A 60948-nucleotide genomic window follows, 5' to 3' on the forward strand; every position below is an offset into this window, starting at 1 on the left:
CGTGGTCAGCTGGGTTCTACCTCCTGCTAAGAGGATTTCTAGGCTGGCCAGGGCCACCTCTCGATGACCGGGAGTTCGGTTGTCGTCGGGCACGCGTCGGTCAATGGCCCCCGACATCTTCGCATTGAGGATGGCGAAAGTGTCGTCCATGTCTCCTCGCCGACCGTTTAGTGAGCTTGTCGGCCGTCGACCTGAAACACGACCTGCATTCAAAAGAAAGGAACAAGATTTGATGAACTTTTCAAATCACATTCACTGGTACTGGTACTGCAATTAACATTACAGCCATCAATGTGTACATTTGTAGGCCTACATGTACATGAAGAGGATTTCGAGAACAACAAGTCTACACAAAATTAATTGTAGAGTAAAAGCTTGTACAAAGCGTGCCTGCTATAGTGAGCAAACAAACCATTGAACAAACAAACAAATATCAAGTGTAAATCGTTGCATTTTCTAAGATTTACAGGTAGTCCTGGATATGCAAATATCAATTGTCTTATACTGACACAGGTGAAAAAGATGAATAAAATTGTCATACAAATTTCCGCCCGATTTAATGACAAGAGATTAAAGTTGTTTTCAGTATTAAATTTGTACATATTTTGGGGCATAAATCCAGTATGTACTGTACCGCCTTCCTCTGTGCATGTGCTTTTGCTTATTTTATTACAAATCTTTACAACTTGTAGGAGTCCCAGTTTAGTTCGGAAAGAGCTGCTTCAGGGATTATCTCATCAAGGTTCAAGGTCCAAGTCCATAATGGTTCTATTGACACATATGGAAACATATTTATAAGTTTCTTCAAAATATCATTGACTGGAGTATTTATGATAGATTATGCATTGCTGGTCCATGAATATGCTTGAATTAAACAAAAATAATGAGAATAACTTCCTCCTGCGACGAAAATATTTTCAATGTACATAATACAGCACATTAATTAACATCTCAACGGCCAATATTGAGAAGTACGGTAAGATACTGTAGAAAGAAAAACAAAATATTAGACCATCCAAAGACAGACAAGCAGGATAATATAGACAGATGTAGATGAGATCTCATCTCTTCACATTGTATGTTATCAAAGGAAAATAATGATACTATTTCATAGCATGATAAATTTGTAAAGACAACAGGTGTGAACCCTTAGCTCTCGGTCAAACAGAACTCACAGAGGAAATACGAATAACGCGCCAAATGAAACTTTTTTTGTTTCCATTGGCATACTAGTAGTTGTCGAACACCTCTCTCTAGCCAGATGACGTCATACACTCAAAATATAACGCATACCATGAAACCTTCAGCTATGAAAACATAATGGCTACATTTTCTTTTTGGATGCACGAACGTATCTAAACGTACAATGTGTGTACGTGTTTGTTTGCAAACAAAAACACAAACTCACCATTTGTAGCTTTCGACGTTCCCGCCAAGTCATAAAGGCTGAGAAGAATCAGCAAGGGCAGTACCACTGTCCGCTCCATTTGGGATAAAGATGTTGACAACTTTTTGGAAGAACAGAAGTTGATCTTACACTTTAGGCCCTATAACGTCACCGAAGGAAACGAAGTCGACTATGACGACTAAGATGTGATTTGCAAATATGATGCAATTCACGTCTGAAGTTTTTGAGGCAAGACCCGGGGATTTCTCCTGCAGAATCGATGGCTTTCGCGTGCAAATAGTGCAGATGATATAATCCGTTGGGTTGGAAAGCCACTCCGACACCTGCCAAGCAAGTGTTTGTACCTAAAATCCACCTTCGTCAACAGTTTTTCATAAAGACAAGACTTCTCCGTTCAGAGCCACCACGTGAAGTATTCCAGTTAGTAGAGTAGCGGAGTATTTTACTACTGATGCTGTATAGTAATCACAGACTCATGGCATCACCTAGAGAACACACTGATACGTTTACTCGAGAAAGCCAACATCTGTTATGGCGACCGCCCTCAGGACAGAGGCACCTTCTATTCACGTCAAAGCCCTCATGCCACTCTGAAAGCTACTACGTCTTCACTGGCTGCTTGCACGTGTGTTTTTTGTCACGTAGAGGGGGATTATGTCTTCCAAAGAGAGGCCATTCTTCCTAACTTGAACGTGATCACAAAACACTCCCCTCTCATTGTTCCCACCAACGGGAGCTGTTCCCAGAAAATCGCACCCATTCACACGTGAAACCTACACCTATCGTCGCTGTAAGATTGCATGCTTCCGTTCCCTGATGCGGATGATGACCCTATCATTAGATATTATTATTATTATTATTCAATAGATGATAGAATGAACATTGATTGATCACATAGCCGCAGGACTTGTTCCTCTTATTTTTCTCTCTGTATACCATTTCCTTTCTCAAAAATCATCCTAGATTGTTGATCGTACATTCTGCGACTCGATGCTTTTCTGCTTTTCGATTCTTTCGATCTCTTTTCTATAAAGTCCTTCTATAGCACCATATTTGACATCAATTGACGTTATCCATGTGAATTTGTAGTGAATACATCTAATAGACTATGTCATCACGGGGTCGGAGAAAAAAAAAGAGAATTTAAGATGAGATTTAGGTGGCAATGATGATACTTGCATGATGTTGACGCAAATGACAGGTAATGGCTTTCTTCTACAATTCATGTCGTCGTAAAGTGTGCTTACTAATTCGACATCGATTCATGCTGGAATGCAGAGTGTTCGGGAGTGTTTCATCCTGCGTCTTTTACCACAATATGCTCTTGTCATTTCAGCATATGGCAAACTATTATACCAGCGTTCATATCTAAACATTGCAAGTGACATTAAGGAGGTCGTGTCTTCACTTTTACGATCTTCGATTTAGGATGTGAACGGGTCCCAGAGGTGGTGCTTGTTGAACAAATAAGCAAACGCGATAAGTTAATCCCCTAACAATGCACAGCATTGGTAAGGGCCGGGGCTACTATTCATCCGGGGAGAGATGGCTCACCCCTACCCACCTTATCCAACTTTATGTAATTGGGGGGGGGGGGGTGTCCTTGGTAGAACCACCCGCGTAAACGCTTGGAGAAGTTCGAGAGATGGGAGTGGTGGAATCAGGTGCAACGTCATAATGTTGATGTTGCGTTTTTAATTGGATGACTGCGATGGTCATGTCTTAGTAGCCTCTACCGGATACGCTTTTGGAAGTACTTCCTTCCGAAAACGTTTTGATGAATACGATATTTCAGGATCAGAATCAAATCCCATATCCAAATGCTCCCAGGAGATGAACGCAAGAATAGTTAAACGCCCTTGGCAGTAATAATGAATAATTGGGGGAAACAACATCAATGTTGCTGTTAGGGCTGTTTCGGCACGGCAGATGAAAATGTAAATGAGCCTATATACGAAGACTACTTCAGGGCTTTTTACACTTGTGTTTCTTAACCCCGGACTTTCTCTGACCCAGGACTATCGTTAGTCCCGTACCAATTTTTTCAGCTTTTTACACTCGCCAATTAGTCCCGTACTATCTCTTGTCCGGGGCTAAGGAGAAAACTGACCTTTTTACACTCGTCTTTCTTAGCCCCGGACTTTCCAAACCACATGAATATTCATAATTACGCTGTGTACTGTACACGTACACGCACGCACCGGCAGCACTTGATTACCTCGTTTCTGATTGGTCAGTGAGGGTCGCACTTCGTCTCCGTCGCTTAGCCCAGGATTATTTTTTCGTTCTGTTTACACTCACTTGCTTGGCACCGCAATTGCGGTGCTAGCACCGCAATTGCGGTGCTAACCCCTGCTATTTTGCAGGGCCAGATAGTACCGTACTATCGGTGGGGCTAGCCCACTTTGGCAAAAACGAGTGTAAACAGAAAGTGGGCTAAGGATAGTCCCGTACTATCGGTGGGGCTAAGGCCCCCCCTTAGCCCCACCGATAGTCCGGGGCTAAGCAAAAATTTACAAGTGTAAAAAGCCCTTTCGTTCCTTTTCCTTATGCTCTACCTGGAAACTCATTTAGCTCACTCAGGCATAAGAATCTGTCAATCTTACAAAGTATCCAAGGTAAACATTCAGGCCATATCAGTTGAGGTCACGACAGTCGATTTTCCAAAGGCAATTGCAATAAATTAATCAAATTGTATAACGAAATTGAAGTTTCCACCAAAGACCTGTTCTACTGCATTTTTTTTTTTGTTTCAAACAATATTTTATTTCGATTCCATCATCCATCGTTGATTACAATTCAACAATTATAGTTGTGTTGCTTGCTGCGTGACATTTCAAACGTATATCAAAATATTACAAAATAATTCTTAGGACTGTCATTGTGTCAATTTCTGATTATTCTACTATACAATACACAGCAACTGCTTCACAAATATAGTCATCCCCGCAATAATTATAAGATCAATTTTTGATAATGCCTAATGGGTCAGCAATACCATTATGTATGTACAATACACATTACAAAATATATCCATTGACTGCGTCCTGTATACTCATCACAGCAGTAATTATTAGATAATGAAATCAATATTGTTGAGGGGTCAAACAAAAGGCCTGCATACCTATGTATCAGGGGTCAACAAAAAGGCTACATACCTATGCACACACATACATACAAAAGCTTTACAAATCTACATGATCAGTGTCTGTACATAATCCATACCTATAAAACATTACCCCTTCATCGCTCACCCGTATAACCTCATCAACACTTCCTCCTCTAGATAGGCATACTCCAGGTATACCTCACTCCAGCACAGATGCACACACACACACACACACACACACATACACACACACACGCCCACAAACACCGAACCTGTTCACCAAACAATCAACAACAAAAAGTGGTCAGTGTTGATCGATTATTCTGTCAAAGCTGTCACTTTGATCAGTGAAATAGCGCATAGTGCATAAACATAATCATGATTACGATGTATGTTTATATAATCTACGTAACGACTTTTCCTTCAATCTTTCAGAGGTTGTAATCTGTTAAAACGCCAATATTTTATTTCTATCAGAATTTTCAGGAATCTCTCTCGCCAGTGATAATGATAAGCAAGGATAGCAAATATGACAAATAAACAATTTACAATAATGTAGACGTGCCCGCACCAGGATAAACAAAAAAAGAGAGAGAGAGAGAGAGAGATTAACAAAGCATATTTATCATCCATTGAATCATACGCATCGAAACAAAGACAGATAACAATGTTTCGATTGCGTCATAAAGGGAAGCTTTCGCTTGGATTATCACGTCATGATAGTAAACTATTTCATTACAACGCGACACACATGTATTTTTCTTCAATAAAACATTAATGCACATAAGAGATCAGAAACCTTTGTAGGACAAGTTGGGGCAAGGGTAATATAAATATTCATATAAAGCTCCACATATAACTCCTTATGGTTGTTCTGCTTGAGCCAGAAAAATCATAAAAATTCATTTTGGCGGCCTTACGATGAAATTTGTTAGCCCGAAAATGTACCAACCTGAAGAGAAAACCTGAATAATTGGATAAAACATTAAAATGATACAATAAACCATGGTGATTATGTGAAAGTTGGCAGGTAAGTTATACATGATAAGGGCATCAAATGACATGCACTGTGATTAAATTCTATTGTTCTAACTTATTCAGTATTTAGTTGAGGCATACATGTGATTTTTCCATGACACCGCATATTAACGAAATGATTATATTTATAGGGTTTTTTTTTTTTTTTCTTCATACTGCACTATATGCACCTGGCTGATACTGTTTGCCGACTTTTACTACAGTCACCTAGGGAACCACGAGGGGTCGGCATTATTTGCCTGTTTTTCTAGTGTTTGTAGGCATAGGGGTATACTTTCTTCCAATATTATATAGCTAGTATTTGGTCGCAAGGAAAACCATTTTGCCGAATTTGGTCGATTTCTTGTATTATCTGTTTCTTTCTTCCCATCCCCACCTCTTTTTCATTGTATTAATAATACTGAGAGGGAAGTTACATTCTAATTCATGAACAATTACAACACCTGCCAAGAAGTGCCGTGACTACACGTGGACATTCAGCGATGCTATATACGAGCAGAATTGCGTAGGCAGAAACCAACGCTTTCAAGAAAGTGGAACACCGTCAAATAATAACCAACAAGCGGAGGGCCCACAAAACGCAACTCCGACCGCCAATTGGCTGGTATTGTTACATTTCGCGAACAATGTATCACCGTGTATCTACCTTGTTCAGCAGTAGCCCCTTTTTGTCTCGAATCCCTTGATTACTTCATTGTCGCTTCTCGCTAAGTCCTAAATTAATTCTCCTTGACTTGCCAAGGAGAGATTAATCCATTCCAATCAAGCTCAATAGGGTGCAATCCCGGGGACAAAAAATGCCCTCTTCAAATCTCGGCCCTGGTGAGATTCCTGAGATGAGGTAAGTGTTGCTTTAAAGATCAAAGCTCTTCAAGAGTCGATTGAGATCTCTTCACGAGAAGGGTCTGATCATCACATTATGTGTGTCACCTCTCCATCTCCCCTCTCTCCTCCTCTTCCTCCTCCTCCTCCTCCTTTCCTTCATCATTATCCCTTCCTTTCTATCTTTTTTTTTCCTCTCAATCTCTCCCCATCAAACTATCTGCCCATTTCTACCATCTATCTCCATTCACTGTTTACCTGTAACTCTAGAAAATTACCTTTCAATAAATGTATTTCTCTCCATATTATCTATTATACTTTTTTTTCCTCATCGATCTTTCTCCCTATCGACAAATCAATACCTAGAAGAAAATATTTCTACCAGGCTGACAAGTTATGGGATCTGTTACACGTTGCGAACACGTGGATTAAAGTACGACGAAAACGGGTAATTGTATTTTGATCAGTAGGCTATAAGTGCAATTATCCGTTTTTCGCTCTATAATTCACTTGCATCATGAAATACAAACATATTTCATAACGTTTGTAGTATTTTCTTTTACAGAGTCATAAAATTCATTCTCCATTTGTATCTTCATTTTTTTGGGTCATCATCCAGTCTCATCAAGTTCTTCATCTTTTGCTCATGTTCCTGCACTACCACTAATCTATGATGGATGTCAGTGGTAGAGACTTTTGAAATAGTTTTAGTGCACGTACGGGAAGCTTATATACATCGCATTTCATTTCCTTTCCGGTGAAAGCGACTCGATAAAGTCAATTTCAATGTAAAAGTTACGTAGCATCATCATGTACTTTTCCGTTTGATTGTTTGTTTGTTTGTTTGTTTGTTTGCTTGCTTGCTTGCTTGCTTCTAATCCCTGAAGCACTGTTGTATATAGCACGTTGAATGTTCAGCAAAACTTACCGGATGAAACAAGAATCACATCTTGCAAAACTTGAAGTTATTTTGGACGAGTGTATGATACCCATCCTTGACAATTGTAGATAGCTCGCCACATCTTGCAAAACTTGCTAGCAAACTACTAAAAAGTCCCACTGAAATTAGATTGCCCTGATGCAGATTTCGGCTGTAATGTTTACATGCTTGGATCTTTTCTCTCCGTATCTAATTTTTCTTACAAATTGGGCAATGAATGATGAAGGTGATGATATTGCGTTGTTCATTGTGATCCAATCGCCAACAGTCAAGCAAAACGCACGTATACAAGTAGTTATAAATGCATGGAATTTTGTGTTTGTCACTTCCATAACATGGATTGCTTGTTACCTCTCTGACAATATCAATATTTCCCTTTGGCAATGTTGGCACTGTTTTGCTATTTGATTACGAAAGAATTATTTCATTTCGGCTGCTGCTCTCTATGATATTTAGGAGGTTTTCATATACATGGTTTGAAAAAATACCACAAATTGAAAAAAAAAAATGGTGGCTTGTTTCATTTGAGCGTATACAGCATACATGGGTTTGACCACTCAATTATGATGAAAACACAGTAAAATAAACAAAATTAATAAGGCATCATTTGCTTAAGTTTTCACAGAAAGTTTTTACTTATTCATCAAGCAACATTGATTTTATGATATACTTCTTGTCTATGTTTGTCTGTACGTTTGCTGAAACTGTAACTGAATTTCTTGTTTTGAGCGGCAAAAAAAGGCTTCCTCTTTATATGAACTCCACTATAAATAAATTTTTAAAACACACACACACACACACACAAATCAGCCACTGAGGCTGATGTCTAATACGATGACGGGGTATCATTCCATTTGCATGATTTTGGTCCCAGGTGCGCAGAACAGCGATATCCCCAAGTGTTCAGCTTTAGATACCCAGGTTATAAATTAATGTAAGAATGTAAAATCGAAGCCTGCGGGGAGGATCATACCAATATAAAGAATTCTTCAGATATGAATTCAGAAGCAGTTGAGTGGATTACGTATACGACAAATAAGAAGAACAATAATTTATTTTAAGGGGAATTCGTGTTTTGTTTTGTGTTGTTTTGTTTGTTTGTTTTTTACCGGAAGCCAATGGAGAGAACGTATCATCGATGCAATGTGAACAGTTTTCCTAGTGTAGGTCGGCAATCTTGCGGAAGAGTTTTGAAGAGCTTGAAATATGTTGATTTGTTGTTGTGACAGACCAAAGAACAAACAATTATAATGATCTATTCGACAAGAAATAAGGGCACCGCATGTATATTAACTGTAATGCAACACTCCCAAAAGAATCAAGAGATATACGCACCCAACAAATTTTCTTCCTCCGCCCATTTCTACTACCTTTTCTACTACCTTGACCATGATTAATTAACTTCTGGATGTTAGCTCCCCCCCCCCCCCTCCCATATCTTTCATCCCCTTGTTCATCCCTGGTGACAATTTACTTATCGGCTCTGTCGGGAGATTTTGATTCGAGCGGGATTTAGCTTGATCTCTCGCGATTAAATCGGCAACATGTTTGATTCAACATGTCACTACAATCAAACTAAAAGGGTATAAGGTAATCTTCCAAAGAAAGTGCCTTCAAGAAAGCGCTCAGATCCATCGCTCTCTCGGGTTAATGAAGGGGAGAGGTTAATGAAGTGGCCCATCTTGAGCCTCTTTTACCCAAGTCTTTTAACCTCTTTTGTTTAGATGTGTTATTGTGTTTCCCCTCTCTTCATTCAATTTCAGGCTTCATCTCGGAACAGAAGAAAGATTCTAGTCAAATGGCCGTGCAGGATTAGATAGCGTTGAGCATGTTGAGACAAAGCTAGGATTACACCTCGATCGAAGTTCGCTGTGACATGGATTAGACACGGTTGTACAGAGGATTATGTTTATAGATTGGTAAAGCATTTTGCTTGCGATCGCCTTCCGTTCCTCCGAGTTGGAAACTTGTTGTTGTTTTCTTTTTTTTTTTTGGTCTATTTTCTCTGCAACAAACATTGTCAACAAAAAGGCGAGGGATATACACGGTGAGTTCATTAATCGACAACTTTAATCTATAGGCAGGATTTTCGGTTCACTTTGGTTTAGAAACTCGTTAATTTAGTGAAAGGCGGAAGGGAATGCTTCGGTCAATTTACTTGGAGTTTTGTGATGAGCTGTTTTACATTAACGTAATATATTCATCGTGTTCATGCCCAAATTCTTGTAGGGAATTGTATGAGCTTAGCTTTCCTTTCTGGATGAGATTATATTGCATACGCCAGGTAAGTTGTGTTTTCAAACATTCCGCTACGAAAGAATGCAAACACGCCAATGATATGCCAGATCCTAGACGAGTTTTCCATTACAGACTTCATTTTCACTCATTTGAAAGAGCACTCTGCACTCTGAAAGAAAAAAAAAATGTTTCGTAATCATGTGTAATTTTTAACGAGTTGAGCATTGTCTTTCTCTTCCTAGAATGGTGAAAGGTGAAGCAACCAATATTTTCTTCTTTTTTTTTCTCTTCTTTTTTTTTTTTTTTTTTGATAACAGCGCATCCTAAGGGCTGGAGGCATAGTCCAAATGGTGAAACTTTACTAGATTTTATACCCCATATTTCGCATGACATTTCTATTTCCTATCCCTATTTTTCTCGTGTGATAATGATCGTCCATACTTCATATAGTCATCATTTACAACTCCAAATGACCTATTCTCGTTCATTCTAGGTTTGTTTCCGATGAAACCTTTGTCATTTTATTCGACAGATTCGTATTGCGTCAACTATTGAATCGTGTCAAAATTTTGGCATTATAATACATCGGCTGAAAAAAAAAAAAGGTTTTGTTGCAGTCCCGTAAGATGTCACCACGCGGGGATTTTTTTCTTTGCCATTCTGATTGTTCACACTTTTACCATTTTGTCATATTTACTTCACAGTACATTTTTTCAACGTTGCCGAAATATGAAATATGTGTAAAAATTTTGATTACAACAGAAATCAGTTGCAACAAAAATATGTGTATTGATAGATGCAAACTTAATATCTAAATCTGAATATTTGATCATTCTCTCTTCTTCATATATATGTTTACAAATGCGCACATATGAGATCTTATCATCTAACTACACCTGTACTTTATGAAGAGTGTGTTTTATACGTTTTGTTTTCTTTGTTTTTCTACGAACAGGTGCCTTTCTTACAGCTATACCCGTCTTCCAACAAACTCCCCGGTGATGTTCTACATTATGTCAAAGTTATCTAGTTACTTCCAATGTGTTGCCTTGTGTAGTCACAGATGGCTGGAGAATTCATGTCATTACAATTTAAGTAGAACTGCCCAAAGTTTTATAAGTTATGTAAATACATTCCTGGTTTAACAATTTCCTACCACACGCACGGAGATCAGAGACAAACAGACACATGCGCGCACGCGCATGAACACACACACACACCCACACACACACACACACACACACACACTACACACACAAACGAGTAATATTTCGAACAATGACCGATATACCCTTTGCGTATTGCATGTATCTCACAAGGCGGATATAATTTCCAAAGCAAGGAGCTTATTTTTCTCTTCCTCTTCAGATCATGCAGAGATATCCAATTTTCCCTGAGCCTCCAGCAGAATCAGGAAAACTTGGCGGCTCTGTAATCACTCTTCATACATCAGGGAAAAGGTGACTTTTAAGTCAGTAGTGGCATTAATTTGCCCGAGCAGCACAAAGTTTAATGACCCATGAAGTTTCATGCCAACAAACCAGTTTTGACACGGTAACGCACGATTTACATAAATCCTACTTTTGCCACAAGGGGGTTGGACACATAGAGCATTTTAGGAATGAAAAACGAAATTAAATATACTGAAAATAAGAAAAGAATGAAATAGAAACGGGCATAGTAAAATGGAAGGCCATTTATATTGCGCAGCTACTATAATGATATACTCTGCTAGCATGAAAGAGAACGATAGACAATACTGTACAACGAAAATGAAATAAAATGGAAATGGAATGAAATTTATCCCTATATTAACGGGGAGGGGGGGGGGGTCAAATTGACCCCCTCGACATTTCGCGCCGCGATTCCGCAACGCGCAGAGATTTTGCCGGGTCATTTCATGACTTTTTCTTTGAAGTCTGCGGCATATTTTGAGACCAAATTTGCGACGTCCGGATACACCGTTCTGAAGTTACGTAACGTTTTCAAATTCGTGATATCGTGTGCAAATCCAATGCAAATTGTGTGGTTGTTTTGGGGTGTTTTTTTTTTTGTTTTTGTTAAATTGATATAAATTCAATTATTTCAACTTTTAATCACAGAAATTAATCAATTCTAATGTAGAAAAGCTTGCAAAAGGCCCTGCAACAAATTTTGGCCAAAAACAATAGAAAACAAAAGGTCGAAAAACAATAAAATACATAAGAAATTAACAAAACAATAAAAAACAAAAGAAATTGATTTTGATTGTGCTATTTTTTTACAGGAAAATTGTTTGATGTGTCTTGAGGAATTCTGACACAAAACTTTATCAATCCTTCAGCCTTTTTAATGGAGTTACAGGTGGAACTATGAGTTCATGCATAAATTTGCATAATTAATTTACTAAATAAAGAAAGTCAATATTCTCCTATTGTATGACCATGTAATCTTGTAGATGACATTCGGCTCTATCTTCAGGCAAAATTTTGCGGCGATCGCACGATCGGCGGCCGAGATCTGAAGGGGGGGGGGGGGGTCAAATTGACCCCCCTCCCTCAGTAAAAACTTGGTCTAAAATAGCCCAGTTAAAAATAGGGTTAAATGACACTGAAATGGAAAAGAAATTACATAAAATGAAACAAAATCTCTATATTTGTTTTCTTCATGCAATTGAGTGAAATTCATTGATCAAACATTATTTTGCTCCATGCCATTAAAGTTTAGTACCGCTGGTAGAGGAGTTTTCCTAATTGAGCTTTTACCTTCAAATGCTCTCTTACAAATCTCTCATCTGCATTCATCCAAACTCCTAATTTCTCTTGGGATAGACAGACTATCAAACACAAGTTCGAGGAATTGCCAAACTTGTTTTAGTTTATGTCATGTCATATTTCTTTTACTATCATCAATCTGTGTTGAATGTGTGACTGCTGGGCAGTCTCTGAACAGAATAGAATAACAAAACACAACATGCACCTAGCTACTTTTCTCACACAAGAAACTCCCAGAATTTTGAGCTTTTACCTTGAAAAGGTTCCTTACGGACCCCTCATCAGCACTCATCCAAATTACCAAACAAGGGTTAAAGAACTTTATATATTTGATTCGATACATGTCATGTCATTTATTTCTTTACTATCATCAACCTATATCAAGCATAACTGCTGGGCAGTTTCTGAATAGAATAACAAAAGAATAACATGCATCTAGCTACCGGTACTTTTCTCGCACACAAGATATTAGACAGAAATTGCTGCCAACTATTTGAATTATTGCTGAAGTGAACACACTCAAATAAAGGTATTCACACCCTGTAAAAGATCTTGTATTTCATGTGCAACGTCTGGAGTAAATACTTGTATAATATCACAGAAATGTTGACCTTGCTGTACAGTCTACACACATTTCAATTGCTAGATAGAATATTTGCAGGATTACTATAATCCTTAAAGCATTTTACAGCCTTGTACCCAATGACTTTCTGTAAGATGAAAAATGAAATGATTAATCATGTCTCGGTTGTGGCTTTCTTGTAACATAGAATCTTTTTCTGATGTTTGAATGTCAATTACAGGCAAGGAAGAACGTCTTGTCTGCAAACAACAACACTTGCCATCACTAGGCATTGTCAAAAGAATCAGACTGGATTCATTTTGGTATCATGAAGTAATTTGCAACAATTAACACCTAACAATGACTGCAATTACCTCTGCAGCACCCTAACACTAAAATGAATAGCTGTACAAATTTTGGAAACAGAAATGAATGAATCTAATAGAAGCTACAGTCATGCTGGCAAAACTTCTCGAAGTTATAAGACTGTTTAGTTCGCGTACACTGTAGTTGGAGTTTTGCCAGTGTGACCACAAACTTCCCGAAAAACTTCTTGCGGAAAATCTTGTGAAACTTTCCACTCAAACTAGGAAAATTTCCTGAAACTCAACAAATCTCTTTGAGGTGTCTGTAGTCTTAACACCTGTAACTAAAACTTTGCAAAGTTTGCCAGGTGACCAGACCAGTAATTATTTGGTGCTTCTGAAGTGCACAATCACTGGGATGGACAGGTGTCCGTCCACTGTTTATGCAACAATCAATAGCTGTCAGAAGGTGTGTGCTTTCTTCTTTGTTGTGCATGCACACCACTGACCCAACCTCGAAAACCGAAACTTCGAGAAGTTTGGCTGCCGGTGTGAGCAAAGGAGGAAACTTTGAAAAGAGTGCTCTAAGTGAAGCTGCAAAGAAGTTGTGTCAAGTGTGTCACTGGTAGCAAGGTAGAATATTTAGTGAACCAATATACACTATTTAACATATATTCTTGTTTCCTTCAGTGGCATACTGCCCTTCACTAACAGGACACAAATCATTCCAGCCAAAAGCTTCCCTACGACAATTTCTTTTCCCACCCTCCAAAAATAAAAAAAAAAAATCATATGATAGATCACCTAACATTCATTCATCTTTGAACTAGTACTGTTATGCCGGTACTTTCATAAAGACGATATCACCCATACTACTACCATAACTTAGCAAACATCACAGTAACTGTCCTAGCTGCAGAGTTGTAACTGGGATTATGAGTAAAAGCCTGGTTGAACAAGACTAACTATACTCCCATCCCTTCTTTTCATAAAAACACAAAATAAAAACTTTGGTGGTCAGATCAAGAACTATCAGCCTACTTGAGTCAAGCTCACTGGTGTGGTACCCCTCTGTGATGCACCCACTACACTTGATGGTTGATCAGTCCTATACCAGTGCACTCAATGATGTTAGCGCCCTCTCCTGATCCATCTTGTACAGGTGACACCTTGAACTTTGCCTGAGGTGAAAGAAGTTCAAAAGAATACATAATCACGAAAACTTCGTTACTCTCTGTATTTGTTTGTGGAGTTGTTTTGTTTTGCTTTTTGTAATGACGGTATGTGAATACATGCAGTCACGCTGCATGAGAAAAGCAAGAAAATGCACTAAGAACAACCATTAGCGAATAACAAGGAAAAGTTCAACTCAAGAAGCATTTATAAAATGAACAGAATTGTAAATCAGAGTTAAAATCGTTATTGCGAATTTCCCAAGCACGCTTCTATGTTTCTTCACAGCTAGTGGTTTTCAGCATGTACACTGAATTCAAAATAGGGCCTGAAAACACTACCAATGTATTCAAAACACTGGGAAGATCTTTTAAAGATGCATGAAGTCCATAAGTTTTGTGGAAAGAAAGAAACTGGTGGGGCAAGGTAACTTGCATTCTGCTATGCTAATTTTTGTTGTGAATCTTGGTCCTACTACACACCCACAGTGGTCTGACGATACTGACAAACGTATTGGTTGAAACGCTGAACAGATTAGGTCCTTTGAAGGATATGTGTCATGTGCATACATAGTCATATGTTGCAATTACTTTAACACACATTAACCTACTGATTTTATTCTACTGCCTAAATGAAAAAAAAAAAAGAACACAAAAAAAGCTGCAAACAAATACTAGGGCATAAGTCTCTTGGGGGTAAAGTTCTCAACTTGGCCAGTAACCCACCTCTGTCAACAGCTCTGCTACATGGATGGCCGTCTCTGTGTGGAGAGTGACCGGTCCAGTTCTCACTCTGGACTGACCCTTGGCAAGTGCCATGAAGATAATCAGCTGCAGAAAAATGATGAAGATAATTATGAGAAAAAGAAGAGAAGAAGATGGAGAAAGACAAGGAGAAGAAGGGAAGAAAAAAGAAAGAAAGCTAGGGACACACACAAAAAAATTGCCAGAAGTATGTGACAAGGGAAATTATGTATGTAGATAATGCATAATCTCACTATATCACTTTCCACCATATAGATACCTATTATCATGTACTGTGTCTAGAGTTAAAGACTTCAATTTGTGTATCATTGAAAATCACACAGCATTACCAAGGGGGAAAAAATCCTTGCACATCTCTTGATTTCTAAGATCTTTGCTGTCATTGAAAAGTGACCACTTACTTTCCATCTTTGTATTGACTGGATCTGTGTACTGGAAAACATTCACAATATACCCTGTAGTGTTAAAGGGGCTGTACAGTACTGGTCAAGGTGCAGATTCATGCTTTGAACATTCCTAAGTGAGATAATGAGAAACCTCCTATGAAATATGAAAGAGCATGCAATTTTAAGAAGAATTCAACGTTTATTTGATGAAAAATCGGCTGCCAAATGGCTGAGATATCCAAAAAAGTGCTAATAATAAAAGGCGACATGCCACATCTTTATTAGGATATCTTTGTTTCACCTTGTTTTTGGATATCTCAGCCATTTCAAAACCGATTTTCATCGAATAAACTTTTGATACCCCTTAGAACCACATGCTCTTTGACATCCCATAGAGTGGTTTCTGAATATCTCGCAAAACGTTAAAAGCTAAATCCCTCACCTCGATCAGAACTGTACACACCCTTTAAGCAGAGCACTATGAAATAAAAACTTGAAAGTGACACATGCTAACAGAAAGCAAACACTGAAAAAGAACAGACTTCATGAAATTACCTTTACAATACTTGGAAGTACCTATAAACAGTATAATCATGCTATTATTTTTGTAGACAGACATTTTTGCGAACGACGAGGACACAGACATTTTCGTGAGATGTTGTTTTAGAGATCAAACACCGAGGCCTTTGTAAGCGCACTATTACCTTAGGGTATGGCGACATTTTTGTGTGTTGTTACATCAGGGTACAACAGTGATTCACAAGATTTGCGAAAATAAAACCCTTGTAAAAATAATAGCCTATATAGTACTTTTTACCCTTGACTGTGCACGACATCGATGCACTGTAAAATACTGTATACGCCAAATACTTCGCGAGTCTCAATTTTCGCGAATCGGGAATTCCTGACGATTTCGTGAGTGATTAAATTCGCGATCGTGGTGTCCTGTACTGAACGGAGAAATGTACACTCGTATGTCACATCCACATCGGGATCAGAGTCAATATTTTCGTGTGTCTTTAATTAAAATAAAAAATTAAAAACCTCGCGAAATATTCGGCGTATACAGTAGCTAATGACAAAGACTTTTTCACTGTGCCCTTTAAATAGTACATTTGAACTACTATCTGACCATTAAAAAGGCTAAGTTAGGCTTACCTGGTCTTGGAGATACTCGTCTACACATCCTCCGTGTTTCAGATTCCTAAGGAGCTCCTCTGCTGCTTCTCGGCCAACATCCTCTGCCTGTTTCCCTGGCAACCAGAGTGGAGGAAAATGTTATAAAGTCCAATTGTCTGGCTCTGTAATGCTAAAATGATTGCAATGTGATGGATTTTAACACCACTGGTCATTTAATGTGCAGCAAGTACTGCAATAACTCCTGTCTAATCATAGAAAAATGCCTGAAGTGAAACAAATTTCATTTTAATCTTGAACATCACCTTCTCCCAACAGAATGATGAACATTCTTTTGCAGAGAAGATGCAGTAAATTAATAAATGCTCTTAACTACCCAGATGAATTGAACTTGGCTTCTGAAACTACTGCAAAAGTGGTTTCTTTCGCGTACAGAAACTTTCACAGTTTCCATCGGTGCCGACTTTTTCGCGTGTGTTTAAATTCACGGTCGGTAATGATAGCATTGTAACAAGCGACGAGTTCAAAACATATTCGCGTGATGTTAAATTCGCGGTTCAACCTCAAAGCGCGAAAAGCACGAAAATAAAACCACCGCGAAAAAAAACACTTTTACAGTACTTGAGATGACTTCCGTCCATTAGCTTCTTTCATTTCTATCTTTCTGGACTTCCCAGTAGTGAATTCCTTTCCTTTTTTTGTTTTTGATCATACCTCTTTTCCCAAGGCTTGAGCCAGCTATTCTGCAACCAGTAGTGGTTTCTGCTACTAGTCTGTTGGGAGAACCAAATATTAAACAAAACATGTTTAGAGACATACAATGTAATATGCGTGGGTATAGGTGAATATTGACAAACAATGTGATAGATCACAGTGAGTTTGTCTTGTAAAAACTATGATTGTACACAGATTTGCATTTCTATGGACCAAATTCAAACACAGCTCTTGGGTGGAACTATTGTGAAAGTCATTAATTCTCTCTCACGAAAGCTTGATGCAAACATGCAGCACAAAACACACAAAACAATTTCAACTAAAAAGCTAGCAAATAACATTTCTACTGAGCTGTGTAATACCATCAAACAATTCCAACCCCTTTTTCTTCTTGTGCAAACCTGCCAACTCCTTGTTCTGTGGAGGCACCATGATTACAGTTGAAACTCAAAAGGTGTCCCCATTCCAGAACACTTACATTATTCCCGATCCGTTCCCGACAGCAGCCCCTGCAGACTCTTGCACGGTTTCGATGTTGACACTTGTTCCCGGGTAGGCCTTCTTTATCAAGCTGCTCGCAGTACTAGCCATAATCTGTGCCAGCTGGGAACACAGAAACACAAGCACCATAATGTCTTTAGTGTGATGTGCAGAGGAACGTATACAGAGATATATCCTGACCAAGTATAACATTGTATACACCATATAGTTTGTGGAGTTTTTATTTTCACAAATTCTGTGAGTTTTGTGCTATCAGGGAATTTTACAACACTCGAAAGTATCAAATCTGATCCTGACATGAATATGACGAGCATACAAATAATATCTCTCTATCCACTACTGTACTCTGAGATCACAAAATTGTCAAGAAGTCCAAACTCACGAAAAATTAGACTAGCTGCTGTAAAAGTGGAAATTTTCATGCATTTCCTGCAACCAGAAACTAGCGCGAAAATAAAAGCATGCGAACATTTTTGCTTGCCGTAATGTTCCTGTGCATGATGTCTTGATTCAATGGAATCAAAAACATGCAAAACTCCTCTCACACGGCCAAGCGCAAAAAATTAGTCGTGTGAAAATATCCACTTTTACAGTAATATGGCATGAACAGTAGTAGAACACAAACTATGTGGCAACTATTAAACAGCATATCATTTCATAGACCAAATTGATAGGAAATCAGCACGAAAAGACATTGGACACAAGGTGGCATGTGTCTATATCAACAGCCTATCCTCAACATTCTTGCAATATTCCACATCAGTCATCATTTGGTATTGGTATTCATAAGATTAACTTTACAATCCCAAGACACAGAAAGAAGATTCCTGCAGCACTTTTTGCAGGAGCAAGAAAATTTTAGATGGATACTCATACCTTGTACAAATAAATGGGAGATAGTTTGAGGCAAGGAGGTATCAAGATGTTTATTCTAATGTCAGAGAGTATTGTGACTTCCTGGATAAGTATAATGTTTGTTTGTTTGTTTGCTTGTTTGTTTTATTACTGGAGGTTCTAGGTTCAAATCCGCCCTCACAACAAAATTCTCCTCCTCACCCAGGTGTAAGAATGAGTCTCAAACTAGTGTACAATATAGGAACAGTGCAAATGCTTGAAGTAGATACAATGGGTAAATAAGCCCATATAAATATCACCATCTTAACCCATTAGGATGGACTGATTTTGCTGTAACACACATTTCACATCTAGACACCTGCTGGAGTACACTTTGGATTAGTCTTCAACGGGTTATTGTAAATTTCAGTATGGTGCTACCTTTCTGGGCAGTGACCCGGCAACAAAAGATCTCCCTGTGACCCTGTTAACTTGTCCAACATCTAGGAGAGTGACAGGCTGAAGTTCACGGAGAGGTCTGGCAGATACTTGGATTTCTCCACCGCCTTTGGGGTAGAAGCCTCTACACAGTAGTCGAGAGAAGAGACTAGCTCAATATTTCATGCTTTTGAAACTCAACTCTAATGATAGCAGAGATAAAAATCTATTGCCATTAGGCTTGCTGTATCAAACCCTTCGATATGGTTTTCATCATACCTTTGTGGATATCATGAATGATAATCTAGTTTGAGAGATTCTGGAAGGGACACACTTGCTTTAACTGTGTGTGTTTGTGTGTGTGTGTGTGTGTGTGTGTGTGTGTGTGTGTGTGTGAGTGTTTGTTTGTGTGGTTTTTGTTTGTTTTTTTAAGCAAATGCATTGAAATTGTGATAGATGAAATATACAATAGCTAAGTCACTATTCTGGAATCCAGGGGGTTGTTTCATAAAGCTGTTCGTAAAGTTACGAACAACTTGAGCGACTGGTGATCAGTTCTTGTGCTGAATTATGGAAATTCTGATAAGTATAGCACATCAGAACTGATCACCAGTCGCTCGTAAATTGTTCGTAACTTTACGAACAGCTTTATGAAATAGGGCCCTGATGTCTCTCTTCCTATTTCTCTAAACAAACTGAGCACCTGGTAGGTTGGAGTGTGAAGCATTCCTTTGGTCATGAGATCCTAACACACATCTTCTAAAGTCAAGAGACTACAGCATATATCACCTAATTTAAGATGAATATGACACACTTCATGCCTCATGATAAGGAAGGGTGAAAAGTAAACATCTCAAATGCAGATTAGGTATCTGCATTTTCAAAGTTATCAAGGTACTTCATACATTGTACATGTATGGTAATCATTTCACTACACCAATATGGAATAAACTTGAGGCAATCATCAGAGCGTACTCATCCTTACAGAATATAGTGAATACAAAGAAACATCATTTTCTCACTTATGTTCCATTCATCACATCTACAACAATCTTATGACTAACCTTCGTACAATGCGGCATTCGTAGCTCAATCCGAATTTCTCCGCCACGGGCTGGAAGACCGAGTTCATGTAGTCGATCTGAGGTGCCATTTCTGCATTGGTGCCTCCCTTTAAGGTCACATGGGTGTCACCTGATGCATACAGCAGGCATGGTAGCGACACCTGCATCAGCAGGACTACGCTCCTGCAAAGGTCGAATCCACACAACACATGAGCCAGTGATTGGGCATGTTATACTGCTAACATGAGAACTGCTATCAAATCCATCTTTACTGCAACTGATGTGCTCAGAACATTTACAAAATAAGCTGTGAAAGAATCTGCAAGTCTCACAGACTTACAGAGAAGATGACTTGTCTCAATTACCCCCAGTAAAAAAGCTCCACCCCTTACATTGAGAGACTCAATCTCCAACAAGGAGCAAATCTTTCAAAAATGTGATCAGGTCAGGTTATTCCCAAGAGCTGAAACCAGGGACTAGTCATTTAATCATTTCAGAGTCAAGGAAATAAAAGAAGCAAAACGTGTTGTGAATTGTGATAAAACTTAGTAAGGGTGAACAGCAGTAGGGAGGTCCAATGTTATTTGACAACAAAGAATCTAATACAATGATGCTTTTACCTGGGGCAGATCCAGGAATTCGGTAAAAGAGGAGCACCTTTACAAAATTAAAGGGGGGGGGGGGGTGTGCTCAGTGCGCCCCTGCCTGGATCCGCCACTGGTTATACCTAACTCTGATGAGGTACATAAATTGACTCCTCTATCAAGTGAGGGGTAAGCAGAGAGGAAGGAGTGGGAGGGGGGAGGGAATTTCTGTGAGAGGCTGTTTGTCAAATTCAATACCGTAGCACATGTATGGTCAAGGAAATACTGTCTTTGGACAAGTACTAGAGTAACTACAGCAGTATGCGGCCATGCAGCCGTTCGCGGCAGGTACAGCATACACGGTAATATACCGCTAAACACAGCACTGCACTGTTACATGCACACTACACATATACTAACACACTAGCAATCAACAAAAACCAACCGATAAAATGGGCACGATCTCTGACGAAAGTGAAATTTTTTAACCTAAATGACAACATATCGCATCCAAAATGAAATTTTCGGTACTTCTTAACATAACAGTTAAGAAACAATGGTCCAAGAAACTGGATTTTTTGTCGTTTTCTCGATGTTCATGGATTTTGAAAACATATCCTCACGTAAAATAGAACTTTCGCGAGCCGATGTGGGCCGCCATTTTTTTCGGAAAGCGGATGTTACCATCGAAAAAAAATGAGAAAAACACGAGAAAGACATCAACAACACCGCCAGAATTGCGATCTTGTTTGCGGCCAATGCATGTACGCCCACTATTTTCACGTGCTTTAGCAATGGGAATTGGCGCTTACGCAATGTTCGCGAGACATGTGAAGGCGTTCAGCGAAAGATCGCGGAGCACGCGCGTATTGCATAGGGATTGTACATTGTGCCGCAAGCAGAAATACTACGTCGCATATCGCCCTTATCGGCGAAAATTGTGCCGGGTTTTGCCCTGGTAAATCATGAAAACTGCGTTGGTCAGTGGTAAATTTCTTTTATGAAAACAATTGCGTTAATTAATAATCTTGTCTATGATATATGAAATGGTCGAAAATAATTTGCCTGATTTGTTTACAAGTTGGAAAAACCCTTAACAATGCTTAAACTGCCGCAAACGGGATATTTTACTCCAGTACTACATGGGAACAGAAAGAACTTCTGTAGTCCTTTACTCACCCGGCCGTTCCTGTGTCCGCCACATGTTTCCCTCCTGCAATGTTCGCGGGAGAGAAAGTGATTTCTGATGAGCCAACCACTCCTCCACTCAGTGATCCTCCACAGATCTTGTTTACAAGCTGGATACCAGTCAAGTGTTGAGGTCTGTTAAAATATTACAGCAAATATTGGACAGAGTACTGTTACCAGGGCTCAATTTTATCTACAGTACAACCACCACTATTCTATTTTTATATTGAAAATATCGAACAGGGAGACAATACCACAGCAACATTTTAAAAGCGTAATGACTATCATTGCTTAGACCAAATAAAAATATGTTACACAGAACACAATTTTCATCAAGAATTCACACAAATTTGTACATTCACAGGTGATAACAGATTACAGAGCAATAGAATGTATCATACCTTAGGCCCGGCTTACTCCTATTTGCCCGTATGTTGTTGACGGTGATGGGTTTCTTGCACAGACAGCTCAGCGCAGTGGCTATTCGGAGGATCTGACCACCCTGTGTGAAAGGAGTTAGCATGGGGGTAGAAGTAAATAATGACTGACCATGTCAATTCTAGATTAACTCTAAAATCAGGTATTTTCCCCTTTCTTTGTCATGCACTGAAGCTTTATTCCTTGTTGGTGGACAGATTCGCATGTATATAACAGACACTTGATATAGGAATATGGGATGTGAAGAGGGATGTGTAGAGCCATGCTTCTCAACTTTTTTTTTTCAACCCGTGACCCACTTTGGCTCCTACAAATTTTTTGGCGGCCTAGTTAGATGGCATGTTAATCTGTTAATTCATTTTTGGCCAACATCTCAGTCCACCTGTGAGAGCAAGCAGCCCACTGATTGAGAAGCATGATTGTACAAAGGTAACCAGATAAAAATTAAGATGAAACAATAAATCCAGAATGAGATAAATTTACATCATCATTTATACTACAGCAGGTTGCGTTTTAACTCAAGACGTGCACCTGCAACAAGGATGGAAAATAATTAAGAAGCTGAAAAATCTGAACAAACCAACATATCTAAGCATTTCTGAGAAACTACAGTTACCAGTACACGCAAGTTGGGGATGCAAGACTTGTTCTTAGCGACACTTGATGTATGATGACATGCATGCAACACTACTACAGAAAATCTAATTTTCCAATTCTTATTAGATCGCTACCCGCACCAAGGTTCAACAGTGCGCAAAAGCACGTAGGTTTCTACATGTAGCAGGTGGTCGAATTTGGACAGAATTGTGGTTGGATTATGGATGGCTTGTGTTTTCTTGTAGAAGTAATCCCTTTTGCAGCTCATTCTGGAAGCTAAACTGGGATGGTGTGCATGTGTAATCAATAGCCGACAGCGATGATTGGGAATATTTACAATAAAAAGTGAAAGGTGTGAGTAAAAATAAAGCTGGTCATAGTAAAGGAACCCATGTCCAGCAGGTGGTTCCATGCTTCTGATAGTTGGGAAGGCAGCCATTCGGAGGTGAGCATTACTTTTTTTAAAAATCTCTATGAATCAAGCTATGTCGAAACAGACCGTTTCACCCAACTAATTTAACTGGAATGGATCAGCAGAAGTGGCAAATCCATAGTCCATGGTTTCTGACCCCCTTTATCTTGATAATACTACATGTATGTCACAGTAGTACATAGCATACTGTATAAACACACGAACGACGGAATGAAACGCATTGCCATTGGCATTGTGTTTGCAAGTACAAGTAGGCCTAATGCATTTGATTAACATATTACTAGTCTGTATACATCAGACTCACTACCTGCGAAGTTTCATGTTGGCGCAATTAGTAGTTAGGTGAAAATAAGAGCAAAAAGACAACCCAATTTAAGAGAAAATACTGGACATGCACAACTAGATCATCCTCCTGCGCATGCATTCTCTACTGGTCAGTGCACGCATAGCCAATCAGCGGTGTCAGGTTCTGCTCAATGCGACAGGGTTCGGTTTTCGGTCCACAGGGTGATGAGTGGGCACCGGGCAAGAGAGAAACCCTAAAATGTGATGTGCTTCAACTGTTTCAGACAGCACGAAAACCGATACATTGGACTGCGTACTGCTTATGCTATGGGTCTTACGTGGGTCACAAGTGACAGTGATCTCGATTTTTTTCTGGACAAATCCGTGCGCCAAATGATACAGAAAAGATATTTGGAACACAGTATGGATCATGATGGATATACTACCATAAGTCATCTACCGAAGTTTCATTTTGGAGTAATGAAGGAAAATGTGAAAAAATAACACTTGTTTTGAGACCAAATTTTCTGTTTTGGAAGCTAAGTTTCGATGTTATTTTCGCAGGTTTATTCCAATATATATATATATATATATATATATATATATATATACATGTATTTTTTTTTCTCTCTTTTATTCCTGAGGGACCTTGTCTTACAAGCTATGCTTCATTAAGGTCTCCTCATTTGCCTTTCTCAAAATATGTGACCCGCTACAACAAAAGGATCTGAAAGTCGGGGGAGGACAATTTTCTGAAAATGGCATGATATTATTCCCGTACTCTTCTACTTTAATTTCATATAGAGCACAATTCATAAAAGTACTCGGTTGCGGAAATATCGATGATTTTATCAGCGCATGTCATGTGGTTAAGGAAATCAGAGTTTCGAGAAAAACGCCTTCAAAGTTGTCCTTCCGATGCTATCATGGTCATGGGGATGCGAGACAGTTTTCACCGCTTTACAATAGAAGGCACGCTCCTAGCGACCTCCGCCATGTTCAGTCAAGCTTTGCGCCAGCGGTCTACGCACAACCAATCGGTCAGGATGCCACACCCTGACCAATAAGCTCATTCCCTCGTTGCTAGGGGCGGAGTCTAGCTGCGGCGCTAAATCCAAATTTTCGGACACGTTTCTCTTACATTGAAAGTCGGAAAATCATGGCCCAGAAAAACGCTAATTTCTTGCCTTTCCTTTGATCATTTAGCTTCGAAATTTCGGCAGATGATGGATAAAACATTAGACTACAAAATTAAGCCAAAAACAGAAATCCGATTGTTTTGACCAATTTTGATGATGTGACTTCAAACTCGATTTTCTCAGCTCGGCCGTCAGCGACTTTAGGATCCTTTTGTTGTAGCGGGTCACATATTGTTACCCTTTCTTATCATTTCACATACACATTTAAAATATTTATGTATTTGCAAAATTTTAGTGTTAGCTGTTGTTGTTCCTATATACTCCTGAAAGAAAGTGTCGATGTTATTGTTATGTTATTGTTATATTGCTTATTGTTGGAAGAAAGACAAATGAATAAATAAACTTGAAACTTGAAACAATAAAAACTCAAAATATTTAAACTAACAATAATTGCGAGTTTAGAGAATAGTTTCTTCTTCAATTTGCTGTAAATTTATAAATTTAATCATTTGATGGCTTCTGAGGTGAGATATTGGGATTGTCCTGCAACACTTCCCCAGCGGTTTTGCGCACACACAAGCTGTCTACTTTATGCGAATGAGGCTTCAAGGTCATGCTTTTGGCGAGTTAATTGCACCGTATCGCCGCGCCGCCTGTGATATCATGGAATGAACCGCTGCACATACATGGAAATGAAGAGATGGGACTGCACTTACTCCTTCTTTCAAGCTGCCATCAACAATGATTGCACTAGCAGCCATGTGGTATCTACAGTCAGACTCAGTGTACTACGAATACTTCTGAAGGTATCTTAATAGTGCTATGGCAACAAATGACTCCTCATCAACCCCGTCTTAGGTGTGTAAGAACATTATTTCAATCTCGAAGATACTTCGCAGTCGACGACAGACGTAGACAAGCGGATAGACACGGGCGCAACGTGAAATTTTAACGCAGCGCCACCACTCGGGGATGGTGTGCAACTGCAAGAATGATAAAGATGTGTAGTACAATAATGGGTGAACAAAGACATGATGAAATAGAAAGTACTCCCCAAACACACAAGATAAAAAACAACAACAAGGCAAAAACTTTCTTGAGTTTCCCTTGTAGGCATGAAATGGAGGAAAGTATACTAAGTATACATGTACTACTGACTGATAGATGGGCAGCTTGTGGTAGATAATATCTACCACAAGCTGTCCATCTATTAGTCAGTAGTACATACTTAGTATACTTTCCTCCATTTCTAACTATCTATCTATCTATCTATCTATCTATCTATCTATCTATCTATCTATCTATCTATCTATCTATCTATCTATCTATCTATCTATATCTGTCACATTATGATAGATATAGATAGATAGATAGATAGATAGATAGATAGATAGATAGATAGATAGATAGATAGATAGATAGTAACAGATAGATAGACAGACAGACGACAGATAAATAGATAGCTAGATACAAGTAGGTAGGTACATGTAGGTAGGTAGATACGTAGGTATAGGTAGGTAGATTGATAGATAGATAGATAGATAGATAGATAGATAGATAGATAGATAGATAGATAGATAGATAGATAGATAGATAGGCAGATAGATAGATAGATAGTATAGATAGATAGGTAGGTAGGTAGGTAGGTAGGTAGGTGGAAATAGATGGATAGATAGATGGATAGATAGATAAGATAAATAGATAGAGAGGGGGAAGAGAGAGAGAGAGAGAAAAGAGACAGGTAGATAAATAGATCAATAGATTGCAGCCAGATTAAGATACATGTATTTACAATATGTAGGTGGATAGAAAACATTATAACTGTGGATAGAAAGATTGATAATTAAAATAAAAACAATATTGAACAATGGATAGACAGCATAGTTGCACAGTGAGACTGTTGATGGATGAATTGCAAATGAACATGTGAATGGGATGAACATGTGAATGGCATGATTTTTAGGAAGAAAGATAGATACAACCGTGGGTTGTTTTTTTTTTTTACACAAAAACACACATTTCTTTCTTTGGTGTGTGCATGAGTGTGCATGTGTGTATGTATGTTCGATATTGCTACTTGTATCATTTTATTTGCTACTACATGTATTCATTTCTTTTATTTATTCAAGTGTCATAGGGTCTATTTGACTGAGGTTGTTGTTTTGTTTTGTTTTTTTATGTGCCGCAGGTGTGTAATTGGGATGGGGCCGGGGGAGGCACTGCAACCCCTATAGCCCCCCTCTACTCTCACTTGACCTCGTGGTCACTGATTTCAAGGGGAAATTTTCCAAAACATACATGTGGATGCAGTCAAGACAATTTCACAAAAATCACAGAGTATATCACTTATCTTTTTGTATTTGCTAAATCCAGGTACATGTACATGTTAATGAAAACTTTCCTTTATAATGAGTCAGAGGATGACAGTGTTGATTCCCCTTTAGGTTTCACTTACATAATTATGCTTTCAGATAAGCAATCCACACACTAAAAAAAAATTTAAAAAAAATTTAAAAAAAGCAAGCTCAGTATTCAGTACACAGTGCCAACATGGATCACATTTCTGAAAAAAAAAAAACATTTCAGGGAATTTATTGAGCTCAAGAAAAAAGTACATCCCTGCTTTTCAAATCATTAATCTGGACTTACTGTATTTTGTGATTGTCACATTACATGACAATTATTGTACATATTCCTTGCAGCCAATACTAAAAATAGTAATAATAATAATGAACAATATAAATGTCAGCTCGCTGCTATGACAAGTATACTTCCTGTTCATGTTGATATCTTGGGTACAATGTAAAAATGTTAGGCATAGAATCAGTTTAATAGGAAAAGATACATTAAGATTTATTAACACATTAAGCACAGTGTTCATAGTTGCAGCTTGACAAAGATGGATATATCAATTACAAAGGAATTAATTCTTTCTCCTCCATTTGGCTTGATTATGTAATATGTCAGCAATTGGGCATCTTGAATGTCCACACATCATAAATGACATACACTGTATTATGTGTATCAAAGTCTCAGCACAATGTGTTTGCAACTCATGTATAGCACAACATAGGTTCTTAAATGCATATACAGAAACAGAGCAACAAATCAATTAAATGGCAAAGCATTTTCTCAGAATATTTAAATTTTGACAATACAATTATGATTGATCAATGATAGTCTGACTGTAGTAAAACAATGTTAGGAGAGTCAAGGCCACTTGAATTTCTATGAATCATCATTTGAGGATTTTGTCAAAACCAGAAAGCAACGACCTGATTAATTCACTGCAAAATTGCAGTATTGTCCATTTTATGCTCTTTATGACAATATCTTCTATTTCATTTGCTTGTTTTTTTCAAAAGTTACAAACTTTTTCAAAAAGTGCTACTCCGTGTAAATACCTGACACTATTTTCTTATGGAACAATTCAAACAGATGAAGTTGATTAATTTGTTCAAACAATGTCAAATTTTGTAAACATTAATGTGAAGATTCTTTTCACTTTCCTGATGGATTCAACATAATAAGATGGATAAAATCGGTTCTTTCAAAGCTCATAAGGACATCAGGAGGTCCAGCCTACTAGTACAGACACACTAACAAACACACATACACACAAATAATCTAATGATATGCAGCAATATGACACAAACAATAACCAGTATGATTTATATCATATACATGTAAAATCATGAAATTTCAGTTATTTCTTATCAATTTGGTAATCTTCTCCAGCAATATTGAATATATCATATGTCTAACAATTTGCATTGGATTTAAATAATTCAAAACATGAAACTCTACATACAACACAAAACATACACACATTCTTTAAATAAACAAACATTAATCAAAAGAATGACAGCGATGTAAAAACCAATAGGCATCTTTCTATGTGCTATTCAGATAGGCAAAGTTCACATCACAATCAATTATGGATAAACAAACCCAGCTTAGAATGATGCACAAAGCGACTAGCATGACATCAGTATGGATTGCTATATCAAGTAGACTCACAGGTGCTGATAATGTCACTGAGTGGTTGGCTGTGCAGGCTGACTTGAGACTACACCAGCACATTTGAATACCTGTGATGCACAGGCTTGAATGGATAGGTGCGAACTGGATGCACAAGTCATCTTTATGCGTGGTTTGAAGCCAAAAAAAAAGTTGCAGCCAAGGGGGTGTCTAGAATACCTCAGTTCATGACATAGAAAACTGAAGTGTGACGTCATAGCCATTCATTGCCATGGAAACCGGTTCTAAATAACCTCACATAGCTCAATTATCTGTAAACACAATGGTTGCTAACAATGCACATACCCGGTTCCGACTCACTGCCCAAAGCCTTGTGCAAAGGTATCTTGCTTGGAACCAGCACTAAGCTACAACAAAAGACTGTGCCATCTTCACTTTGGCACTCTATAGCATGCTTACAGTTCAGTGAAATATACAATATAAAATGCTGGCCGACTCAAATCCTTTCTTGATCATAAACCACAAGATATCAACTCTGTACAAGCTCCATAAAGATTACAATTAGATAATGATAATGATGAAGCACTTAACATGGAATGTGGAATATGAATTGCAACAAAGACGATGTAATACTCTCCGCATATGTTTCTGAGCCTTTCAGTTACAAATGATTATTACTGCATTGGAAGTACTACATGGGATGTATCTGGTTTTACTGTTTGGGACATATCGCCAAATCTAGTGGAGTGACTAAGAAAATGGAACTCCTCTTTGCATTTAATCCAGAAAATAGAAACTATGGGAAGTCAACCTCTTGAATCCATTAAATCTCTCACAAGCCTTTCATTTTCATGCCTTCAAATATGGCTGCTATGGAAAATGCATTAATTACATATTTGTGCACAAAATTGTCACATTCCGGGCTAGGTCTATCTGTCACTGTCACATATTAGTTATTTCCTTCCCATTGTTTTCTGAAAGACACATTACAAACTCTGACAATGTATTTACAAAGATATACACGCATTTGGCTAAAGCTGATTAAGATGTATTCACACTTTTTTTCTAGCACTTTCAACCCATTGAGGATGGACTGGTTTTGCTACAACACGCATTTTTCATAGACACTTGCCCGAGTATACTCGGGACTCGTCCTCAATGGGTAAAATGAATCTAACACCTACGGCATACCCCATGTGTATTTTCAGCATCATCAACAATTGGCTTGATAGTGCACTATCCAAGTCATCTTGGATATCATAGTAACATGGACGTAAGCGTTGTTTGATGCAGTTATACATAAACAGATTCTCTCGTTTGTCAAGACATGGAAATCAAACTGACTAAAAGGGAAGATTTCACACTAAGCAAATTTATCCATTGGTGTAGGCAATTCCTGCATCTGACAACTTAATCACACCCACCACGAATATGACATCACCTGTATCAGCTAAAATTCCCAACTTTAGACGGTTAAAGTTTAACAAATTGAATTGAAATGCAAAAAGAAAAAGAAATTGTTTACATGGACATTCATTCTCTTATCATCATAGGTAAAATACCAGCGATTGTCTAGATACAAGGCACATTGCCACTGAGGACCTGTATCAGCTGAACAATGATAACAATATCACCAAGTGGCTACGAAAGAAAACGTAGACTTCCAAAAATACTTTGGTTTGCCTAAATCCTTGACCTGCTTGCACAGTAAGGATCTGTTCCTGGGACAAGGATTACAATGACCACATTGCCCTTTCATTGTTTTGTGGTTGCTGATGTTTTCTTTTTCTTTTCTTTTCTTTTTTTAACCTGCTAGCATGATCTCTGAAATTTGAGTGATGCCACTCAGAGCTGTCAAGCACCATAATAACGCCTTTGTGTAACATCATGTAAAGTGTTTATGTCATAAATGCGGCTTTGCCTTAAGGTTCCTATGCAGTCTACGATAGATCCTGGACATGGAGTCCTCAAACAGTTCCCGGTGGCTCTTTCCCGTCAGCTCGGCGCTCCTGTTAGACAAGTAGTGGCCGTCGTCGAGGTGAGAGGTCACGCTGTGTCAGAAACATGCAAAAAAAGGAAATATTCCAATCACCCAGTTCTCCTGTATAACCACTGTGAGACACATGTAGAATCAAAGTTGATGGAGAGGAAGAAGCATGTTTTGTATACTGTAAACATCAATATCTTCGCGCTATTAATTTTTCGCGCTGTGCAATTGTCAACCCATTCAAAACGTGCAGATAAAATTGTGAAGATATTTTCACAGGTTTCAGAATTCGTATTCATAGCAAAAAAATAACGTGAAATGAGCGAAGATTAATGTACTGTGAAAATTTCTGCATTTGCAGTATTTATAATGTGGCTTGCATCAAGGAAGATTTGAAAATAAAAAAAAACAAAAAAAACAGGAAAAAATGCAATGTTGTGGCAGTAGCTAAGAATCAGGGTGATATTTGCAATGTGCGGACACACACAGGTTGATTGCTAAGTTTCCTCCCAATTATTGGCATTATATCGAGAAAAAAAAAGTTATAAAATCTCCACGCATTTCAATCAGATATCTAAATGTAGATAGGTATGCAGACCTCGAAACCTTTTTGACAGAAAAGTAGGGGGATGATCTAGCTCAAAAGTAGGAAAGAAAGAGCAGTTCCCACAGGAGTGCGTAGTAAAATTATCAAGAAACATAGGAAACTCATAATGAAACAAGAAATGGGAATTGTCAAAATTCAGATTCTTTCCTCCAAATTCAGAAAGGTTGGGAGGTCTGGATATGCCTTGGTCAGTTGCTTGCAACTTATGCCATATCTCATCTTGACATGGCTTCTACTCAACAAAATCCTCCATTGGGTGTTTGGGTTTTCCTTATTCCACTTTGTTAGTATCTGGTGATTTCAAAGGGTGTTATACCGTGTTCTTTCAAACTCAACATAGACGCCTGATCCCTGACTTGACGGTAATTAATCACCTAGCTACTCTAACCAAGTGGTGATCTGCCAGACATAGCACTTTGATGCATACATGGAATAACTGTACATAGTTTGACAAACTTGCACAGCAAAAGGAGGATATATCTCGGATATTGCTCTATGGCAAAAGCATTGAAATGCAAAGACAAACAAAATTTGTGCTACACATAGATACACAATCCATGTACTCAATTATCAAAAGCCTGTTCATATGCTAGCACAAAATGAGTCAATTGGGAAAGGGATGGGTGTGTGCATAGAAACAGTCTATAAGGTACACTTTACATGGTTCTGATACAGGACTGAACATCCATTATAACAATGTGCTTGACATCAAAGAATTTTGAGAATCGGTTTGAGAATGTTAAATTTGACAGGGCTTCGAAACAAATCTATGAAATAGCATACAAGTGAATATGTCAACTTTAGCTGGATAATTCATCTATTGTGGTCTTACATGCACAGATGCACTTGAATTGATATTTTATGTTATTTGTGGCGGTACAGACGGGGAAATGAATGTTACTGATAGAGCTCTTGACTTCATAATAAGTTATAAATACAATAATATTTAGTACTGTGCAAGCAAAACAAAATTCCCAAGCTGTTTAGTGTTACGGTGACATATAACAATGGAAATAATACGCTGACTATTTTTTCATTAAGAATAACATGAACAGGAAATACAGAACAAAATTGACTTAATTCAATAACAGAGAAAGTAACGAAGAAATGATAAAAAATGTGAGTCACATAAAGGAGACAAAATCATAGGTGAAAACAAACCTCAAAGAAACGTGCATGAACCAACGTTGGTCAATAGAGGGAGTTGTACCTCGAGTCAGGGTTTCGAAGGGAGCCACCATTAAGAGATGACCTGAGGGCACCAAGTGCTTCCTCCGAGGTCACAGAATCATCAGAGTCATCAGATAACTGAAATATTCACATGCAAATTGAAGAGAATATGATGGAATGAAGCTGCTTATTAGCATCAATTATAAAAGCACTGAATGAGCCTTTACCGATTAAACCTCTTTGTGTTTTGAGAGGAGATAGGCATGAAAAACCCCACAGCAGCGTACAAACTGTCCAAAGCCCCTGACACAGAAAATGCTAATCTTGCCGCCCAACCGCCCCCACCCCCCACCCCAACCCCCTTCTACATTATTACCATGCTGCCTGGGGAAGAGTTGTTAAGTTGTTAGTTTGAGTTTTTTAGCTACTTTGATGGGACAAACTTGAGCAAGGATGTGAGTAAAACTTACAACTGGGCCATAAGCATTACTAGAACAATCACTTAGAGTTTGAAGAAAAAAACTGAAAAAAAATATATATATATTTTCAGAAATGTAACTAATGCATAACACAAGGATAGGAGTAATATTTCATTTGGAGGAAAAACAAATTACAGACAGCAGATATATGCATATTATCTATTAGTTACAAACAAAAAAAAATGATTTGGGAGAATCATCAGCATTTATTCCGGTTAGATGTATTCTAGGCATTCAATCATTTATCAGGCCGGCAAAAGGATATATTTCACCCAACTGTTTGAATTCAATGTGGTTGCAAAGCAAATTGATACAGCATTATATATTTTGACTGCACAAGACAGTTTTCATATAGATTTGAATCAAGGAGGATCACTTCACTTGGAGTATGCATAACCAATGTTGCCAATAGACCATGGAAAAGGTCTGCCATTAATTCACACGAACAATTTGTCAACTTCACCAAGAAGGATATTAAAACAAACACAAGTACATTGTGTCTATATGAACAAGAAAACACAGAGAGAAAACAAAATACAAAATAAAACAAAACTAGCTTTCTCTTGTTAATTTCAAATAAGGAAATACAAATATTTGCACTGCTCAGAAAAGCATACCTACCGTAATTGTGAATACAACAGTGATATGTTCCTCTATTCAGTTTTCAAATTTCCCTGACCAAAGTACCAAGCAAACAGTCAAAAGGGTGATGCAATGCTGAATTTGTGAGTTGTCACTCTACATGATGTCATATTCCCATTTAAACCTTTGAATTTAGCCCCATCATTGCAACCACCCCTTTGCATACAGTATTTGTGTGTGTGTGTATTTGTGATGTGGAGTATGGCTGGGGTAATAATGTGTATGTTTGTTTCCCAGTCTCTGACTACTTTGTATAACACAACTTTGTACCCAAGTAAGTATTGTATCAAATTTACAATTTGTATTGTGCGAAATTTACAATTTTTTTCAGAGAGTAAAGATTGCATGATGTTGAAACAAATCCGTAAGTGCTAAACGGATAATTGCTGCCAGATGATATAGAAACAGATCCTTTGACTCTGGGACAATTATAACGTACTGAGATGGAACTCACATAGTTTTTATGCAGAGCCCTGCGGACACGATGGTGGATAACATCAGCGTGGGTGGGGGAGCCAGGTCGCGACCCGACCCTCTCTCGGAGCGGTGACTTCGCCAGCACGGGGCTCAGGGAGCGGGAACGGGGGCTGCTGTATCGCCTCGAGGGACTGACGGACCGAGAGCGGGTTCTGGAGCGCGAGCGCGAGAGACGAGGAGAGTGCGGCAGGCGGGCGTATTCCACCTCCGTCCCCGGAATAGCATGGCCGACCACTGAAAGTCCATTCATGGTATCTATGAGATCTATGTGAGAACAGAACGCAATAGAGAGTTGTTAAATAATATTGATTCTGTGGATATATGCTAAAATCATGTTAAAGGACAAGTTCACCTTCATAAACATAAGGATTGAGAGAATGCAGCAATATTAGTAGAACACATCATTGAAAGTTTGAGGACAATCGGACAATCGATGCAAAAGTTATGAATTTTTAAAATTTTTGTGTTGGAACTGCTGGATGAGGAGACTACTAAGGCTCGTGATGTCATATGAGTTCAACAGTATGACGAAAATGTAAAGAAAATTCAACATATTTTCACTTTTTTTCGCATAATAAAAGATCACTTGACTTGCCTCTTTTTAAAGGCAATGGGAATAATATTACCCATATTATATCAGAAATGAGTCAAGGGAATGTGTACTTTTTTTTCAAAAGATGAAATTTTGTGAAATTCTCTTTATATTTTTCTATATTGTTGTACGCATGTGACATCATACACTGCAGTAGTCTTCTCATCCAGTGGTGACTGCACAAAAACTTCAAAAATTCATAACTTTTGAACGGATTGTCCGATTTTCCTCAAACTTTCAATGATGTGTTCTACTAATATTGCTACATTCTCTCAATCCTCATGTTAATGAAGGTGAACTTGTCCTTTAAACATGTAGCTATATTGAAGTGGAATCACATCAGCAAGAATATAAAATATCCTCCTGTACATTGCCAGCAATGCACATTGTTAAAACATGCTAAGGTAAGTTTAAAAAAAAAAAGAAGAAGAAGAAATTTCTGTTTGTGGTATAGACTGTACATCTAATTTGTTTTATATTGGCATGTTTTAGAATAAAAAGAATGCAATAAAGTCTGAGTATATCATGCTGTGAAGTACAGTGTTGTACAATACAAGTACCTTAACCCCCTCCCCTCCTCCTCAAAAAAGCAACAACAACAACAATAAAGACAAAACAAAACTTTTATACTAGGTTTGGAATACAGGCAAAATGTTAATAATACTGCAGATATATTTGATACAGACATACTAGGACATCAATATGTAGAACACATCATGACAAAGTAGCTCTCACCATCTGTGCTGTCACTGAAGTCATTTGCCGCTGCTCTTTCATTGAGGATCCTTTCAAGTTCTTCATCCCTGACATCATCCCTTACAGGCTGATTCGAGAAACAACAACAGATCAGAAGACAAGATAAAAGAACAATGAAAAGGCATCAGGCATGTGATATCTACTTAACCCGTTGATGGCTACTTAACCCGTTGAGGACGGGCTGATTTTGCCAGAACACGCATTTCCCATAGACACCTGCCTGAGTATACTCGGGACTCATCCTCAATGGGTTAAAGATGAAAATTTTTTAAAAGAGTTGTATATATATATAAAACACAAATGTAGGCATTACTGCTGTCACAGAACAAAGCCAATGAAATTTAATTTAGGGCAGAAATAAAGTTAAAATGCATAACAGTTCATGAAAACATTTAAACTTTTTTCCTTTTGAATGTACATGCAATTTTAGTGTGTTTTTTAATGTGATTTTTGATCGTATTTCTTTTATATGCTTTACAACTCTGCAATTCTGTTTCATATGAATTTCACTCTGATTTCATTTCTACATCAATTTTACATAAATTCACACTTTTAGTCTGAGGAGTTTTTTGATGAGTGATAATAAAAAACAAACTGAAATGAAAATATTGTTTTTTCCCCTAGTTTGTTTGATTTGACATCATATCACTTCTTAGTACATTGTATAAGACTATCACAAAACACACAAGGAAACAAAAACAAAAAATGATGATAACAACTTACAACAAAGGACACATAATGGGACTTAAATATCTCTCATATGAAAATCTCCCTTCTCCTCCTTTTAACCCAGACTGCACCTTTTCATGATCATCAACAAAATTGTTCTTAGATGGGTTTCTCTTTGGCAAATATGTCTTTTCTTCACAATCCAATTACATCTATCAAGCAATTCTGATGTACAGCATAAAAATGTTGTTTGCTTGTAGTGTGTTACATGTATATACCTCAGACGTTTGGAACTTTATTCCATTGTGTGGGTGATAATACTTCTTGTGGCCCCAGTAGCGACGTCCAAAGTAGCGCTGGTAGATCCTACATATTCTGCAGTCAGCCTCAGAGATATATTCTGCAAATAAGAGAAATACATGTAAAATATTGAAAATGACTTGAGAATGCAGTCAAACTTTTTATAGTTATGAGATGAAGAGCAAAAGCGACAAAGTCATTAGTCAATCAGTTAAAATGTTTGATCTCAACCAATCATTACCCTGTGAGTCATTTGAGTAGAAAAGAATATGAATGCAATAATTTAGATAAACATTAACATGCTAGGTGTTGGATTAAGTTCATGGAACATTTCACATAATGCTGTTAAATATTTTTGAAATATGAATATTCCTAATACCATGCACCAGTAAGTGTTTGCTCTCTGATCATTAGGGATTGATTTGCCCCCTTATGCCAAACTCCCCCACCCCCACCCCCCCCCCCACACACACACACACACATTGTCTCCCTTTGTATTTCTTTCTTACTTTCTTCTCTTCCTTAAGCTCTTTGAAAATGGACAATCAAAATATCTGCAATTTACAAATGATATGAAAAAGGCACATAACATAACTAGAAATGTCGCTTTGGCAACTGGTATGCCTCCGCCATAATGCATGATTTTCCCAATAGGTCTAGATAGTACATGTGGACAATGTGTGATTACATTTTCACAAAATTGGCAAAATATTGAAATGACAAGTTTGTCACAAATGTGTTGAATGTTCACCTTCCTTGACCTAGGTTTAATTGGATGAATAGGAGAGCATGTATCTAGGGATTTAAGGACTTTTACTTGACTTTGACCCATTCATACATTTAGGCATTGAGTAATTTTCAAGGTACAGGTGTGGAGAAAAAGTGCAATTTCTGAATTGAATAGTAAATTGTTACCATTTTCATCTGGCCCTTGACCCTAAAATTCATAAGATAATCACTTTCAGGTAGAACATGCATAATATGTACTAAGTTTCAAGATAACTTGAGCCACTTCGAGATATGGAGGAAAAAGTTTGACCTTTGAGGCAAAAAAAAGAAGAAAAAAAAAAAACTTTCCAGAGAATTTCTATTAGGTTACACATGCATACACCAAATGTAAAAAAATAATAACCCTGCTGGCATTGCATAAATATGAGGGAAATAGTAAAATTTTGAAGTGTTGCACTTGACCTTTGACCCCTGACCTTTGACTCCATGAACCCTACATTCTCTAGATAATCACTTCCAGTCAGTACATGTATATACTATGTTCCATAAAGATACCTTGAACAATTTTCCAAGGCACGGAGAAAAAAAAAGAAGTTTTGATATTTTTACTTGACCTTTTGACCTTTGACCTCATGACCCAAACTTTCACCAGAGAATCTTAATTGGGTAATACATGTATACACTAAGTTTCAAGAAAATATCTTCAGGCATTCAATAGATATGGCGAAAATAGTGAAATTTCATGTATTTGACCCTGACCTTTTGACCTTTGAACTTTGACCTCATGACGCAAACTTTCACCAGAGAATCTTAATTGGGTAATACATGTATACACTACGTTTCAAGAAAATATCTTCAGGCATTCAATAGATATGGTGGAAATAGTGAAATTTTATGTATTTGACCTTGACCTTTTGACCTTTGACCTTGAGCATGTGCACCCAAAAGTTGATAGGCACAACTTCACCCCCTAATACACATACATGCCAAGTTTCATTAGGATACCTCAACAGGTTTTGATAGTTACCTTGTCCACAAAATTCATTACGGACGGACAGACGGACGGACAACCCGAAAACATAATGCCTCCGGCACCACTTCGTGGCGGAGGCATAAAAACTTTATCTCTCCATCAGTGGCTGATGGAGAACAGAAAGAATACCAACATGTATGCCCCCCCCCCCCCAAAAAAAAAAGGGATAGATTAAAAAGGGTAAAGTATAGAGAGACCAAGAGCAATACCAGAAGTATTTCCTGTAATCCCTGGAGGACTTGTCCTGAAGGAGATGGGAGTACGGGGACGCGTGGGTGGAGCTGATGCAGGTCGCCGTGGTGACGGAGATGAGGCTCTGGATGGTGAGGTAGCACGGTTGTGGGAATCTTTCTATAGATAACAGTTAACAGATGGAAAATGTTGTGTTAGAAATCTCTTCTAAATTTGCCTGTGTGGGCTGGGTTAACCAACATTTGTGATTAAAAGATACTGTAGTCACAGTAGTAGATACAGTAGATACAGATGTCACAAGTATGTTGTATGATTGCAAATCTGTTTATCTTAATAATGGAGAAAATGACACTTTGCAGATAATATTTGATAATGAAATAAAGCCTCAACAGGACATCAGAGTTAAGATGCAAAATGTCACTGAGATATATTGTAAATGAGACTGGAATACGCAGACTCTGGTCACAGTACATCAGGTGCACTTACACAAGTATGAGTTTAACAAGAGGATGAACTGTTAAGGCTTCAAACAAAGTGCAGTGAGCTACAGAAGAAAAAAGAAAACTATAGATATGCATGTATTTGTGTGGAACTATGCTTAGTTGTTTTAGCCCATAAATGTCCAGCTAGATGAATTATGTATGGACCATGCCACACTGTAATCCTCTTCCCAGGAGTATTGTTCATTTTTCCCCAGCATTGCACTGTACAAGGACAGTGAGTATTAGTATTTTGTAACCTATCTTTCAGTGACTTACACCTACCCTGGTACACAACTTCACAGTAGTCACAACTAAACAGTGGAACATCAGAAATCAAATAGATGAGAGTCACTTGACATCAGAAATACTACAATACATGCACAGTACCACACTTCCTTTACTTCAGCTACTTTGTAAGCATAGCAGGTCAAGGGTTGCATTTCTAAGTGAAGGAGAATTAGATGACATCCTCAGGAATACATCATTAAGGATACCGATGATGATAAAGATAATGGCTGGTCATATTCAAGGGACTCAGAATGGTTTTACCCTCATCAGGACCATGTCTCACTTCTTTTCAATTCATGCAATATGAACCTAGCTCAAGCATCACACCCCCATCACACCCAATTCATCATGTATTGTGATGCTGGCTACAGAGCGCAACATCCAGAGAGCATCAGCCGTCCTCACCCTCTTCACAATAAATGGCGGACGATCCTCCAAGTCCCCAGAGCTGAGGCGACTGGCTTTCATGGTGGAAGATATCGTAGGTGCCTCATAGCTCTTATTTCTACAAACAGACAAAAAAATCACATCAATTGAGCATGCGTGGTAAATTTGGAAAGGTGGTAAAAGGTGATGAATATGTGCAGTGAAATTGTCAAGCATGGTTGTCCTGACAACAGCAATTGCCATATTTTTCCTGAATGTAGGACATGAAAACATCCAATCTCATTGATAATTTATGTCTCCCTTTATCATTGCTGTTCTAAACAAAATAGAAATAACAATTTAATAAAAGCACACAAACATTGAACAATCTAGATAATTAAACAACACATTTCTGTTGGATTAGGGAATGCAGCCATGTACTACAAATTGTGGACAAAAAACTGGATACAGCAAAAACAAAGTAAGCAATCCCCGAAAGCTGTACATTTCAGGCTTCATCAATAGTGCAGTATTTATCAACCCAGCATGCCAATCTTCGGGGGAGAGGGTTAAGACTTGAGAGGAAATAGACTCAATGTCGATTAAAATGACAACTTCTTGATGTACAGTGTAAATATCACTTTAGTCTAGTAATGGTCATACATGTAGACTGAGCCAGTGAACATCACTGAATCATCTCCGCATGGAATCCACCACAAAATGTTCAAATGATAATTCATCATAAGACGTTTCATCAAACTTTCATCAAAAAGACACATGGAGGAGAGAAAAATAGAAAGGACAGAGAGACTCCAAAAACATGGATCTTCTTTGCTTAACTTTTAAACAGAAAACATCATCTACAGACATTCATTTGAAATACCTTTTCTTCTTTTTTCTCAAAGATTTCCTGAGAGGGGTTACAATTACAAAGTCTTCAGCCAAGTCTTGCCTCTCAGCCACTCGATCTCTGTAGAAGTCTAGTCCTGGGGTGGATGTGTCCACTATGCTTGTCTTGCAAGAAAACTCAAGTTTGGGTGAAATGCCCTAAAATACACAATGACACATCAAGGATAGACAAAGAATGCAATGGGAAGAGATTAGAAATGATGACAGATAATTTCATAATATCTTTTTTAGATATACACTGGAAATCCATGGACTGGTAAACCATAAGGTCAGATTTATAGGTGGGCGCCTTTGAATGTTCCTACAGATAAATGGGGCTATATAAATGCTGTTTCATCATCATCATCATCATCATCGTCATCATCATCATCATCATATGTGTTGATACTCCTTTCAAACAACTAGTGGAGGTGTGTACGCAAATGGTAGCACTGCATATCTTGCAAGATTACTTCTTTTTATCCGCAGATTGAAAACAGAGCAGACAACTGAGTACCAAAGTCTCAAGTTGGATTGGCAATATGGTCCTGCATGTTGATAGCGAGATAATAATATAAATAGGAAGTCAAAGAATAATATAAAAAATATCAAAATTTGAACAATACAAAAGGATTTCTCTCTCTCTGTTCTCTTTCTCTCTCTTTCTATTTCTTTTCTTCTTCTTTTTTTTTTTGGGGGGGGGGGGGAGGGCTGTTGCTCTACAATTTGCAGAATAGAAAAAATAAAGTTATAAATACCGGGAATCCTATCCACTTACACTGAACCAAATTTTCTTCTGCATGAGTATTTCTCGATCAGACTCAGCATAGGATGGAAGCAACGAGTCCTCCGGGTAGAGGAAATCTCGGGCGGAGACTTGGTAGAGAGCCAGGACCGTCCCATCCTGGCTATAGTCTTCATTCAGCTGTATGAGCTCGATCAGGACATCTTCATACTGGAGCAGGTGTACCAGATGGGCTGGATCTCCACAGTTCATGAAAGTCTGGAACAGTGACGATAAATTGTCACGAAACATGCTATGTGCCAATTCTAGTTTCACTTCAAAATCATGCATTATTTATGCTGTATTTGTGCAAACACACTTTTCTGTGACACCTATGCATCAACATGACACATTTGTGACATACTATTACTCGATCATAATGAATAGAATTTGAAAATTTGAGAATAGAAAAAAAATATGCTTCCTCCTAGTCCTTGTTTGCCTAACAATTCATTTTCAGGCTGCATTGGTCCACACCATTATGTACAGTGTACTCTGAAGAACTTAGCACACCACACAAAATTAGTAAAAGGGTTATACAGTACCTTAGGAGTGACAAAATATTGAACATTTGAGTTGAGAATTGCTAAAAACTCAATGTCACTGAACTATGAGTGATGGCATGTTTAATACAATTTACAAATTAGATGCTAGCAGCTCTACACTTGCAGTCTTACCCTCTCAAATCGGAACTTTTGATGAAACAGGAGTGGAAAGAATGGCGGAAGACACAAGGTCCTCTTCTGGTAGCCAAGCATGCAGATGCTGAGGTAGACATCTTCACGATCTTTCAGTATAACACCTGGGCAGGTAACCTGAACATGAATTAAAGTAATTATTACAGTAAAAGGTTCCTGTAAAACATGATATATTCGCAGCACAACATTTTTGCGAATTAGAGCCGGAGCCGATGGCCTTTTTTGTGCAGGAAATTTTCGCGAATTGCCAAGTCAGCTGGCATTCAATCCATATAGTGTAGACAAGAAATTTCGCGAATCTTGGCGCTCGCAAAATTCGCAAAATTAAAATGCACACGAACATTCCTCATTTTACAGGGCTCAGTACTTTACTAGTTTCCTAGATCTAATTCAATATTGTTAGTTGACAACGCTGCAAAGTCAGCATCACTTCACTGCCGAGTCTTTCACACTTTAATATCATGGATGAAACATGGATGTGATTTATGTACGAGTTAGAAATAGAAATGGTAGGGTCTACTCAAACAGAATCTACGAAGAATTGAAACATGTTTATTCATTGCTATTAGTATTAGTATTGTTACAATACAAATACAATCACATTCACAGCAAGTACCTAGGCCTACTGGCTGAATTTTGTTGGATGTAATAATCTAATACATGCAATTACAGCCATGTTACTCATCTTTACCATGCTTACACCATTTTACAGTGGGTGATATCTCTAACTGTTGGTTTCTAAAAATGCATGAACTAACTTTCAATTCAACGTTGTAGCCTGTGTGTAACACCATTTTAAGTAGGTTGGACTGACTAACAAGAAGGTACAAAACTCAACTTGCTTTACTCACCGCTTCGATGCTAAGATCTACGATGATTCGTAATGAATTCCGAGGCATAATGTTAAGATTGTAATGCTCATTGGTTCTGGTTCATTCCAGCCACCGTAGCTTGGAGCTCAAAGCAGAAAGACCGCCGGTAGAGGGTAAAATGAGAGGACCTTGCAGTTGAGAAAAAAGCGTTGTCTTGGCAAACGACGCGAACACTATGGTATCCTCAAAAACAAAAACAAACCCGATTTAAGGTGGTTCAAAAGAGGGGGCGGGGCTACTAAAGATCAATCAACACCCAACGAAGGAACGGAAGTGTGTCTTTAATGTGTATGGAGCGAATCAGTTTTTCGATTTTTACTTATGTTTTTGTTCAGACGAAAAATCGGTATCCATGAAGCGGTCAAATGGAATTTAAAGATCACAAACTAACAAGACTGAAAAGTACACAAAACTAGTGTCTCAACGTTACACTCGTATCCACCACGGCACTGCTACTGTACTACTACTGGCACTGACTGCAGCATCACAAGCGAATGAGAGCCCCAGAGTCGAGCGAGAGAGGACCGCCAACTAGCGGTGTGACTTTTGCTCCGGGATGTCGGCGTCGCAGTGCAGTGTGACGGGTCGAAGGTAGCACACGAGTCTCTTACGACTTTATTGATTCCAACGTAGGGCCTAACGATTACTGCTTTCATTATTGTACTTGTAACCAGTAACGTTAGGTGTAATTGCAATCAGTACCGGGTATGACTGCACATGCTGGAACTCGTATCACCACAGGGGGCCACAGTTGACAGGCACCTGCTCCCACACTCTGCACAGCACAGCTCTCTCCAGAACAGCATCTCTGCTTTTGTTTTGGGAGAGTACTCATTCAAAGGTTCAGGTTCAAGGCGAGAACGCGGATATTTCTTTGATCAAGACTTGTAAAAAGTTGTTTTGTCGATCCATTAGGGGGGGGGGGGGGGAATGCAACTTACCGGCATTAGCTTTGTTTTGTCTGTACATTTGAGTGAAAAGTAAGAGAAAGTGCAGACGATGTGGAACTTTGACCCAGGTGGAATGGAGCCTTCCTCTAATGATTTACCCCTAATGTCGAACATCAAGGACATCAGGGTACGACACTATCTGATGGAACTGAAGGTCGATCTCACCCAGAGAATATTTTCTGGCAGTGTCACCTTATTCCTTGAAAAACCAAGTAAAGCGGAGCTTGCAAGATGTCGAAAAGCAGATTCAGTGAGTGGAGAAGGTGTACCTCTGACAAATGAAAATGATTCTTCAACCAGGAGAGAGGGTCAGCCCATGTGTACCACCAGCTCAGTCTGTAATTTGGAGGAGATTAGGCAAAATAAAAGCTGTCCTGCTGCTGCTAGAAAACCTACCCAAACAGGAACAGATTCATGCGACACTGAAAATCAAGAATGTTTCCAAGTTGGCATTTTAACTCCTGAAACATGTTCCCATAACTCATCAATGGAAGGAGTGTTAATATCTGAGGATTGTCCAGAGAAAGTTAAGGAGACTGACCACCACCATAATAAGTCACACCAATTAGCAGAATGTGACAACCACTCTCAAGGTCAGGATTACTCAAACTCCACACCGCTGAAAGAAATGAAGAGGTTGGCATCGTTGCCAGAGGAGTTTGTTCTCATCCTTGACAGCTGCGAAATTGATGTGCACTCCGTGACGGAAGTTATTGTGGACCAAAGCAAATTGAAACCTGAAAAATTTTCCAGCAATAACTGCACTCCTTTCAAGACAACAGCTCCCGATCATGAAACATGTGGAGGAGATGAAGATGGAGAAATAGATCAAAATATCCAAACAACTACAAACTCAATATATAACAGACAGCGGGGAGAGACATGTATCTCAGGCGCAGGCGAGACTGCCAAAAGTTCTACAGTAGGTCACTCATTGTGCAATATATTTTGTTACGAATCATGTGACTTCACATCGAGGAGGGAGCAATTCCTAGCCAGCCGTCTAATGACCAAGAGAGACATAAGCTTTGAGGTTCAACCCTGGTGTGTCAGAATTTGGAAATCTGGTGTCAGAGATGTGAACGACTTCCCAGCAGTCATCAATATTCAGTACAACACACGACCCTGCGGAAAATCCCTCACGTGGGCTCATGATCAAGATGGCAAGTAAGTTGTTATTAAACTACATCTGAAGGGCATGAAATGCCAAATGGGAATGAATGGATAAAAAGTAAACAGCAACTGCAAATATTTAAAGTTTATCTATTAATCTAAGAAGATATGGCAGCTGGTATTGTTGTAACATTGTTAGACATGCAAGGCATAATATATATGAACACTTTATTTCCACTTCCATATTCTGGGATTTATCATCCATCGTGACTATACTTGCAGGGCTTATCTGCAGCGAAAGGGAACAATATCATTCCAAGTAAAATCGTAAGGCAGTACAAGTGCTTTTGAAGAATTGCAGACCAATAAATGTCATGACCGTCTCAGTCAATCGCCTTCTGTGAGATTTGAATTCAGATAATCACTTCAAATATTATGGTGATTTTTTTTTTGTTGCATTAAACAAAATAAAATAGAGGGTTGATCGTTCATTGCCATGTGCTTTAATGAAGTTATTGCAGAAGATGGTTCTCTCCTTATAATTTCCCATTTTTTCCCTTCTTTTTCTGTATGGATATTCTCCCATCGTATTTTTCTTCTCTTTCATGAAGTCCTTGCGTGTTCACTCAGGGGGCATGGATCAACAACCGGTCTCTGTTTCCGTGCCAGGAGCCCCCGGGTGCCATGGCAACCTGGCAAGCTATCATCCAGGCACCGGAGGAGCTCACAGTGCTGATGAGTGGTGATGAGGTTGGCAGAGTCATCGTCCACAGAGATGGTAAGTCAGAGCAAGTGCACAGAGAGAGATAGCTTCCCCAACAAGATGGAGCCGTAAGTTTTTCAGTTTATGGTCATTGTCTAGGATGTCATTTCAGATGGAAAAAAAAAAAAATCTCCAGGTAAGCTGTTTTCATTCAGGAAAGAAGATGATTAAGCTGATTGAACAGGAATATTTTATACTTCCAATTTCTTTAAACTAGCAATGACTGTAAAATTGTAATCTATCTAAGGATAGCTATTTCAGGCATGCTTTATAATATGCAACTTATTTACATGTACTTTGCAATTGCAGCAGAGACCAGTTTGTGAAGGTAAGCTGTGTAGAATATCTGAATGTACCCGCAAACTAAACTTTCACAAATTTGTTCTCCCGATATACAGGACTGGTGTCCACCATCCACTTTACAGACATGCTGCAGCCCAGTTCCATTGTTGCCATAGCAATTGGCCAGTGGAAGTGCCATGATATACCAGTCTCCATGTCTTTCCCGGAATGTGATGATGAAGAAAAGAAGCAGTCTCCTTTTAATCTACCTCAAATCAGGAACAGGTGAAGATATGCTGTTTGTTTGAGTTCCTAAAATTATTTCCCTACTTTTGTTTCCCAAGATAAGATCAAGCTTTCTTGCATCAAAATGGATACTAGTTTTGTACGAGGTTAGGATATGTATGAGCTGCACCAGAGACTTAAAAAGCAAACAATATTAATTTAAAGGGATGGTACAGTATTGGTTGAGATGAGAATTGGGCTTTTAACTTTTTGCGAGATACCAAGAAAACACTTATGATATAGTACAGAGCATACCATTTTAAGAGGAATTCAAAGTTTATTTGATGAAAATCAGGTTTGGAATGACTGAAACATCCAAAAACAAAGTAAAGCAAAGCAATTGTAATAAAGTGTGGGTCCCACACTTTATTAGAATCGCTCTTTTTGGATATCTCAGCCATTTCAAAACCAATTTTCATCAAATAAACGTTGAATTCCTCATAGAATTACATACTCTTTCATATTTCATAAGAGGTTTCTCATTATCTCACCGAAAAATGTTAGAAACCTGAAATTAGGTCTCAACCAAAACTGTACGATCCCTTTAATGTGCTGTTTTTCCTCCTATTACCATTAGACCACAAGATGTGGTGTGTAGGCATGAGGAATGGCCGTGTCGCATCCAGCGTACTGACCAACCCATTCTCCCGTCCCGCATCATTGCCCCGCCCTCCCTCTTCCAGTCGGCGGTATCAGAGTTTGCAGACTACTTGCCCAGGTGTCTGGAGGCAGTCTTCAACCTCCTGGGAGCACACCCGTTCTCTCGTCTGGATCTCCTCGTCTTGCCACGCTGCTTTGCAAGTCTTGGTCTAGCAAGGTAATCTGTCACTATATTTCAATCCAAAACTGAGAAGCGTCGTCATCACTTATAATAGCCAGAGCCGATATCATCATAACAACCAGTGATGATTATATGATAGGGTACAGGACTGATAGAGCTGCTATAGAGGTGTAGTTTTCATCTCCTCCATGATGTCCTTCCCTCGTGTTCTGTAGTAAAGTAGTAATTGTATTCATGCAGGGGAATAAAGGGTTAGCTTTGCAGCATAGAATGTAAGTCAGAATGTTACAAACCATCTGGGAAAAACTCTACTTTGACTTCAGTTGTTGCCAAAGGTCTCTTGGTAATCAACAGACTAGGCAGATTTAAAACATGTTAAATTTATTTTTTCTTAAAGAAAAAAAGATCTGTGCCTTTGATGTCTCCATATTATGTAAGATGGATACAACCAAAAAAAAAGCAGAAAAATATTGATTCTGTGGTGTATTTGAGAATACAATGAAAACCAAAACCAAAATATATATTCTGAACTGGTCACCGGACATGAACTTCGAATAAAAATGCTGTTATGATGTGTATGTCACAGTCATCACTATGCATTGCTTTCTGTGGATTTATACAATGTATTTTAACCCTTTCAGCCCCAGTCTGATCTTCCTCTCTCAGTCTCTCCTCGCTGGGGATGGGAGCTTCCAACCCCGACTGGCCCACGAGATCAGCCACTCCTGGTTTGGCATTCTCATTGGGGCGTTGGATTGGACGGAAGAGTGGCTTAGCGAGGGATTCGCCACTTTCATGGAGGACCCTGTACATGCTCTGGCTAAGAATGTGAGTCTTGTTTTCCATTCATTTTCTCAGCTACGTGTGAAACACCTAATACAGATAGTCTCATTTAGTAATCGGGAGCTGGTAGTTGGGCTCGCATAGGTATATATGCACAAGGAATGAGAGATTGATGCATAGCAAATGAGATGGTTTTCTTGACAGATACCTCTATTCATATTGTTTCAGTGTTAATGTTTACATTTTTGCTACCAACTTGAAAAAAACAAATGCTGGTCAAGTCTTTCTCAATACACATATTTCATTGAAACATATTTTCCCAATTGAACAGTGGACCAGAAAGGAGTACCAGGACCACTCAGACCTCAGAGCCTTGATCCGCTACCGGTCCCTGAAGGCGGAGCTGGAAAACACAGAGGCAGAGCTTCAGATCATGAGGCCCATGGCAAGTGAGACTCCGCCCACTTCCAGTCAAGAGGGAAGTGAGGTTAACTATGTGAAGAATGGCCTCAACCCAGACAAGTGGTTCCTTCAAGTACACTACCTCAAGGTACACTTCCCATATAATATGTTGGTTTCAATTTAGATGATATCTTAGTACAGTGCTCTCCTGTTATAACGAACGCTGTTATAATGAAATTCCGGTTACAACGAAATAAAAATTCAGGCTGTAGCATTGGATCAGCTCTGTTTTTTATTGTTGCTTTGTTCGGTTATAACAAAATTTCAATATAATGAAAGAAACTGCCTGTCCCGAGGACTTCGTAATAATGGGAGTCCACTACAAAAAAGTATTGTTGCTTTTTTACCCAGACAACATACATTACATGTTTAGGGTGACGTGCCTCTGAGCAACAGCTGTCCATATTTCTTTTTTTTTTTGTCAGCCCAGATCACCATGTAACTTACTGTATACACCAAATATTTTGTGAGGTTTTATTTTCGTGAATTTACGAGTCAGCTGCTATTTGCAATATTAGTAACACGCGAAAATATTGACTCTGATTCTGATATGAATGTGACGTACGCATACACATTTCTCCATTCAGTACAGGACTCCACGATCGCGAATTTAACCACTTGCAAAATTGTTGGGAAGTCTCAATGCGCGAAAATTTAGACTCCCAAAACATATGGTGTATACAGTACTCCTTTCCATATTCAATTCAATTCAATAGTTTATTTATTTTCATCAAAGATGAAAGAGAAAACATGATTCAAAGCCATACAAACTGTCAATTTGACTTTCATTTATTTATTTCCTGTGCCATTCTTATAAAGGTGTAATATATTTGTATTGCATTGTGTATTGTTATACTTGTATAGTCTGTTTCTTCGTCCAAATAAAAATGATAAAAAGGTAATTTCTTGCTGCCTTCTTCCACAACAGTAGAATTATAAATAAACTAGATTACTTAAACTGAGCTTTGTAATATTATATTTTTTATGTTTCTTCATTTTTTACTTGTTTCTTAACCCATCGAGGACGAGCCCCGAGCATACTCGAGCAGTTGTCTATGGGAAATGCATGTTGTAGCAAAATCAGTCCGTCCTCAACGGGTTAAGATTTATATGCTTTGACTTGGTTGGCTGTCTCCTGAAACCAACAGGGCTACTTCCTTCTATGTCACCTCGCCAAGCATCTCTCCTTCGACAAGATGCTGAGTTTCATCTGTCTGTACGTTCACCGCTACCACGGGCAGCTTGTGCTCTCCAGGGACATTTTCCAGCTCCTCTTTGAGACGTACCCTGAGCTCACGTGAGTATAAAATCTCTCCCTTCTGCATGTTATGATAGTGGACCACCCTTTTACATGACCTTCAACACACAAACGAGGAGTGGCGGAGGTATAGAAACATACAAACTGATCCATCCCAAGTCTTTGACCTGATGTTGAGGATCATTTTTACTCCAAAGATTAAGACCTACTTAGATGGGTAAGATGGGGTTAGTGCACTACTTCTAATATGCTCTTAGTACATACACAGCAAGTGAGTTCTAGTAATATTGTGAGAGCATCATTACATGAGTTCAAAGCTGCATTGTATCATTATGTAAATCATTTTGCATCAGATGTGAGATTACCTCTTATTTTTTTTTCTTTTGTACATTATGCAATACAGTTGTCATGGCATCACCATGGAGAACATCTACTCTGATTGGTTGGATAAACCTGGCATGCCTACCAGCTTGACGGCAGAGATGTTCAGTGAAAGCAATGCCCTCATTGCACAAGTCAAGCAAGAGGTATGCACATACCACTCACTATATACCACATACCGGTTTCAGACTTCCCAACCAGTCTGAATTTTGACCATTCCCAGCTCTTGTTTCAATAGGAGTTTCCTACTATATACGCCATACATTTAGCGAGTCTAATTTTTCGCAAATCGGGACTTCCTGATGATTTTGCAAGTGGTTAGATTCACGATCGTAGAATGCAGTACTGAACGGAGATATTACTAGTGTGTATGAGTGTATGTCACATTCATATCGGGATCAGAGTCAATATTTTTGCATGTCTTTAAATTCACGAATAGTACCTACCTTGCAAAATTCGCGAAAATGAAAACCTTGCAAAATATTTGGCCTCTTTTGGCAACAGTATAAAACTGCCTTTGACATTTTATGCAGACAAGTTACCATGATAGTGACAGAGGTAAGGACAAACATAAGTTTCAGGATATTCAAAACTAGTATTGATTAACATTACAGTACCAGTATCTCATTATCATCAATTTATCACTGTATTTAGGCCTAAGTTCATTTTTTTTTTAATCTATGCTAAAATAAAACGCTCTGTTGTAACAGTTTGACTTACTTTTCTAGAGCTATTAGCACACTTCAATCAAATGAAAAATCAGGTGTGTGAAATGTGGTGACGACACTAAACAATTCTTCATGCTGATTGAGGGATCTTGTTTGCACTGCTGCAAATAATGATAAGCTGCATAAAGGGAGGAATGTATGGACCTCATACAAAGTAGAAGGAGTATATTATAAATCAATTTCTCCCTCTTTTTTTATTGTTTCTGATTTTGAATTTCAGTTGAATTTTTTCCCTTGCTTCTTGCCTCGTATACTTTCTACAGTTTGATAAATGGGTGGCTTTCAACAAAAGTCATATGAAGTCCAAGAGCAGGAAGAAAAAGAAGAGGAAGCTAATGCAGTCAGGAGAAGTACCATCCTCAAACGTAAGAAACTGTTCAAGTCCTTAGCCTAAGTGTTATGTCATGAGGCTACAATCAAGACCATTAATCCATACCTATAAATGTTGTTTGTACCTCTTTAAAAAACTTGGTACTTTTTAGAGAGTGTTTATTCCTTGGAAAAAAGCACAAGCTATTGTTGATAACTAATGTACTCTATATGTTTTCAATCCATTTCTATGCGACCATCAGATAAGTTTAGATAAACCCTCTCTGATTGTAGCGATGCAGTCTACAACATGAAGACCACTGTGATATCATAGGCATGCAGAGCATCCAACTTTAGAGACATTCATATGGTGTCAGCGGGTGAAAAAAAAAAAATTAAACTGTAGGCACACCATTTGGTATGTCACTGGGCCAACAAGTCATATCTTTAGTTATGGCAGATACTGCTTTTGCATGGCATGGTTACTTGAGAATGATTGTATTTTCGAGAACGTGTGTGGAGCAGAATTTCACACTAAATTGCAATTTCTCACAGTTGACAGCAGACCAACTCATTCTCCTCCTGGAATATCTTTTGGATGTTGTTGCCATGGCACCCAGGACTCTGGCGGAGCTCAAGGGCGCGTACCATCTGACGAGACAGAACGCCGAGGTTCGCCACAGATGGTGCGAACTGGTCGTGAAGCACAAACACAAGGAGTCCTACAACGATGTGTCCATTTTCCTATGGGAAGATCAGGTGTGTGTTAACCCTTTGTGTGTCATGAGTGCTGATTAACATAGAAAACCCCATAGCACTGTACACGTTGTACATATTCCATGGTACAGAAAGGGTTAAATTACTGCTCACAGACACCCAATGTTTTATTTTTTGATAAGATGGAAAATTGTTGTATGTAAGAGGCAAGAGGAGTGCGGTGGATTTCTATTTATTACTTTCATAGTTTGGGGGTACATGCTGCCAACTTTTAGATAAACAATAAAAAATTTCCCTCTTCCCTTTGGTCTGTGTGTGTCATTTTGGGGATCAAAGCAACGTCACCCCAATTTGAATATCCAGTTGCATTTTGTTTAATCATTACCAGCTATTTCTTAAATAGGGCTGTGAGTAAATCTAATGCTACGTTGTATGCTGCCCTTGTTCTTATGTGTCATTTCAAACAAGAATACACTGCATATAAGCACCTCCATGATGTATGTTGTGATCGATTAAAAAAAAGAAATAGATAAAATCTCTATAAAAAAAAAATCAAGTGGAGTGAAATCACTGATACAGAATAGAATCATCCTTCCTCCTATTCACCAGGCCATGGGAGTGTACTTGTATGGGGAACTGATGGCTTCAGAGGATTCCCAGCAGCAAGACCTGGCCAGACAGTGCTTCCAGGCCGTTGCCATGGAGATGGATCGCGGATGCTACCGCACTGTGCATGAGATGCTCTATGGAGAACCAGCGACGAGGGATGATGACTCCAAAAGAGGACTCATTGAATCAATTCTTCGTCATGAATAATACACTGCTTTAATTTCCTGATTAGGATTCTCAGATCAGTTGGTTTGGATATTCAGATCATGTCACACCCAAAAGGGTTGTTCATGTGAGCATCACTGAGTTGCTTGATTATTTCAAAGTTTTGTTGTATGACTCCCTAAATCTCAAGTTTAGAAGACTGCAGCAGATGTAAAACACTTGCGCCAGACTTGTATGTGGTTGTTCCAAAGTTTCACTGTTACTTCGCTCCTGGAGAGATGTAGCACTGGTTCCTAGTATGCCAAAGAATCACATTTCTAAATCCTCCTTAAAGCTCCTTTTTTGCGAAAATACAACTAACATTAAAGAGCTCCAATACTTGATATCTTAGAAACATGCCCACAACCTTCAGAGCTCACAAGACATTCTTATTGGAAATTTCAAGAGTAACAAGCACTTGCATGTGCAGCCCCTTAATTGTGGAACAATTGACCCATTGAGATTATGAACATTCTTGAGCTTTTTCAAATGTAAGGTCAAGACACATCTTTGTAAAAAAGAGTGTATTACTTCAAGCATTTCAGCTTTTCCAGCACAGACTGTGATTTGTAGATGTCCAGTTTCATGCATTTTATAGATTTATGATTATGATTTGTGGATGCTCTGATATATTGGTTCACAAAAGTCAAAGCCTGATGAAAAACTCTGAAATGGAATGTTCTTTTTTGCACTGCATGCATTCATCCTAAACCACTTATTCAATAGTTTCTTATACCTGGTAGTTTCATTGTAGCCCCCAACCCCCACAAGAATTTTGCGACAGTTCATCTTTCCTTGTGCAAACATAACATACATAGGTCGATATCTTCGCAACTGGCTCAAGAGAACAGGTTTGCAGGACCCACTATGAAATTAGACATGAAATATGAAAAGTTATGGAACTTTCCCACAAAACATGCATGTTTGTCACAACTACTGTAAAACACAATATTTTTGCGGCATGAAATTTTCGCAAGTTGCCTCTAACATTCAATGCGTATAGTGTAGACAACTTTCACATGCATTTTAATTTCGCGAATCTTGGCTCATATGAAATTCGTGAAATTAAAATGCATGCGAACATTCCTCGTTTTGCAGTACATATTATCCAAACTACTGTAAATCCCATACATTTCACAAGGTTTTTATTTTCACGAATTTTGGAAGTCTGGTGATTATTGCAAACTTTACAACACTCTAAAATATTAAATCTGAGCCAAACATGAATGTGACATGCAACTGCACATTGCTACATTCCTTATTGTACTCCATGATTGCCAATCTAACCAACCACGAAATTGTCGGAAAGTCCTGGGGGGCATTTCATGAAGGAACTTGTCGGATAAAATATCTGACAAGTCAATTATATCCGACAAGTTTTGAGAAATTCTTTAGTCTGATTGGCTGATTTCTCTGAACTTGTCGGATATATTTGACTTGTCGGACATTTTATACGACAAGTTCCTTCATGAAATGCCCCCCTGATTCACAAAAACATAGACTTGCTAACTATTTGGCGAATAAAGTAGATGAGGCGACAGTGTCATCACCTATCACTTGCACACAAAACCTGACTAATAGCAGTACTGTATAAGTAATGTTTAGTGCCTTTTCTAGCCAACACCCTTGTAATGAACAGAGCTGTTCAATGTTTGTATCATTTTGTTCTTGCTAATACTTGTTGCATACTATTTTCTTTGAGAAATAAACCTCATTCATACACAAGGAAGCAAATTGTGATTAAATTTAACTTTAGTTTTTCGGAGTTTGCGTCAATGGTTCAAGAGATGTCAATGGGACAATGAAATTGGCGAGATCTTCTTCAGATAATCTTTTTTACCATTATTTCAATTTTGAATCCTTGATACAGACTAAAATCCTTTTTTTCATATTTTGCTGATCTTTTTTACATTTTTAGAGATTTTGTTTTGTTTGTTTGTTTGTTTGTTTTTTTAACTCCGAACAGAATAGAATACCTGGTTTGTTCAGTTATGTTATAACGTAGTGTATCTGAGTGAAGTGTTATGGTGTACTGTGCATGTCATTATAACATGTTCCTACAAACTATTATACAACAAATCACCGCAAAATGTTTCACACCCTCTATGAAGTCCAAAGGATTTACAAATGTGAAAAAGGAAGACATGCAGCCATTGATACAAGTTTTATTTATTTACAAATATCAAAACATGTTTATTTTTTGCACATGCCATGTGACAATAAAAATAACTACAAATCACCAAGCCTGGTAGTGTTCTCTTTTCCGATCAAACACTTTCTTCGATACATAATCTTTTGTATCATGGGGCAAAAAAATAATTAAATGCATTATACAAAACCGAAAGTAAAATGAGACCTTATCTATAGGTCATGGGGGAAAAATCAACACTGCTACATATACATATATTAATGGTACATGTATTACATTCACTGGCTCTATAGAATGTAGTTGAATACAGGAAGAGTCATATTAAATCATTTGATAGAACCTAAAGGAGACCCTCAAGTAATGCCATTCATGGTTTGTAATGAGTACAGGCAACACAAGGAAATGAACATGTACAACCCAATTATCACGAAAGCACTGAAATAGACATTTTTCTTTGTAGTTCTGCAGCAACTAGCTACAATCCTCTGAAGAAGTGAATGACTGTAAATACGTGCAGTGTGGTTCCATCTGTATAACTCTGTCTCTACAGTACTTGGTGCTTCTGGCAACTTGAATGCATTCTGTGCCAATGGCAATTTCAGATGCAGAGACTGCTGTGGTTTAGGGACAACATTGCATCGTATAAATTCAACAGAGAGTGTTTTTGTTGGACAATAATTTGACAGGATTCTGTGTTTCCCGTGGTCTGGCTACAAATTAAACGGTCGTCACACAATCATGTTCCATCTATTTAAGCATGACACATATTTGGCTGACTTGGGTACAGAACAGGAAAAAAAAAATCCCACAAAATGTTACTGTGTGTTTTTATACAGTCAAGCTTTCACACTTTCACCTGCACTGTGTTTTGATCAGAACCTAGCCTTTCGTCACACATTATCCTTAGCATTCCACCTACACATTCATCATTATTTTGTGGTTCTATTTAAGGCTCAAACCTGTTAATACAGTCTTCCCTCAAATTTTTCACAATATCATTGACAAGAAAATTGTTGCTGATAACAATGTAGCTTTAACTACATGTATCTACCTTGCAAGGGGATAAAATTATGTATCGCTTTTTTTTTTCTTTTTTCAACAAAATCATCAAGGAAATATATGTACATTGTAAATAATTAGTGGAAAAGTGAGCAAAGAAAACGGGATTCCATCGGGAATCCCATTTTCTTTGCTCACTTTTCCACTAATAATTTATATTCTTTCTGGTCAGTTTATTCTGTCTTTATTTGTTACATTGTAAATAGGTACAAATGTACTAACACAATCACTGTATCACCTTTCTTCATATTCACAATGTGTTTGTTTGTGTGGTTGGTTGGTTGGTTGAAATAAATACATATATTCCTGAACAAAAACACATACACTGTATACCGTCTACCTTTTGAAAACAATCACGTCTTCAATGAAGTAAAGGTGACAGTAAATGCAAAATGCTGACACTCTTCAAAGAGTATAATCATCAAAGCAGCAAAGGGAACATCTACGTAGGCACACATTAAGTTTTTTTAGTATTGATTTGTTTCAGACATTTTTTTTTTCCTTTTTCTGCTTTGTGTATTATTTCAGAAATAAGGACACTGTTGCAGCATTGAAACACAAAAACTTGAACACTGGTAGACGGTCCATTATGTCACAGCCTTGTTCATGTACAAGTAGCTGCCATGATATCAAAACTGACAAGACCAGGGGCCAATATCACACAAAGAAACTTACTTCATTTTAACATTAGAAAAGTGCTCCACTTACACTTCTTTTTTTTCTTTTTTCTTTTTTTTTTCTTTTTTTTTGGGGGGGGAGGACAGTTTCACAATGCATTCATGTATTACACTATCCAGACTGACGCTGCAAATCATCACTGCGGTGACAAGACCTTGTATCTCAAATTTTGGAGATTTTTTTTTTCTTTTTTTTTTTTTTTTTTGATCAGATGATCAGTTGAGTGATATCCTGTCCAAAGTCTAGCCACCAGGGCATGTGCAGGAAAGGTGATCCTATTCGTTACTGTCAGTGCTTTGGCTGCCATTTTTTGTTTGTTTGTTGTTGTTGTTTTCTCTCTCCTGAACATTTGACAGTTTTGAGATACGAGGCCATGTCGCCCTAACAGCAGGATGATGTAAAATGGGGGGGGGGGGGGAGACACTTGCTTCTCTTTCTCCACTGCTGGATTGCCAGAGAATTTATTCTAAATCACTTGTTTTCTCTCCTAATACTCAAAAACTTTTGACCATGGACCCATAGGTATCCAAACCTTACAGCTACTGATACATACACAACAAGCAGATTCCCAAAGTAGAAGTCAACCTGGTACCAGTAAAACATACCATGGTTTTTTTCCCTGTATGACACATCAACAAATGTGAATAGACCATTCAAAACAAGCAGATTCCCAAAGTAGAAGTCAACCTGGTACCAGTAAAACATACCATGGTTTTTTCCCTGTATGACACATCAACAAATGTGAATAGACCATTCCAATACACACCCATTATAGGGATAGGTTCTTTCTCAGCTTGTGTACGGAAAAAGCATTGGAAGTTGCTCTAGCAGTGTATAGGGCGTCAATTGAGATGTATACAATCTCTACATTTTGAATGTTGGGACTGGTCAGGGGGACATTTCACATTTCATCAAGTGTTTCGTCAGAGATTTTCACTGACAAATTTGCTCTCAGCCAACCAGACACAAGGATTTCAGTAGCTTCAAACAGTTGTCAGAGACTGACAAGTTTCATGACATGCTGTCCAGAACACATATAAAAACTGGTCTTTACAATACAATAGGTAATACAAATTGTTGATTTCCCTCATCTCAGTCACGCGAGGCATTTCCATGACTAGGTTTGCAGTTACATCTCCATCACTCTATCTTGAAAATTAACTACAACAACAAAAAATGCCCAAGCTGTACCTGGCATGGGCCACCACATTACCACAACTAATTCAAAGCAGATGAGATCATATGTCCTTAAATTTTCACAGGTTTCTCTCAACTTTTCACTATGTGTCTTTCAATACTTACCTTGGTACTCAAAATGCATATTGGATTCAGGAGAGTTGCTGTACATTAAAGCCATTGACGTTTCGCATAATTTTTCGTGGATCAGGACCTGTACTACCATTTCACAAGTGGCCAAAATGATAAATCACAATTGAAAGCCACTGCATTAGGCAAGAATGAACCAGTGTTACCGACTCCAATACCAAATGTCTATTGCATTTTTGCATATGCAATACCTATGTACACTGCATTTATGTATTGTGGGTATGACTCTGGGACGGTACGCTCAATCGACTCAAGAAATTTATGACAACAAAACCGCACTGAAATATATGTGGCATGCTCAGTAGCTGCTGGAAATACAGACTGGCGATTGGCTGAACAGTAGACTCTAACGTTTTTGTTTGTTGGTTTTTTTTTTCCCCACACCTTACATCCAAAATAACCAATTCACAGACATCTTATAGACATTTGTGAAACATATCAACAGGAGCCCAGGCAATCTCATTACTAAACAAATGTATGAAATAATGATTTTGGGTGACAATGAAAACTTTAGAACAGCAATTCCTTATACAGGAGTAGTATTTAGTTTTTATGAGCTGGGAATACCATCATATTTCTATTTTGTCTTCAAAACACATACAAATAATCACCCAATTTGACTCTGGTGGTGTTGTTGTTTTCCTTTTGCACATCTTATGTGATGACGAAACATATGGGCAATATGTTTAGTTTCTTCTTTGCAATATTAATCGTCACAAGTTAGCAATTACTCAAAAAGTATCTTCTCATGTTTTGTTGTTGTTGCTGCTGTTGTTGGTCAGTTGTTTTTTGACACTGATAAACCTAACCATGAATATGTAGGCACCACATGCAATAACCTTTTATCTCATTTTCAGAACAGGATTCTTGGGGATATAATTCAATGACTACAAACAAAACTTTGAGTTATTGCCTAGAGCACATGATGGAAGTGGAACACAATGGAAATATTTAAAAGCAAAACGTGACGTCACCCGCAAGTGTAAAATTTCTCCGAACAACCCCTCTGCCCAGTTGCCAAGGGCAACGAGAACTCGCTGTCTACCCAAGTGAAATCAATTGTGAAACTGGCCCCTCAGGTAAAGCAAGAGTTTTGTCATGCTCCGTTGACCCACCCATTAATGAAAATTCAACTCCCTAGAGAATTATAGTGATAAGGCCGGTAAGGTCCTAATTTGGGTCAAATCAGAGCAAACACACAGACAGAAATAACTTCTCATGCTGCATAGATAAAACTATAGTAAACATGCAAGTGACTATTTTAATCAGTTTCCTTTAGTGGAAAATGGTCACTGCTTTTCATTATCCCCCTTACATTAAAGACAAATGCATTAATAATAACAAATCCACACACAAATAATATAAATTCATAGATAGTGAGTGAAAAACAAAATTATAGTACATTTTGCAATGCTTTAGGAATACAGAAAAGGACAAGGACATTAAGAAATCACTAGTGCAATGGCACAATTTAGTCTCATGCATTACAAAAGTGCACAATTATGCCCCTTGTTAGCATGACATATGAAATCACGTAGAAAATCTAGGGTGGGATTACACTAAATGGGACATTTTCTTCATGAATTTGACCAGGTGAGACAAGGATTGGGATGGAGCAAAATGTGAGCCTTTAATCTCTTCCATATTTTTAACTCAAGTTACACATCACTTCCTGAAATCTTTGTAAGGTCCTTCTTCATGGCCCTGCTTCATTCACATTACCAGTAGCAAATTTCAGCCAAACTACTGTTAAACCATGACCCTCAAAGTAGTGCATGAACATGCAGTGAATCCAGGTGACAAAGACCCATAACTAATGCCAGATACAGCTATTCAGTTTGTGCAGATAACCATGAATACCCCTAGGCCTGAATTCACAAAGGTGGTACCATTGAAACCATGATTTAAACCATGGACAATTTGTATGGAGCGCCAAATGTCGCATGACCTCTTTCGTTACGAAATCAGTCATTTCGTTGACCATTGAATGAAATGATCATTTCATAACGAAATGACAACATTTTGTCAATGAAATGATAATTTCGTTAACGAAATGAACATTTCGTCCACGGAATGATCATTTCGTCGACTGAAATGACTGATTTGGTAACAAAATAGGATATGCGACACTTGGCGCTCCATACAAATTGTCCATGGTTTAAACCATGGTTTCAATTGTACCACCTTCATGAATTCGGGCCAATATGTCCAACCTTCTCCATAATACCACAATATCGGGTGGCAATGCAGTGAGCTCCTGATATAATTCCATCTCTCAATCCACTTTCATTTGAAAATGAAAAGAAAAATATCGGTATTCCAACTGAAAACTGAATAGCATCATTCAAAAGTAACATACGACCTCATGACCGACATGAACAAATTTCAGACTGAGGGGAAGACCTTTGAGTTGCGTTAACACTAGGACACTCGGATCAGTTAAATGTGCATGACTCATCACCATGGACGTTGCTGCCAAATATTAATTTCTCAAGTTTTGGAATGCTGAATTATCCAGACCCTATAGTTTTAAATAGTAATAGAATCTGTCCCCCTTTATTTAACATAAAAGAAAACCACAAGGATCAGTGTGGCCACAAAGTACAGTTCTGAGAAGATGCATTTCGACCTTTAGGCACAGTCAAGAATGCAGGGAGACTGAGCTTTACTCAAACACCATGGGACACTTCTAAGCATCCACGCAACAAGCTCCATCAAAACCCTACAGTTATTTGAAATTACTCTAAGACTCTGCAAATGTGACATGAATAACTTCAGATATCAAACCCCTTTATGCCTAAAACAAACTTGACTTTTTTTGCACGCCTCCAATATCACCTCATTTGACATTTCTCTCGGCTTAATTAGGGTCAGTGACCTTTACAGGGCAATATTGCGAATAGATGGGTCACATGTGACAAGAAATGATGGCACACTAGTCACCTGGCAAACCTGAGTGAAGCAACAGGAAACTTAAACAAGATATACCACTACAGGCTACCATAAGTCTACACTAACTACTGTCCAACCATAAATATTTGTGGCATGAGATTTTTCGTGCATTGGAGACAACAACCTTTTTCAAGGCACAAAACTTTTGCGAATTGCCACTGGCATTCAATGCATTAGTGCAAACTAAATTCTCGAATCTTGGCTCATCACGAAATTCACGAAAATTTAATGCAAGCGAAAATTTCTGGTTTTACAGTAATCAACATTGATCTCAAGTGCATGGGGCTAGCAACTGCCAATATTATTCTCCTAAAAGT

The 60948-nt window shown here is 38.3% G+C and overlaps 4 protein-coding genes across 4 annotated transcripts in view; 1 reads left to right on the top strand and 3 right to left on the bottom strand.

The window, feature by feature from the left end:
- The window catches only part of LOC140237086 (uncharacterized), a 5033-nt gene extending 3546 nt beyond the window's left edge, over positions 1-1487 (bottom strand). The window contains exons 1-2 of the mRNA XM_072317025.1: positions 1409-1487; positions 1-203 (exon numbers count right to left, since the gene is read on the bottom strand). The exon at positions 1-203 is cut by the window's left edge and continues 25 nt beyond it. Of these exons, the coding sequence (XP_072173126.1) occupies positions 1-203; positions 1409-1487 (282 nt within the window). The remainder of the gene's footprint in view (positions 204-1408) is intronic.
- Positions 1488-12285: 10798 nt separating this feature from the next.
- On the bottom strand, positions 12286-25741 carry LOC140236671 (RNA 3'-terminal phosphate cyclase-like). The gene is made up of 10 exons (XM_072316594.1): positions 25567-25741; positions 22360-22460; positions 21950-22093; positions 20187-20369; positions 19126-19267; positions 17828-17952; positions 17350-17408; positions 16657-16751; positions 15074-15178; positions 12286-14356 (listed from the first exon to the last, which is right to left on the bottom strand). Exons 1-10 carry the CDS (start codon positions 25609-25611, stop codon positions 14261-14263), a joined length of 1095 nt encoding a protein of 364 aa, XP_072172695.1. The 5' UTR covers positions 25612-25741; the 3' UTR covers positions 12286-14260.
- A 1698-nt stretch (positions 25742-27439) lies between these two features.
- Positions 27440-42913, bottom strand: LOC140236674 (spermatogenesis-associated protein 6-like). The gene is made up of 11 exons (XM_072316598.1): positions 42822-42913; positions 41950-42087; positions 41267-41491; positions 40484-40647; positions 39640-39739; positions 38482-38623; positions 36489-36610; positions 35521-35608; positions 34171-34457; positions 32636-32733; positions 27440-30882 (listed from the first exon to the last, which is right to left on the bottom strand). Exons 1-11 carry the CDS (start codon positions 42867-42869, stop codon positions 30735-30737), a joined length of 1560 nt encoding a protein of 519 aa, XP_072172699.1. The 5' UTR covers positions 42870-42913; the 3' UTR covers positions 27440-30734.
- A 928-nt stretch (positions 42914-43841) lies between these two features.
- LOC140237087 (aminopeptidase O-like) lies at positions 43842-54853 on the top strand. The gene is made up of 11 exons (XM_072317027.1): positions 43842-44959; positions 45517-45683; positions 46067-46235; positions 46813-47052; positions 47658-47844; positions 48131-48349; positions 49410-49558; positions 49923-50046; positions 50892-50993; positions 51493-51696; positions 52264-54853. Exons 1-11 carry the CDS (start codon positions 43842-43844, stop codon positions 52468-52470), a joined length of 2886 nt encoding a protein of 961 aa, XP_072173128.1. The 3' UTR covers positions 52471-54853.
- Positions 54854-60948: the final 6095 nt, after the last annotated feature.

Source organism: Diadema setosum, chromosome 13 (assembly GCF_964275005.1).
Source record: "Diadema setosum chromosome 13, eeDiaSeto1, whole genome shotgun sequence".
NCBI lineage: Eukaryota > Metazoa > Echinodermata > Echinoidea > Diadematoida > Diadematidae > Diadema > Diadema setosum.

Coding starts and splice junctions, on each gene's coding strand:
- LOC140236671 (XM_072316594.1), bottom strand. CDS start 25,611: ATGGCTGCTAGTGCAATCATTGTTGATGGCAGCTTGAAAGAAGGA. Junction 22,461..25,566: donor ATGGCAGCTTGAAAGAAGGA/GTAAGTGCAGTC, acceptor CCTTTCACACAG/GGTGGTCAGATCCTCCGAAT. Junction 20,370..21,949: donor GCGGACACAGGAACGGCCGG/GTGAGTAAAGGA, acceptor CGACCTTTGCAG/GAGCGTAGTCCTGCTGATGC.
- LOC140236674 (XM_072316598.1), bottom strand. CDS start 42,869: ATGCCTCGGAATTCATTACGAATCATCGTAGATCTTAGCATCGAAGCG. Junction 42,088..42,821: donor TAGATCTTAGCATCGAAGCG/GTGAGTAAAGCA, acceptor ATTCATGTTCAG/GTTACCTGCCCAGGTGTTAT. Junction 35,609..36,488: donor TAAAGTTCCAAACGTCTGAG/GTATATACATGT, acceptor TTCTCGAATCAG/CCTGTAAGGGATGATGTCAG.
- LOC140237087 (XM_072317027.1), top strand. CDS start 43,842: ATGTGGAACTTTGACCCAGGTGGAATGGAGCCTTCCTCTAATGATTTA. Junction 44,960..45,516: donor GCTCATGATCAAGATGGCAA/GTAAGTTGTTAT, acceptor TCTTTCATGAAG/TCCTTGCGTGTTCACTCAGG. Junction 48,350..49,409: donor TTCAAGTACACTACCTCAAG/GTACACTTCCCA, acceptor TGAAACCAACAG/GGCTACTTCCTTCTATGTCA.